Raw genomic sequence first — 72,089 nt, 5'->3', positions numbered from 1 at the left:
ACATCCAACTGACAGGTTTATCATTATTTTGAGAAAAAAGTTTATTAATTTAACCCTTTTAGAAGGGAAGATATGGTCATTTGTTCTGGGAATGTCATTTTCGAGTCTGAAACCTGAAAAACAGGCTCAGGGTTTAACAGGTTGCACTCCTCTGTGTAAGTGGATATAAATTGCATCACATGTGTTGTGTTCTGGTATGGTCTGATGATGTAGACGGATAAAATGTCTCAAAAATGTGCTTGCTGTATAGTTAATTGGTTGTTTTGGAAGGTTTCTCTTTCACACTTTGTAAATGAGGCCACCATTAGAATGTGGTGCTCAGTTATCCGACTGTCAGCCATTGATCTCAGGCTGATTCGATCCCCCATTGTCCTAGCACAGACATTCACATTTCAAAGTTTGCTTAATGCTACAAATCCTAAATGGCTCCAGATACGTTTCAGTGGAAAAAAGGCCACTTGTGATGAAATTGTATGAAAAATAGATATATTTGGTGAACAATGGCAAAAATAAACTGTAGGAACTGATAAACAACAGATGCATGAGGGATGTGCATAGATAAAGTTGTCAAAAGTTGAAGTTAAAATTAAATATGGAAGAAGGCAGGTGGGAGAAGGATGGTTATCGATGGGAACAGCACAGACGTTTTCAACAATAAAGAAATGCATATGTTTGATAACATTGAAGAAAATACACTTTATTGAAGTTCAGCTTTTTCCTGTCTTTGCAAGGTGTGGTTTGGGGACTTCCCTATCAGCAAAAGGACTAGCTCTTGGAGGGGGTGAAGAAATGCCTTCAAGGCATGTTTGATGTGTTGGATTTCAATGAGGCTTCTCCTAGGCTAGCAGTCAATGAACAGCCTGAGCTCACAGGAGATGCCTGGGAGCAGGATGACTGCAGAGGGAATGCAAAAAACTGCATCAATAAGATGGCCTACTTAAAACATTGTGCTTTGACTTTGACATGTGACTAGTGTAGTTAATACATATATAATATACAAGTACCACTTCAAAGTCAACCTGATGAAGGTTAAAAGCTGTGCAGAAAATAGCTCCCTCATCTTTAGTGATCGTCAGCATCTATAATTAATTAACAGGTATAAACCATTTTTACCAAAACACGAGTCTCATAAGAAGCATCTAAATGACCCCTTAGCGAAAAATGCTAACTGACATTGGCACAGAACTCAAGATAAAAGTACCCTTATTACTTATCGTAGCTGCACATACAACATCTCCGATTAAAGCTGAGGTTCCACAGATTATTTAGGTATATAGTATCATCACTGAGTGATCCGAACTTGCGAAAGGGGAAACAAAGACAGACATCACAACACGTACCTTTACGTAGCTTCTAGGGAGATCGTCTCACCGTAGCTGTTAATCTGATCAAAGGACTTGTTCAATGGCATTAAAACGAGAGAAAACGTGGCTGAATCGGTTAATCCATAGGTTGATAAAGTTCCTGGTTAATAATTGGAATTATTTATAATCCATAATCCCATTTTTATGTAAAAATCGCAGAGCAAAAATTAGCTGCTAATGGTAGCGACCAGAGTGGCTGCTGCTTCCGGTCTTGGCTATGCGGCAGTATAATACACACACATGACCAAATAAGGACTGTGTGGGAGTTCCCCTCGATTCCATTGGCTCTGACGATTAGAAAGAGATGTCACATGTCAAAATCCAGCAGGGGGAGCCAGAGATATGAAAAATCCACCCAAATGGCCCCAGAAGAGTTTTTTTTTTGCTAAATCTGTCTAAAAATGTCAAAAAACACTTGTTTTGCATCAATCTTGATACAGGGTACTTATTATATGTTGTACTTTGGATTCCTAAAGCTTTTAGTCTACTAACCCATCATCCAAGGTTAGTTTTCACTATAAGTACAACATATCTTTTGGACGGATACTATAATTTACAGTTTTTTACCATGTTCAATCTGAATTTTCTTTAAAATAAAAAACATCTATATTGAATCTGACTTTTCTACATCCAACTGACAGGTTTATCATTACTTTGAGAAAAAAGATTATTAATTTAACCCTTTTAGAAGGGAAGATATGGTCATTTGTTCTGGGAATGTCATTTTCGAGCCTGAAACCTGAAAAACAGGCTCAGGGTTTAACAGGTTGCACTCCTCTGTGTAAGTGGATATAAATTGCATCACATGTGTTGTGTTGTGTTCTGGTATGGTCTGTTGATGTAGATGGATAAAATGTCTCAAAAATGTGCTTGCTCTATAGTTAATTGGTTGTTTTGGAAGGTTTCTCTTTCACACTTTGTAAATGAGGCCACCATTAGAATGTGGTGCTCAGTTCTCCGACTGTCAGCCATTGATCTCAGGCTGATTCGATCCCCCATTGTCCTAGCACAGACATTCACATTTCAAAGTTTGCTTAATGCTACAAATCCTAAATGGCTCCAGATACGTTTCAGTGGAAAAAAGGCCACTTGTGATGAAATTGTATGAAAAATAGATATATTTGGTGAACAATGGCAAAAATAAACTGTAGGAACTGATAAACAACAGATGCATGAGGGATGTGCATAGATAAAGTTGTCAAAAGTTGAAGTTAAAATTAAATATGGAAGAAGGCAGGTGGGAGAAGGATGGTTATCGATGGGAACAGCACAGACGTTTTCAACAATAAAGAAATGTATATGTTTGATAACATTGAAGAAAAGACACTTTATTGAAGTTCAGCTTTTTTCTGTCTTTGCAAGGTGTTGTTTGGCGACTTCCCTATCAGCAAAAGGACTAGCTCTTGGAGGGGGTGAAGAAATGCCTTCAAGGCATGTTTGATGTGTTGGATTTCAATGAGGCTTCTCCTAGGCTAGCAGTCAATGAACAGCCTGAGCTCACAGGAGATGCCTGGGAGCAGGATGACTGCAGAGTGAACTGAAAAAACTGCATCAATAAGATGGCCTACTTAAAACATTGTGCTTTGACTTTTACATGTGAATAGTGTAGTTAATACATATATAATATACAAGTACCACTTCAAAGTCAACCTGATGAAGGTTAAAAGCTGTGGAGAAAATAGCTCCCTCATCTTTAGTGATCGTCAGCATCTATAATTAATTAACAGGTGAGTTAAATATTCTAAGGTCTATAATAACATAGTATTAGTTGCCAAGGTGGTTAATGACATGTACAGGAATGTCATATGTTTTTGTGAAGGATTCATTAGTGGCAATGTTTCTACTGTATGAAGCTTGAATGCTCACCTCTTGTTAGCTGACCTACTGCATTATTGCATTGTTGTTGTTATTTTGTATACAGTATGTGTACCTTAAAGCACCACATGCCAAAGGTTAATTGGAATGGCTTTTGTGAATATTATAGAGCCTTTCACTGCGAGGGTTAGCTTCAGAGCTATAAAAATACCTCAAGAGTCAAGAAGCTAATCTTGCCATTATCCAATAGCCCCTTAGGTTGTAGTCTCTAACACTAAGATAATAGGGTGTCGTTTTACAGGTTAGTCATAGAATCCCATGGCATATATAGGAGACCTTTTGCTGTCATTTTATTTTTTCTTCCATACTATGCCACCTTGCTGCTGTGTTTGACACAGCCCTGTTTCATGTTTTGCTTTGCTGCTAATGGCCTGTGTTTGCTGTGACCCATGAAGAGAGAATGGAAGAGGTCACAGAGGAGCGTCACCTCCAGACACACAGCAAATTGGGGTCTTTGAGTATAGCTGCCATTAAATGCCCACTAGGTACAATCAAGCTTTTACACTGTTTGTGGCTGACCCTGCACAACACAGTCCTGTTTCCCAATTCACATCGTTCCAAAAACATACCCAAGTCCAACCTGATCTGTCTCTTCCAAATTCCGCAGTGATCACTCATTTTGAGCTAAGGCCAATAGACCCCAGAATGAAATGTATAGTGCATTTTATTTTACATCCACGTTTTATAGGTACCTTTTATTATTTTGACTCAGTAGAAGCCATCATGCTACCTTAAAAGTCACTACAATTGCAAGTAGAACTTAGATAAATTAATCTGAATTGGCAGTTGCAGGGGAAAACATGTATTTTAACAAATATCAACTGACCTTAGAAAAACTTGATGTTCCTCGCTTAGATTAATTTGGTTTCCATTTTTTTTCTAAGTCATTTTTTCTTCGCTGTTCAGAAATCTAAGAACAGTTTACAGTTTTAAGCATTACAACAAATTATTAATGGTGATTGGACCAAAACCAATTAATTAATCTGCTTTCCAAGGTAGTGATCAAATCCCCGCGAATGCTTCCCAAATGTTACCAGCTTAATCAAACAGGTCAAATCTACATAATCCCATGATTTCCTAATGGAACATTTTATATTTTGCCGATTCACAATAGACTGTTTAAACGATTTATTTTTTACACTGTTACAACATAATGGTTAAATAATTTGGAAATATATTTGGGAACCACGAGTATTGATACGTGTAATCATAACACTTGCATCATTTTATATTGGTGGTTAGAAGCTGAGTGGGCTTATGTCCAATTAGCCTTGAGCTCATTTAAGCAGTTGCTATGGTAACTTCATAAACTTCCATGGTTAAAGTTCTGTTGATATAGCCTTTTCTGTCAATTGAGAAATGTTGGTTATGTGGAAAAATAAGTGTTTGTTTATTTTTGTTTCTTTGTCACACTTAGCAGAGTAAGCAGTAAATGCCAGCACAATGTGCAATAGAATAGGCATACTTCCTTCTAAGGTACTGCATCAATGTTTTGCAATTATCTTATTTACAACAACACCCCCTACCAATATGAGGGCTTACTTATAAAATAATTCAACTTCAAAACATTCCAGTGTGGATGTAACCTGCTGGGAGATAGCTTACTTTCATGATTGGTTCTCTGTACATTAGCTTTTATTTCCTTCTGACTCTTCAAACCAATTTCAGTCAGGGCAGTAATACAATTCCCATCCGTCTCTTTGACTTTATAGTATCTGGAATTTGTGCAAACATTTCCATTTCATCAAAGTGCAGTCACATGTATTTTCCAATGTCTGTCTCTCTTACATACAGTACTTATACTATACTATATAATAATTCCTATGCTCCCCTGTTATAAATTCAGTTATAATACAAGCTATAATTTGGTAGGTGAATACAATTGTGTTGCCTTTTATGGCATATAAAAAGGTAATAAAAGTTGTCCTTTAAACGGCAAGTTGTAAGGGCTTTATAAAAGGGCCTTTATACTAATGAGATATATACTAAAGGTTGTTTGTCCACATTTTATATATATAGTATGACACACATCTGGCCACTTTGTATGCAACATTTGAACCATTTATAAAGAACGAGGCAGAGTGTATTTTAATTACAGTGTACTTCAAAATCCTCTTAAGCAGAAGTGAACTGAACTCATGAGCTCACTCCAGTGAAATGGTAATTAATGATACGGCAGTTTAATGGAGTTCCTCCGAAATGCCTTTTGGTGTCAACCAAGTGTGAAAGAATATAGATGTGGTAAAACTTAATGAAATGAATATCCTTTTTTCCTGTTTGTTTTTATTGTGACAAGCTAGTAAGGCGCACATATTATATAAGCTGTATAATATTTAGTTTGACATGATACACAATTGAAAAGAAACTTGGAAAGTGACTGCAATATCAGCCTTGAACTAATAAAATAAAGTGAGACTAGCCATTGAAATATCACTATTCCAACCAATTTGCTCCAACACAAGCTGGGCAACGACTGCAAACTAATTGACAGTGAAGTTCATTATTTTGGATGAGGACACTGAGGTTGACTAATTGGTGCAATTGGTATTGGCATTAAAAACAAATGTGGCTACAAGCAGCCAAGATGTCTGGTTAGACAGTCTGCGAATGTCCGATTGGTGGGCCAAATATCTTGCTTAAAGTGTGCCATTGAACAATCATTTAAAACTTTCACTTGACTCAACTTCATAGTGTTTGCAATGGACAGTTCACATGGATGTGTAATTTGATGAGTTTAACTTAAAGAGCAACTTGCAGGCTTTTATTTTTACTACAGTTATGACAATTATAGTCCTGACAATTACAATTAAAAAAGTTGTGCAGGATTTCATATGTTTTACAAGACATAAGGGCAGGAATTCAGAGGGGAAAGGAGCCGTTTTGAGCTCTGCTACTAAAAACTGTCAAACGCGTCATATTACGTCACATTGGGGAGCAACTTTCTCGGACTCCTTCTCTGCCCAATTCACGGTAGTAGTTTGTAGTTGGTTTGAACGGTTGTGATTTAGTGAGCTGTTATTTTTTCGGTAATTTTACATTGCATTTCACCATTTTGAATCATGGTGAGCTGGAGTTTGTGCAGGTTGCACTAACTCCAGCCTGTCAGGACATCGAGTCCACAATTTCCCTAACAGGAAAAGGACCGGAGCTAGGTTTTCGTTCCTGGGTGCGTTGTGCGAGGTGCATCCACCCCCCTGCAGCACATACTCTCTCCAGAGGCCATGGGCTGGCATTTCCCACACAAGCACCTATCAAACAAAAGGTTTATCAGGAAACCGTATTACATCTCTCTCCCCCCCTTCGCTGCTCTCTCTCTCTCTTCCCCCCCCCCCTCGCTGCTCTCTCTCTCCCCCCCTTCGCTCCTCTCTCTCTACCCTCCGGTACACAGGCACCATAACCCCTAGATTCCACCGGGTCCTTCTGCGGCGCGTTACGGCAGCGTCACGGTTTTGGTCCGGCCTCCTCCGGCGTCATACCCTACCGGGTGTGTTTCAGAAGTATTTCAGAAGCATTTCAGAAGCGGAGCGTCTTGCCTGCCGGCTCGCAGTTTTTGTTGATTTGGGCATATTTCCTGGACAGGTTACTTTCTACAGACAAAGTTAATAATAATTGTAAATCCCATTTATAAACAACATGAATCACAGATGTGTTGCTGTATTTTAGTGGTCAAAAAATGCTTTCATCATCATAATTATTCTATATAATTTACACAGTGCCTGTAAACCGGAGGAGAACGCTGGCATTTCTCCTCCTACTTGAAAGACTACGGAGGGATAGGGTCTGCAAAATTAGTTTGTGTGTGTATATATATATATATATATATATATATATATATATATATATATATATATATATATATATATATATATATATATATATATATATATATATATATATATATATATATATGCTAGGCTATATATGCTCTGACCGTTCCACTTCCTGCCTGCCCGACCTTACGTTACGGCTGTGCCGCGTCAAAAATAGGATTCATCCTAATTTTAGAGGAGCCCTGCGCCGAGGCGCTTCTGGGACGCTTCTGGGACGCTTCTTGGCTTCTGCGCCATAACGCGGCGCGTGTAGTGGAATAGCACCCATTGACTAGAGTAACGCGCCGCAGACGGACCCGGTGGAATCTAGGGGTGAGACGTAGTGTGGAGTTGCATTATATAACGCGAGATACGGCTGATACTTGCGCATTAGTTTCTGTTATGGATCAGTATCAACAGTCCTGCCAGTAACTAGGGGTGCACTGAATGGGAAATTCTTGGCCGAAACCGATACCGAAAATAGGAAACAGTTGGCCGAAAACCGAATGCCGAAAGGCCGAAAATGATTAATAAAAAAAAAAAAATATATATATATATATATATATATATATAATGTATACATTTTTTACCAAGGTTGTTCAGCTGCCTGATTATGGAAAAATAAATGATTATGGCAAAACTTAACTTAAATAAAAATCACTATTATGGGTCCATAAAACATTTATTCAGCAGTTTTGAATGCATACAGTACATTAATTCCAAGTCAAGTGCATTTTCTTTTCTCTGTAGGATAACTACAACAAAGTGCATTCAGAACAAAGCCAAGGTGCTTTAAAACTGCATAAACATCTAGGCCAGTAGGCCTGCAACAAAATAGTGTAAATAAAGACTGTAACAGCCAGGCCTTCAACAACAACAAATGCACCTATAAGTGCATGCATACAAATGTGCAAACTGGATAAATCCACATGAATGTAACTATTTACAAATGAAATTACAATTCAATTTCAAGAATCTGTAAATAAGGCTGTCTGTCCTCATAAGAAAAGTAGTAAACATTGTATAAAGATACATAAAGTGAAAACTGGATACAAAATCCACAATCAATTACAAATTCAATTACAATTTCAAGAATCTGCAAATAAGGTGGTCTGTCCTCATGAGCAATGTAAACAACATTGTATCATTTAGATACCGAAAAGTACAATATATTGAACACTGTGCTGCTGTCATTTCCCACTAATGATAACCTGAGATGGTGAATAACTCACAATGAAAATTGTTCAGGAAAGTGGGTATAGAGTAGACATGTAGAACTAGATAAGCTTATGATAAGCCAGCCTTGTCTAATTATTAAGGAAAAGTGGGAGGTTCCTTTTAATGAACAGTAGCTTCTCTGCTTTATCGGCCATAAATCTGTTCCTCTTCTCATCAAGCACATGAGAGGCAGCGCTGAACAGTCTCTCGCTGTCAGTGCTTGTGATTTGATCTTACTCCGCATATTTGTCCGGGTGTTTTGATTTCAAGTGGTGGAGTAATCCCGAAGTGGTGAAAGTCTTTGCAGTTACACCCCCTCGAGAAATGTCAGCTGAACACGTTTTACAAATCGCAATCCGCGCCTCTTTCTCTGATATTTTGAAATATCTCCAAGCGGCAGACATGTTGGCTGTGAGCCAGCCGCGAGCATGGTCGCGCGCCGTGCTTGTCGCCGCGTTTTGATTACGTCATCACAACAACACGGTAGCTTACCAACGTAACCCTGTTCTCTGACATTCGGTGATATTTTTTCGGTGCTAGAAAAAAAAAAAGGCCGAAAGCCGAAAGGGCCTTTTTAACCATTTTCGGACGATAATTTTCGGCGGCCGAATATTCGGTGCATCCCTACCAGTAACGTTACTATATTATCAATAATACTTTAGTTATAGCCTGATATATGATTGCTAACTTTACAATGTTGTGATGTGACCAACGTTAGCTAACATTCTGTAGCTAACGCCGGTTACTCACCAATACAGCTGCTCTGTTCTCCACTGGTTCTCCTCACACCACAGCTCCATTTCTCTCCGATGGCCGTTATTTTTTCTAATCCTTGGCTGCTCCTGGTCTCTTGGCCGCCTAGCAGACTCATAATTATAAGGTTGTGGTCCGTCATATGCATACATACATTTTCAACCTCTTCTGTGTCAAAACTAGCATTGTGAACCACGTTTATTCATACGTTAGACCGGCCGCTCTCCCTGATGTGACGTCACACACGGGTGGTCTTTTTTTATGCGGAAGTAAAAATGTCTTACAAAAATGACGCCACATGTCACTGTAGTGTTTATTTATGTATATTTTTGGGAAAGTCTATGTAGAAGTTGTCGATACTTCTTAATACATGCATGTGTGTATGTACAAGGAATACACAATGCATAGGCAAGTGGTGGCTTTATTTATGACCACAGCATGAACAGTGAACATGTACGTTGCATGCCGACTAACAACTGAATGCCTATTATCTTAACACGTCACCGGGTGGCGCACCATCTACGGTGGCCTGCAAAGGACAAACTTAATCATATGAGAATGATCTACATCCCTTCTCTTTAGCTGATGTTTCTATCTGAAAGTAAATAACATTTAAGGCAGAGGATATTGAACATTCCTTTAGCATTTGGTGACACAAACAATAAACCATTACTAAATACCTTACCAGGTAACAGGAAAAGGAAATGACTAAACATATCACTTTAACAAGATTGTCCAACAGTGTTACTGCACATATTTAGGGTTTGGTTTGCATGTGCGACCTGATCGTGTTATGTATGGTGTGTCACTGTTGTTGCAAGGGAAATTTGATGTGTGTCTTGGTAGTGAAGGGGAACTGTTCTGTGTCAGCCTGCTGTTTCTCTCAGGTGTTTGTGGTGTGTGGGGTACACAGTCCATCATAGAGGGGTCAGTGTTTTGAGGGTCGAAATCTTGAGGCTGCTGTTGCTGGAGCAACGGCTCGAGAACAGGAATGATGTGACGACGATTCCGTCTGTATGAAGTCCCGTTGGCTTGGATTATGTAAGAGCGTGGTTTCTCGCTCACGTCCTTGACAACGCCAAGCCGATCGTATCCTTTTGGGGTCTGCATCCTGATCACTTGTCCCTCTGCCAGGGGTTTTAGAGGAGAACTTGAGATGTCATAGTGGCGCTTTAAGATGAGCCGCTTGTTGAGGAGTTGTGTTCTGATTAGTTGTGCATCTTTTGGGTTTGGCTGTAACAGTTTGGTGCTCACAGGGATGGCTGCACGTGTTTGTCGCGACATCAGGCGTTCAGCAGGAGAGCCTAACGTCAGATCACGGGGAATGTTTCTGAGATTTACCAGGTTGAGGAAGACATCTGTGCCATCTCTGTGTGAACGTTCCATCAGCTGCTTTGCACTGCGAACTGCTCTCTCTGCTAGTCCGTTTGACTGTGGGTATTCAGGACTGCTGGTGATGTGAACAAAGTCCCACTGTTTTGCAAAGTCCTTGAAATGCTGACTGGCGTACTGTCCAGCATTATCAGAGATGAGTGTGTGTGGTGTGCCGAAAACAGAGAAATGTCTCTTCAATTTAGTTATCACAGTTGATGAGGTCACATCCCGGAGAAGGTCGATTTCAAACCAGCCAGAGTATGAGTCAACCAGCACCTGATACCGTTTTCCATGCCACTCAAAGATGTCTGTTGCCACTGTGGACCATGGGAGATCTGGCACAGGATGAAGCTGGAGGGGCTCCTTTTGCTGATGGGATCTGGTGCTGTTGCACACCGCACATGAAAGCAACTCCTCAGTGATGTCTCTAGACATTTCTGGCCAAAAAATGATGCTTCTTGCTCTGCGTTTGGTTGCTTCAATGCCGGGGTGCCCCCTGTGCACTATTTTGATGTACTCTCTGTGCAGGGATTGAGGAATGACAGTTTTGTGGCCTTTCATGACAATTCCCTCTTCTACTGTCATTTCATCTCTGTAGGGAAAGAAGAGACGGACAGCAGGTTGGAGCTGATTCTGTCGGATGGGCCATCCTCTATTAATGACTGCACTGAGGGCTTGCAGATCTTCGTCCTCTGCTGTGTGCTTTCTGAGTTCTTCCAAGCGGGCTGTGGAGATGTAGCTCACAGACATAACTTCATAAGCATCATTTTCAGCAGGGCTTTGAGATGTTTGTGTGGTTGGGGCACGTGAAAGTGTGTCTGCTACATACATATACTTGCCCTTTTTGTACACCAAACTGATGTCGTAGCTCTGCAGCCGGAGCAACATTCTCTGCAGACGGGCAGGGGCTGTGTGGATGGGCTTCTTTAAGATAGTCACTAAAGGTTGGTGGTCAGTCTCCACCACTACAGGCTTTCCATACACATAGTCTTTGAATTTTGTACAGGCAAACACGACAGCTAGCAGTTCTTTTTCAATTTGTGCATACCTTGTCTCTGTGTCAGTGAGGGTGCGTGATGCAAAGTCCGTAGCATGACGCATCACAGGTGAGCGTGACTGGTCTTCTGACATCATAGTATGACAGGACAGGTGGACTTGATAAGCATGATCTAAGAAGGTCAAATGCATCCTGATGCTGCTGGAACCAACACCATGCAGTGTCCTTGTGGATGAGTTTTCTCAGTGGTGCTGCGATGTCGCTGAAGTTCGGGATGAACTTGCCAAGGTAGTTAACCATACCGAGGAAACGCTGTAGTGAGACAACGTCTGTGGGGACTGGCATGTTAGTGATTGCATCTGTCTTAGAAGGGTCTGCCTTTAGGCCTTCACTTGTGAAAATGTGACCTACATATCCTACATGATCCAGGCGAAACTTGCACTTGGCTGGATTCAGCTTTAGGTTGACTTCTCTCACTCGTTCCAGCACCTTCTTGAGGTTGGCATCATGCTCAGCAACTCCGCGGCCACCAATGATGATGTCGTCAACGATGACAGAACATGGGTAACCTGCAAATAGCTGTTCCATCGAGCGTTGAAATACCTCACTAGCAGAGCTAATGCCGAAGGGCATCCTTAGGAATCTGTACTGCCCAAATGGAGTACTGAAGGTTGTCAACATGGAGGATTTCTTGTCGAGACGTATCTGCCAGAAGGAGCTTTTAGCATCTAGCACAGAAAACACTTTTGCTCCTGACATCTGTGCTGCAACTTCTTCTACTGTTCTCATAGGGTGATGTGGTCTTTTCAGCGCTGTGTTGAGGTCTTGTGGATTGATACACAGTCTTATTTCCTGCTTGTCTTTTTTGTGTGCTGCCACCATAGATGAGACCCAGTCTGTGGGCTCAGTAACTGGTATAATGACACCTATGTTTTGCATGCGGTTAAGTTCAGCTTTAACTCTGTCTTGCATTGCAATAGGAATGCGGTGGGCAGGTCTAACCACAGGTTGTACACTAGGATCAACTGTCATGGAGTAAGTGATTGGTAGTTCTCCAAGTTCATCATCAAACAGGTCTTTGTACTGCATGAGTGTCTGTGTGGTGAAATCCGTGTTGCTTTCCGTAGTGATTTGGTGGACATCTTTGCTCAATGTGACAATTCCCATGTCCACGCATGCCCGAAATCCCAGTAGTGGCTGCACATCTTTGTTCACTATGAAGAAAGGCAACAAATGGTGCTGCTCCTTTAAGCAGCAAGGCAGTGTGGCCAGGCCTTTGGTCTCAATCCTGCTTCCTCCATAAGCAACAAGGTTTATAGCAGTCTCTTGCTTCACAAGTTGCTCGCCATTGGTCACTTGTGTGAACGTTTCTTGAGACAACACATTGCATTTAGCTCCTGTGTCAACTTTCATATCAGTTGGTATGCCATTAATGTGAATTGTAACAAATCCTTCTTCTTTGTCTTTAGCTTGAGGATTAACACTATCAACATGTCTTTCGATATCTACGCCATCCACGTAGAACGTGTCTTCTCTGTGTGTTGTGGGCTCTTCCACTGTTACTTCATGTACAGACTGGTTAAAATTATTTCTATTTGAATGACTGTAGCTGCGTGGTTTAGACTTGCAGCATTTTTTGTAGTGATTCACTTTTTCACAGTTGTGGCACTTTTGCCCGAAAGCTGGACACTTTTCTCGCATAGCTGCATGGCTGCCTCCGCAATTATTACAGTTAGAGATGCTCTGGGAGTGAGCGAGTGACTGTGGCTTTGGCTGATATCTTCTGCTAGAAACAGGTCTCACTGCATCAACACTGGTAGCTTGAACGGCTAACGTCCTGCTGCTTTCCTCTGTCATTTCGTGTATACGGCAGACTGAAACAGCTTTAGCAAGTGTCAGTTCACTGTCTCTCAACAGAGTTTTTCTTAAAGAGTCATTGATTATGCCACATACTCTTCTGTGACAGATTAGTTCCTCAGCTAAGTCTCCAAAAAGGCAACTTTTAGCTTTTATCTTCAGATCACTGATGAATGACTCAATGCTCTCACCTTGCTTCTGATTTCTTGAATGAAACCTGTGCCTTTCCATTATTTTGTTATGTTGAGGGTTGCATATTTCTCTGAATTTCCGTATCAAACAGTCCGGGTCCTCCCTTGATTCAGCTGGGGAGATCACTGCACCGTCGGGGCCTGGCGCGCGCACTTCAGCTGCATACATAAAGGATCGTTCACGTTCAATGGCTTCTGGTCCAGCAAGATTGAGGAGGATGTAAGCCTTAGTCCTGGCAGCCTTGTCTGGGTGCGCTGCGGCGATGAAGATTTCATATTCCCTCTCAAAGATCAACCAGCTCTTCGCGACGTTTCCTTCAAACATAACAGGGTCCGGACGGCGAAATCCATCCGCCATTGTAGCTGGGGCTAGCTTCAGCCAGCTAGTTAGCGTTAGCACGGTCCGTGGAAAAGAAATTCTCCAGACGAGGAGTGGCTCGTGCCGTCTTCTGACACCATGTAGAAGTTGTCGATACTTCTTAATACATGCATGTGTGTATGTACAAGGAATACACAATGCATAGGCAAGTGGTGGCTTTATTTATGACCACAGCATGAACAGTGAACATGTACGTTGCATGCCGACTAACAACTGAATGCCTATTATCTTAACACGTCACCGGGTGGCGCACCATCTACGGTGGCCTGCAAAGGACAAACTTAATCATATGAGAATGATCTACAGTCTAGTCTATACATAAGAGATGAGGAGTGGGCTACAGAAGTCTGGTGAAATAACTTACTTATAACTGCCTAACCCAGATATATCTATATATATTTAGGTTTTGTTTGTGAATTTCAGTTTTTTAGCCAGTACGAAGCACATACAAAGAAACCTTCTTTATGATCTTGACATTAACACATTTTATTAAAATGTATTTGTTTATTTATTAAGCTTAAATAGCTAGTAAGTGGCAAGCACAATTCCACATATTGTGCTGATTTAAAGTTATTGTTAAGTGTTTACTGTACAGAGCATCTCTACATCATCATAGCATCACACACATTGAGAAGTATTGACTTTAGTTCATCTACTTTTCACTGTCTCCATGACCCAGATTTCCCCCCTGCTCAAAACAAGTTTAGGGCATACGGTGTCGAGCGTAGCTTCTAAAATCCAGGCCTCAGGGTCCAAAACACTGCTGGTTTCTACCCCACCAGGTGGTTGATTGCATTCACCTGTCATCTCAGGTCAAAATCAGCCCCAGCTCACAAACACAGAGTGAAGATTGTGTGGCAGAGTAGAAACCCAACATTAGTCTGAGCTCTGGGAGCTGCAGTGACTACAGCTATAAACACATCTGTGTCAGGTCTTAATCGTATCAAAGTAAAAGCCTTGCATACAAAGTTTTACTTCTTCTACTTGTACACTTCACATCATATTTAGGCTATTATAAATTATATTCAAATATGCAGGGCTTAGAGATTTTGGTTAGACACAGTAAATATGCCGGAGAAAAACAAGCATTCTTTTTTGGTGACACCTTCCTACAGCACGGCAATCACTTGTGTTTCACCACTGTTTCCACACACATTGGCGTTTTACCTGTTGATACTATACTTAAACTCTAGTTGGAAGATGTCTAATCACACATTCGCTACTGTGACTGAAGAAGATATGGTCACCCGCTGACATGCAGTTTGCAGCTCAGTCCACCTTCAATAAACTGCACATTCAGCAAAGTGAGAAGTCGTCTGCTGAAGAGGCAGCTTGTGGCAGTCCTTTGTTCGTAATTACTGCAGATTTTCAAACTTCCTCTGTCAGCAAAAACGGGCACAATTAAGAAGTTCTTCACACTTTTTCTATTGTATTTATCCTTTCTTTTGCTATTTCTAAAAGTTTTTCCGCTATTATATCACATTTAGTTCTTACCACATACATGATAAGGGGCCTTATTTTTTTACATTTCTTCTTGTTTTCTAGTTTTTCATTGACATTTTGCTGAGGAACAACTAGAAATATAATAGATATACAATACATGTAACTGTAACAACCTTATAATAAGTGTCAACAGTATTACTATATTAACTGTCAGAGACTGTGCTGGTGGAACACAACATGGGAAGTAGCTTAGTTGTTTCTTAAAGGCCTTCATAACTATATGAAATAAAGCCATGGTTCTATTGTTGATTTATTTTATGCAAACTGTTTTATCATGTGTCTTTGTTATAGCAGACAATATTGTAACAAAGGCATTGTCCTGAATGTGAGTTGTTCCAAGATCTCTGATACATTATGACCTTATGTTATCCTCTAAAAAATAAAGAATGATCTGTACAGCTGTAATGATTGACCTGTGATAATATATGTTGAAACAAAATATCTGGTTTTGAAATCACATGGTTTTTGAATGTTTCTGAAGGTCCTGCACCCCCTCCTCTGCTCCCAGGAGGCTGCTGTGATGTCTTACTCTGTCAGTGAGATGATGGCCACCGGGGTCTAGCAGCAGGTAGGCATATATTTCTGCTTATTTCTCTGCGCCCACGCACTGTAGCTCTCAACAGGTGATAAAGGACTTGTGGAAGAATCCTGCTAGCGTAAGCCCTGTGGGCTTCATTGTTAATAAGAACCGCCACCACCCACATGTTTAGAATGCTGAAAGATCTGCTTCTTGCAACCAAGCAAATAAGTGGGCTGGAGCAAAACTTGAGCATATTCCTGCCGTGTATAACAGACAGGTATTGGTGGTTTAGACGTCTAGTTAGCTGTATTATACTAAAATATGCTAGTTAAATTACTAATTGGAGTATGAATGTTTGTCGAAGAGGTTTTGATGGCAAAGACATTTCAAAATGTTTTATGATTGATTTGATTAAACAAAGATAATTCCTTTTAGGATTTTAAAGGGCAACACTTTATTAACTAGCCAAATTGTCAGAAGCCTGGTGAGGGCAGTAAAGTGACTGACCTTCACCTTAATGATACAAGTTATTTTCGCTGCTTATATCTGAAGTGTCCTTTTTGTTCATCCTAGTGTCTTCGTTCATATCTAATAATTTCGCAATACACATTTTTATTACAACACTCACATTTGATGCCAAATCAGGAATAATCTAAATGTTTATGCAGTGGGGCAAAAGCAGCTTGTCATCCAAAGGCCACAACAAAATACAAAATCTCTGTTAGTGTTTTCTGATCTGATCAACACAAAATTCAAACATTCCCCTTTGAAAACCATTACAAATTACAACAAATTAAACCATATTCTGATCTGACAGCACTATTGTTACTTTGTTACTTTTGGGTAGATCATTATTTATTGAACCACTGAATTAAAGTAAAACAGCACCAAATGTTCAGTGTCCCTTGTACGGTCTTCTTATTTAACCTGTTAAGCACCATCCCTGTTTTTCAGGTCTCAGGCTTGAAAATGACATTTCCAGAACAAATGACCATAACTACACTTCTAAAAGGGGAAAATTAATAATCTTTTTTCTCAAAGTAATGATAAACCTTTGGGTTGGATGTAGAAGAGTCAGAATCATTATAATCATTATAATAATCCATTTTTTATTTGAAAGATTATTCAGATTGAACATAGTAAAAAACTATAAATTATAGTGTCCGTCCAAAATTTCCTTTTTACTTATAGTGAAAATCACCCTTGAATGATGGGATGGTAGACTAAAAGCTTTAGGAATCCAAAGTACAACATATAATAAGTACCCTGTATCAAGATTGATGCACAACAAGTGACATTTGACCTTTTTAGAGAGGTTTAGCAAAAAAAAAAAACTTCTGAGGTCATTTGGGTGGATTTCCATATCTCTGGCCCCCCTTGGTCGATTTTGCTGATTGACATCTCTTTTTAACCGCTAGAGCCAATGGAATCGGGGGAAAGTTCTACATACACACACACGTTACCAAATAAGGAGTGAAAGAGACGCGTAGAAAAACCGGAAGCTGCGCTAACCTCTGGTGGCAGCAAATTTTTCTTCTCTGATTTTTGCATAAAAATTGAATTATGGATTATGAATATTTTTTTCAAAGCGAGAGACACATTACTATAACCTATGGATTAACCTTCAGCCGCGTTTTTTCTCATTTTAATGCCATTGAACACGACTTTTGATCAGAATAACAGCTAAGGTGAGCATATCTACACCCCAGCACGTGCACTCCCATCTGCATAAGCCAAACAGCTCGCTGCACCCGCACTGCGAGGGGGACCCAAGTTCCCATCAGCAAAAACACATGGGTTTGCTATCCTGGCTCCAAAATGGTGGAATGAGCTCCCCATTGAAATCAGGACAGCAGATAGCTTACACATCTTCCGGCACAGACTGAAAACTCATCTCTTTAGACTCCACTTCGAGCGATAGAATTACTAACAAAGCACTTAGCCTATATACTAATAAAGGACTGGCTTATCTAAAGCCAGTTGAGTAGCACTTGAAATGTTGGCTCTATGAAACCTGATGTACTTATATGATTCTGTTTTCTTCAAGGTTGTATCTTCCTGGTCGAATGTACTTATTGTAAGTTGCTTTGGATAAAAGCGTCAGCTAAATGCAATGTAATGTAATGTAATATCTCTGTGTTTTGCTACCTAAAGCGTTGTGTGTTGTCTGTATTTGCTTCCCCTGTCACGAGTTCTGATCGCTCAGTGATGATCCTTATACTTCTATAATCTGTGGAATCTCAGGATGTTATCTAAGCTTGTTTGTGCAGATCCAATAAGTATATTGATCGATATAGCTAGAGTTCTGTGCTAACAGCCTTAAGATTTTTTCTCTCGCAGCTAATTCAGAGGCTTGGCGTTAGCTTTGTGTTTCTTTTTGCAAAACAAAAAAGAAAATATCAGTTGAGTTTCTTCCCGTTACATGGATACAAAACATTAATAGTTTATTAAATATTAAGAAGCCCTCAGATGCCGTTTCCTGCAGATGTCGCGTTTTTTCTTCCGGTACCGGGGGGATGGTGCTTAACAGCCACCCTGTTCAATTGACAGTGCATAATCCGGTTTATTTTCCTCTCACAACAAATCTCAACAATACAGGTCAACAGTAGATAATGTTATGAAGTAACTCCTTGGTGTAATCAGTGGGTTTCATTTTGCTCGTTGTTTCAGTAATCCCCAATGACAATGGGAAGTGTTTAAGACAACAGCAGGGGTTCTTCTGTTTTCCGGGATTAAACACAAAAAACAGAGAGGCTAATTCCAAAGACATAAAAAATGCCATTATTATTATTTACATTTTGTTTTTTCTTAAAGCCACATTCTATCAAAATCTCAGTTATTTTGTTTACACTTTTAACATCCTCTGCTGATTTTAGTTGACCTTTCTTCCCTCTGCACATACTGTGACAACACACTCTCACTCCATAATCGTCCAGGAGCGACGTTTGGTCAGGGTCCTGTGGCGTGCAGTTGTGACGCTCCTAGGCTCCTTCAGCTTCATAAAGGGACGCAAATAGCTTATTGCAACTGATTGCAATGTATTCCCATCTGCGGCGGGATTTGACGCTCATGGAAGCACGGCATTCGTTTGTGTCGGCTGCCCTTAAAGGCAATGTGAGCGTCCATTCCCATTGGATAACGGAGAATTGTACACCCGGAAGTAAGTATTCCCCTTACTGTCGATTGATTTTACAGTGATATTTGCACTACTCATCGACTAAAAAACACCAGTTTATCCTTGTTAATTACACAACATTGATTGGTTTAAATTGTGTGCAATGCTTTTGTATTTTTCCCCTTCGATTCGGAGAAACAAATATGTTTTCGGAGTAAAGGATGGCAGAAGACACTACACTACCCAGAATCCCCAGCTATCGTTTAGGACTACACCATGTGCTCTGTTTGACAAACCCCGTGATTAGTTCTCAAGCTCTGTGATTGGTTGACCTCCAACTGCATTCCATATGAAAAAAGACGTTTCGTAAAAGATAAAATCATACTTTATTCAGCAGTGCTTGCTTTACTCTTTGAAAGTCATCACATGAATGCATTGTAATAAATGGTTCGGCTGCATTAAATATATTACACATCTGTCGTAGTTCTTTATTTTTATTTATCTACAGCAGTGGTCACCAACCTTTTTAAGCCCAAGATCACCGACCTCGGCCTAGGTGAAAGGCGAGATCTACCTATTGCAGAATTGAGTGAAAAAGACGGCCCAGACAGTGCTTCCAATTTGAGGCCTTTAAAATAGGCTAATTGCATCTGAATTACTGTTACAATGAAGGCTCCATAATCAGCTCACGGCATATAGGCAGGGGTAAAGTGCTATTGGGGGGCGGACCTCACCTCCTCTAGGGGGATCCTCACCTGGGAAGATTTTTTTTTAAATATTGAAGTTGAAAGCATCAATCTGGTGCACTTTGAGAGCAACATGAAGAGATCTATGGATACCTCTCTCAGCACCCATATGAAACAGAACTGTAAACAGATTTTCTTTTTCTTTATGGATATTTTACAAATCAATCCCCTTTTAAACTCTATTCTTGTTTTACTGCCATATAGTAGGCTATTTCATACCTGTTTTTCATTTATTCTCTTATTGTTTGTATAACTATAATGATCATATGAAGGTGTGCCGCGGAAATAATCTTTGTGACAAAACCGTTCTAAACACTCAGAGAGTCCTTTAGCTCACCTGAGCCCCTCAGTCTGACAGGAGAGGACTCTCCTCCAGCTTGTTGTGGAAACAGCTCCTTATGTCCGTTAGTGCAGTTAGCTAACCAGATACTAACATCAAGGTCCCCGCTAGCATCGGTCCCTCTCTCTCCCTCTCTCCCTCTCTCCCTCTCTCCCTCTCTCTCTCCCTGTCTCCCTCTCTCCCTCTCTTTCTCTCCCTCTCTCTCTCCCACACTAAATGCGCTATTGCCACACACACACAGAGCCGAGCTTGAATGACACAAGCACACGTGTATTTCCATGCAACTCTCTGACTGATCTGGTGTCTTGCCTCTGTTGCGTTCACTGAACACGGGAAATTACATTCCTGCCGTTGTCTCTTGTGTCATGATGAGGTTCACGTAAAGCACGGTTTATGTATTATATTATTGAGGTGTCTCAAATATACGTCAATCAAGTGGCACCAGCTAATGGGGTGGTGGATGATAGGTTTACATCTAAAAACGTATTTTTCGAACATTATTATTTTTATTTCTTTTTTTTTTTTAACGGTCCGCGATCTACCCGCACCACACTGGTTGGCGACTACTGATCTACAGAGATCGGGCTCAGAATAGACCGGAAACTATTCTTTTACCGTTCAGTTTGAATTTCACAATAAAGTTATGAGTAATATTTTGTTTTGATATTATTGTTTTGTATTAACTACTAGACCGCTGGGTCATCTTAAGACCATCTTTTCTGTGTTGCTGTGGGTTTTTTCCATCGCTTTTGTGTTACAAATATCAAAACAATAACCAAATATATCCGTCGTAAACTAAACCAGAAACAGCAGTATATTTTATTTTGTTAACACTGTAAACTTGACAGCTTTTTAACCCAAACCACCTACTGGTTAAAGCAAGTTATTACACGTTTAGAGTAATGCAATGCAGGTAGATTGTGTTGCTTTTTAATGACTGTTTAAAATGCCTTTTTCTTAATGTATTTTATTATTATTAACTACTTGTTACTTGAAAAGAAAAGAAATGTAAGATGTTGTTTAATTGCGGATATATTTATGATCCACGTCACGTTTTCAGTGTTGGCGGCAGTTCCTCATGTTTGTCTAGAAGTCTTCTCATCAGGTCTCTATAAATAGAGAACTACGGCAGATATGTAATATTTAATGCAGCCGAACCGTGTATTACAATGCCGTTATGTGATGACTTTCAAAGAGAAAAGCAAGCACACTCGGAATAAAGTATTATTTAATTTTTTTTAAATGTTTTCGGTCTATTTGTTAATGACGATGTGATGTGAGATGTGAGACTGGAATTGCACAGGGGAAAATAACATATCTTTAGATGCATATTTTGTTAAACTAATACGTTTGCGCTGTGGACCAACACTATACATTGACGGGGAAGCGGGTAGCAATAAAGATAACACCATTAAACAGTTACACAACATAACATAAATAATATCGATAGCAGCGTCCCTCGCAACCATCTTGGTAACAATGAAAACGTTCTATGGACGCAATTTCCTGAAGTAATCTTCGTTATAACTAGCAAACTAAAGATCATGTACATCAACTGTACACATAATCTGAAATAACAACTCATATTTCTAGCATCAAATGACATCAAAACGCATTTTAATGGCCAAACTAACTTTAAAATAGACATTTTCCACCGAGAATAAAACGAAGTTCGGCCATGTTTTTTTTTTCTGCAGGGAGAAATTTGAAGATCACGTGACATAGACGCCAGCCATTGGAATGAATGGTGAAAAAAAACGGGGTTTGTCAAACAGAGCACAAGGTGCAGTCCTAAACGATAGCTGGGGATTCTGGGTAGTGTAGTGTCTTCTGCCATCCTTTACTCCGAAAAAATATTTGTTTCTCCGAATCGAAGGGGAAAAATACAAAAGCATTGCACACAATTTAAACCAATCAATGTTGTGTAATTAACAAGGATAATCTGGTGTTTTTTAGTCGATGAGTAGCGCATATATCACTGTAAAATCAATCGACAGTAAGGGGAATACTTACTTCCGGGTGTACAATTCTCCGTTATCCAATGGGAATGGACGCTCACATTGCCTTTAAGGGAGGCCGACACAAACGAATGCCGTGCTTCCATGAGCGTCAAATCCCGCCGCAGATGGAAATACATTGCATCAGTTGAAAGCTATTTGCGTCCCTTTATGAAGCTGAAGGATCCTAGGAGCGTCACAACTGCACGCTACGGGACCCTGACCAAACGTGGGTCCTGGACGATTATGGAGTGAGAGTGTGTTGACTGTGAATATGCCCACATTTTTACTCCCAACAAAAAGTAAAACTTTCTGGATTTTATTTACAATACATTGCAATATTAACGTTGCATGTTAGGTTTATTTTATTTACAGTAGGACCTGCTCATGACCTATCTGGAGAGTGTCTATGTAATTTCAAAATTCCATCCCTTTGTCTTTAGGTTTTAAAATTTAAATCGTTTTTTACTGCATGCAGGTTATATCTGTGCAGCAACATCAACAGACGACTGTCCCGGACTTCAGCCAGATCTACCATAAATCCCTTTTGCTCGGTTTTGACCTGAGGATTTAACTTTAGGATTAACTGTTGGGTGGCCTCCATTAAGGATTTTTGAAGAGGTCACATCCAGAGTGTGGATTTTAATTTCCACAGCCTACCTAACCCTGAAAGGTCAGGCACCAGGGATCAGTTTAAAATGTCTGATGCTTCACAGTCACCTCTCTTGACGGTTGGTGGGTGAAACTACTATTTAAGCAAGGTAACTTAAAATGTATTTACATGGCCTTGCCTTTCAGCAGCGCAAATTATCCAATTCCCAATAGAAGCGCAGATCTAGCATTATAAAATGCAGTTGGAATAACTTTTAAATATCTATAAAAAACATATATTAAAGATGAACTCATGGTCAGAGGCAAAGAAAATCATAGATTTTTTGTAACTCACAGTGGTAAGTGAAGCATGTCAATGAAGAATCGTTCCTGACCCGAGTCTCTGAACAGAGGCAGACCGTCAGAGTTGAAAGCCAATACTTTCCCCTGTGGAAGATGGATGCTGAGGATTTGTACTGTCCACTGCAGTGTGTTTTCCGGTTGTGTGAGCATATGTGAACTTGACACACTAGAGCTGGTCTTTGCTGGCTTTTTTCAAGAACTGTGGATAACTTGTTTAAACATTTGTAAGAGCAATATTGGTATATAAGAAGTTGGGGGATACATATTCTCGTTTTAATACCCAGTCTATACAGTAAATGTGATTTAACCCTATGAACGCATTCTTGCTGGACAGCTACCTAAGGCATAGGTAGTAATTATTTTTTCTCCGATCTGCCTCGATCTTTCTAACATGCTTTGATATATTTTGCACATTATTTGCCTTGGTTGTGTTTGCTGAAAATCATACTTGCTCTTGCTGACACATTCATTCATACATGTAATACTTTAAAGCATTATACCAATCATATGTTGAGGTTTGCCAATTTTCTTCAAATTATAAAAATTGTACTTTCATTCCTGTCACTTCTTTCACACCAATCATTACACTTGAACTTAAGCAAAATGTCAGTCACGTAACTGCCTTAGGCCTAATCTTTAACGCAACTGTACCACAGACTATATCTGGGTGCAATACTTTGCTGTACTTTGCAGACTAAGACTCTATTGAGAAATTCTTTCAGTATTCTGAAAACCATTAATTTTCTTTCTCCTGTGAACGCAGCTCACTCCATTCAGATGAATAATATTCACTGTGCTGCAGAACAGAAAATTAAATGATTGTGTTATCTGGGATAGTCAGAGCTCCCAGACATGTCTCCATCTCAATCCTCGCTGTCTCCCTCGCCTGTCTCACCCGACTCTCAAACTGATTTACTCAAAATAATTGAGAAGTTAATGTGACAATTGTGAGACATGGAATGAAATAAAATGTTGCACAAATCATTCTTAAACATAAAACATACGTATCATCACAAAGCATGAATCCATTTTCTGGCTTTCCTTTTTTTTCAATCAAGAAAGTAGCCAAGGAATTTAGAAAAAATATGACTAATGCAAATCAGGTTAATCGCTAGTCTTATGGATCATTAGCTTAAATGCATCACATCCGTCATATTCTGAACACAGTCTTGTGCAATGCATCACTTTTATTGAACGCATTATAATTCATTTTAAAATGACTAACCAGTAATTAAAGACGTATTTAGTTGTGGAAAATAAAAGCATGTTATGTTTAACTGTTCACTGTTAAGACAAATTAAAGATAAATGTGAGGTTTTAAATGTTCAGAGAATACACTTATGTTACATTTTGAATAATTTATCTTTAATTGATTATCATTTACACATGCAGAGATATTATCTGCATCTTCTTCCATGATGGGAAGGGCAAAGCTTTAATAATTGCCTCTCCCATTAAGACATGTCAGCCTCATCGTATGTTTCAAAGCTTGAGAGAATAGCCCCTCCTGCACAGTGGATGTCAGGAGCACTATACATATGCATTCATTAAAACTCTCACCCTAGAGAGCGTAACAAGGACAGCGTGAAATGAAGAACTATGGTGTGTGAGTTCATTTGATACCTTCCGTAATGAGAAACATATTACGCCTCTTTCACAATGCGGTCTCTTGTGTGAGCTTTTTCCTAATACCCACTAATGAACTGTGGTTGTCAAAACCCACAATCACTGTCAGCAGAGTGGAAAGTACACAACAGGGACCCACCCTATCAAATTATCTCAAATAATGTGCTGCACCTTTTACAAACCCCTTTTAAACACTAAAGGAGCATATGCTGGACATTGCTGGTCTCAGATGGGCTTTACATTATTAAGTGTGAAGTCTATATTATACATAATATTTTTGTTTGCATTTGGGAGGGGGGGTAAAGGTTTTTTGTGGGCACCAGGGAGCGTAAAATGACATTAAATGAGAAATGATATCGGATTTAAATGTGTCCCCTCTGTGGCATTACATTAATCTATTCCTAGCTGTCAGTGTTTAAGAAAGTGGATGTTTTTTTGTAGGGATCATGCACTGCTGATCAATTCTTAATGTATGTGACTCTCATACACTCTCACATACACTCACACTGCTGACCAGTGGGATTAACCCAGGGTTCAGTCACAAAAACAGCAGGGATCCAACCTCCGCCCTTTCTCCTGAGCTACACTATTTATCTCTCTCCCATGACATTCAGCCCCTGTGATCAATGACAAACTTTAGACGCAACACTTTCAGATCTTGACCCAGATGAGAAAGGGAACATTAAACCTAAAAGTCTGATTGAGAAGAAAAACTGAACATTATTCAGTGCACTGAAGAACCAATCTGCAACAATAGTACATTTTTAATCTGAAGCATTTAAGTCAATGTCAAAAGATGAAAGGGAGGGAAAGAGGGCGGGAAATAGATAGATAGAGAATGACGTGCAACAACATTCCCTTTTGGTTCTTATTAACAGGTCTCCAAGGGAATGTGTCCTTCCTGTGGACATCATGCAACACAGGGTTGTGAACTAAATGCAGTTGTAGCTTTTTCCAATAATGCAAAACAGGAACAGATAAACTGTGTAAATAACTTTTTTTTTGCATCCAACGGTTTAATAATAATTTACATTCAGTCCATGCTCCACATACAGTACGTGTTTATCCAGCTTCTGCACATCTATTTGCTTTCTATATCCTTCTCTCCTCATTGTTCTCCCGACAGGGGGGTGGGGGTGCAACAATGCATACACATTTGTCATCACAAGCAATAGTGATCGGCAGCCTTGACTATCCATTATTACCCATGAAATTCAACGAGTGAAGCATAAAATTGAAATGAAGAGCTGATCTGTATGGATCATTTCCTTATTCCACATCTCTGCATTAATTCTAATTATGCCCAAGCTGTCCCCACTTTCCTTCTAGGAGAGGTTTCTGTGTCAGGGTTCCTGTCAGAGCTGCCTCTCCATGATGAAGTAGCAGAGAGAGCAGATATTCCTCACTGCCAGAGATAGGCTTCACACACATCTGGAGGCCTATTTATCAGGCGGTGCCACCACTGGCGCAGAAAGACACACATAGTTGCACCTGAATGTGCTCAGAGCAGCACACAAACAAATGCTACAATGTACTTCATGTGCAATTACCATATTACACATGCTATTATTCACTGCCGTTTGGAGTTGACATACGTACACACAGAGTATTTACACATTCACACTGAAGCCATTTATTCTGGAGCTAATTCAATTTTTAGAAAGCTGCAGGTTATCTGGTGCCGAGTGGCAAGTATTTATGAACATCCGAGAATGTTTAATAACCAGTCCAGTTTGTAATATTGGGAAGCTGCAACCTTGCATGTTTCTGAATGATGATGTTGTTGTTCATTGAATCAGCTTGCTGTGTTGAGGTTGGTGTTAGAAAGACATATTTCTTTTGGGGGGGGGCATACAAATCTATATTGTAGTAATTATAGTATTTACGCAGGATTATAGGAAATGTTGTACACGTTGTTGTTTGTGTACAATGCATATATATAATAATGCGTGTGTCAAGCTCAACATACTTTATAATGTAGGGAACCACTTATTCAAAGCCTTTATAGTGCCTGGTCACACAAAAAATTGCTGGTAATTATTACTTGCCCTCTAGATCTGAGACAGTTAATAAAAACAAAGTATTTGAATTAGTCACTACTGTCTCACTGCTGGTTTAAAAAAACTGAACAATATTTCCTTAATATCCTTATCTTCTTTTTCATTTTTGAATGTATTCGCTCCCTGTATTTCTCTCACATTATCTCATAAACATTTAATTTCCGCCTCTCCAGGCTGAGCTGGCACTCAGGACAGTCCCACACAAAGTCAAATTATATGGCCCACTGCTTCACAGACAAATGCCTAGAATTAGCATCTGAATATGCATTGTGACCCAATCTCCCACACCAGCAGATTTTAATTTAAATATATACACCCTTACTGGAAGTCTCAGCTGGCTCACTCAAATGAGACCAGAGTGCATTTTATATTAAGTCTACATATTTTCATTGCAGAGTTGCTCAAGGTTACAATAGGCCATTTATGAAACTGTAATGGATTTTCTAGTAGATACATTCTGAGATGAAATTGCAGTTTGAGCGGGTAGCTGAAGTGTCTAAAGGATGATTTGTTTTATGAGGCTGCATTATTGCACAACCTAACATTATTGGACGTTACTTTTCCAAATCAGAATTTATTATATTTCATAGAATTTGGAATACATGTTTTCAGTCAATTCAACCTTTACGGTGGTCATACCAAAAAAATGTATACCATGATAAATGTATTTGTTCTAAAGTGTTTGAGTACCACAAACACAGCATTGCTTTAGGGATTAAAGTATATACAGGTATTTACTAGCATAACATATTGTCCACTGTCACAAACAGCCTTTGTAAAGCAATATAGGATACATTGGATATACTTGTGAAAAATGTAAATTATGCACACAAAAAATCAACATATTAATATGATTAATATATTCACCATTACAGTATTTTTCTCTTTGAGTTAATCAAACATTTCATTAAAAATAAATGTAGCTAATAGAAAAGCAATTTTTGGAGACCCATTCAATTTGGGTGTGTTGCAACAATGACTTTTGTGTTTTGAGAAAATGTTATTTCACAAAAATAATTGTTATTTAAAAAAATGTGTGGCTAAAATCAGATGGTGGAGTGGAAGAAATCCTAACTTTTGGGTCAAGGTCCAACATCATTGGATATTATAATTAGTTCAAATTCCACATTCATTGGAAAACAACTGCATTCCATTAGAAATGCTAACCATCAGGTCCAAGCTCTGATTACATCGTCAGGGAAATTTTGACAAACATACTAAAAACTTGGAGGCTCCTTAAAACTATTAAACTGTGTGAAATGGGTGAAGATTTATTTTTTGCTAAACTTTAAATGTGCTTTATTGTCAAAATGTAACAAAGAATACCACAAATATGACAAAAGCAGGCATCAGTTTATTTCAGTTTTCTAAAATAAATAGTGCTGTTTAGCTCCTAGTCGTGATGCCCCATCATTCAACCTCCAGTTTCCATTTGTTGACATTTTAAAATATATTGCAGGAAATAAGCAATCGAGCAAGTGTGTCAATCACTGGTGGGCTAAGGCTGGGTACTTCGAAAGACCAGCTTCTGTCCTGAACTGAAACTGAGCCAGAAACACCATTCCCAGGATCTCGAGCAGCTGCCTGGAACAGAGGGGGTTTAAAGATAACATACCTAGTAAGGTGTTGTGCTAGACTTAAAAAGGGATCATCAATATTTAATGGTCCCATGTCATGCTTTTCCGGTTATTAACCGTCCCCTTGTGTGTTATTTAGCTTTTCCTGCATGTAAACGGTCTGCAGAGTCACAAACCCTCAAAGTACACCCTGTAGCGAGTAAAACTCTAACACAGAAAAGACCTGTCTATGCTGCCCCAGAATACAGACCCACAGCCAGGCTGCGGGTGTGTGTGCTCCGGCCGAGCTCGGGCCGGGCCTCACCGTGTCACGCCGTCCCGCAGACCCCACGCAGCAACCTGGAAACAACACCAGCAAGCCAGCTCACACAGTCCGCTCCAGCAGCGAGCCCCGCAACGTCCCGCCAACACGGCACCCAGACCCCACGCAACATTCTCATCTGTTTGTAATTTTCTGGTTGCTAACGCCATTGTAACACATAATCGCTGATGTTCCGCTGTAACGGTGGTGTACTCATTAGAACAGAGTGGGCGAGCTGACCAATCAGAGCACAGTGGGCTCATAGGGAGGGGGCAGGAGCTCCAACAAGCTGTTTAGGACAGAGAGTGAATACACATACTATACAGAGATGCTGTATGAGAAACCAATGTGAGTTTGGAACATTGCACAATATAAATATATTCTATACCTCAACAATGGAATTATGATCAGTAGAAATGGCTATGACATGGGACCTTTAACATGAAATCCTGTTTCGTATGAATCCTCGGAAGCTTCGGCTAATGCATAAAGATAAGAGGTCATTCTGTTACTCCGAGAGGCCATAGAGATTTAGTTTGTATCTCCTTCAAAATGAGAAAGTGCATATGTTTCTAAGAGATTTACCGGGATATTAAAGAGCAACTTGCAGGTTAGAGACACCAGTGAATAAATGTGGAGGAAAATGATGAATACACTAGATTTTCAAAAAAATATACAGAAATATACACTACAGTGACATCTGGCGTCGTTTTAGTAAGACATTTTCACTGTCGGATAAAAAAGCCTCCACACGTTACCTCCCGCGTGTGACGTAACATGGGGGAGAGCGGCCGGTCTAACGTATGAATAAACATAAATCACAATGCTATTTTTGACACAGAAGAGGTTGAAAATATATATTCAAATGCATATGATTATAATTATGAGCCTGCTAGGCGTCCAAGAGACCAGGAGCAGCCAAGTATTAGAAAAAATAACGGCCGTCGGAGAGAAATGGAGCTTTGGTGTGTGGAGAACCAGTGGAGAACAGAGCAGCTGTCTTGGTGATAAACCGGCGTTAGCTACAGTTAATGTTAGCTAACGTCAGTCAAATCACAACATTGTAAAGTTAGCAATCATATATCAGGCTATAACTAAAGTAGCATTGATAATATAGTAACGTTACTGGCAGGACTGTTGATACTGACCCATAACAGAAACTAATGCGCAAGTATCAGCCGTATCTCGCGTTACCTAATGTAACTCCACACTACGGTGCTGTGTACCGGAGGGGAGAGGCGAGATACGGCTGATACTTGACGATCTGGCGGAGAAAGGTTGTGGAGCCTCCGTTGATATGCCGTTGTAAATGGCTTGATGGAAAGCATGTGTATAGTCGGGGAGGGTGCACAGCTGATTGCAGCAGGTGAGTGAAGGTTGAGCCGGGAGCCAGGAGTGACAGCCACCACGCCCACACAAACAACACAGACAGGGGGAAACAACCAAACACAAAGGAGACGGCTGGAGCAGTACAGCCACCACAGCGTTACCTAATGCAACTCCACACTATGTCTTACGGTGCCGTGTACCGGAGGGGAGAGAGAGAGAGAGCAGCGAAGGGGGGAAGAGAGATGTAATACGGTTTCCTGATAAAGCTGTGAAGATTATCTGCTGCAGGGAGGTGGATGCACAACGCACCCAGGAACGAACGCTAGCTCCGGTCCTTTTCCCGTGAGGGAAACTGTGGACTCGATGTCCTGACAGGCTCGAGTTTGTGCAACCTGCACAAACACAAGCTCACCATGATTACAAATGTTGAAATGCATTGTAAAATTACCGAAAAAACCCCAGCTCACTACAAACTACTACCGCGGATTGGGCAGAGAACGAGTCAGAGAAAGTTGCTCCCCCATGTGACGTAATATGACGCGTTTCACATATGACGTTAAAAAAAAGCAGTTCTTAGTAGCAGAGCTCACAACGGCTCCTTTTCCTCTGAATTCCTGCCCCTATGTCTTGTAAAACATATCAAATCCTGCATTAATATTTTTAATTGTAATTTTCAGGCAAGGTTAAGCATAAATGTAGTAAAAAAAAAAAAAACTGCAAGTTGCTCTTTAAGTAAAGAATTTACAATGGCTATATTTGATTGAGATCAATATATTATATGTAGCTTAATGTCGCTATTACATGATCTCTTAGTAACAGTTAATGCATGTGCATCGAGAGATGCACAGCCAATACAGCACCATTTACATTTTCAGGTTTTTTAATTCAGGTCAGAGTTAAATAATCAACATGGTAATTGGCTATAATATGCAAATTTCCGGCATTTAATTATAACATAGTTTACTGTTATAGCAAGTTACAGAGAGAGCAGGATCAAGAGCAGTGAAGGAGAGCAATAGAACAATAACAAAGCCACAGGAGGTTATGTGAGGTTATATAACATCTTCAACCAAGTTAATCCCTTCCTGTGTGGGGAGAGATCATCAGACCCTGACCACTGGTACGCGCTCAACACTAAAATTAAATGTGGACTAATGCTATGCGTTTAAAGAGGCTCTTTTGGGTTTTCCCTTTCCTGTAGTGTATTATAGGTTATGTGCATGTAAATGCTCTGCGAAGGCTCATATCCCAAAGTTCCCTTCAGAGGGAGTTTCTCTCCAACACCCCCCCCCCCCCCACCTGTAATGCATCCATTGGACTCTTGTAGTAATGCTGTTATTCATGTTTCATTATCTTTGTTTTTAAATGTTTTTCTGTATGTCACACTCTCACTTTGATTGGCTAGCACTCCAACACATTGTACGTGACATTTCAAACACATCCCTAAGCGGTGACCATTCACAACAGAGCTAACCAATACAAGCAGACTGGGCTCTTGTTTTGAACAGAGGGTGTAAAAGGCAGAGGCAGAATGAGAAAAATAGACATTTTTTAACATTCAAGCTTGTAAACATATGACAGCAGAATAATACAAATATGAGCCTGAAAATAATCACAATATGTCCTCTTAAAACGAGGACACCATGATGCACTTCCATTTTCAGATTTTGTCTGATAAAACATGTATTGCTGCATTCAAATTGATTTTGTTGGTAACACAAATAAACTCACAAAGCCTCCTGATCATATAAGATATAACAAAACTGACAAAAGGTTTTAATATTGCAATGTATGTGTTACTAACAGTGTTTAAAGTAACTAATGGCCATGTAATATGCAGGCATTGTTTAGAGGCATATTATGTTTGTGCACTCACTCTCTTTTCTACCTTATGGCATTGTGGGATCTCTCTCTGTTCGCTCTGTTATCCTCCCAAGGTCACAATCATCACAATCATTAACCCAGTAAACAGTTGACCTGAAAGAGTATGTGCAATTAATTTGGCCCTCTTCAAAATTATCACGCAAATTAGCTCTGCCAAAGTCAGAACGAGGCAATTACCTCAATCGCCTGATAAATCCAATCAGGTTCTCATTCATCTCCATGATTAGTATACACAGACCTCCACCAAACTCATGTGGGTTTATTTTTAGGTTGTTTCCTTTCTTTTTGTGTCATATGTTTCTCTTCATCATATCAGTCTAATGTGTTTCTCATTGTCATGGTCCACCTACTACACTTTTACAGTATTATAGTTTTGTATTTAATCAACATTATATCCATGGAAAATAAATTATTTACAGGAAGTATTAAAACACTTTAAAAACATTAAGGACAAACATGAAACTGGCAAAACATAACTTTAAGAAGATAAAAACATTGCATACAGTGATAGAAATATGTACTATAAAGGGGTTACAAATCTAAGATATTCACTTGAAGGGTTATCCTGCCTTTGCAATAAAATGTTCATCGTTTCTCCTTTAATTTCCTTCTCTCTTTAATTACTAATTCAGCAAAACCCTTTCAACTGTGCCACCTTGCCCTTTATTCCTTATAAAAGGCATTCATTCCCTTTAACCTTCAATCACTCCGTCACCTTTTACATTTCTCTCTCTTTCAGCCTCTCATTTCTCTCCTCATATTAACTCCTTTTTCTCCCTTTCATTTCCTTGTCTGAGTGTAAGAAGAATCATGGCTCTGTTCTTTGCAATCCATCAGCTCCTTCCATCCAGAACTCCATTATTTTCTCCTTTTCATTCATTTATGAGCCGAGTTGACTCTCTTGAACTCTACTAACTCCAGCAGCTGATCTATGAGACACAGGTTGATAAAGGGTGGCATCCTGAAAAGTACCCCTTGACTGTGATTGGCCATCAGATGCACTGTGAGGTCTATTGCAACACATTAAAACGAGAGATTGACAAACTATTTACAAATGATGTAATAAAAAAAAAACAAAGCTGTTAAAAGCTGTAAAGATCATTGAGCAAAGGTCTTATGTTGGTTAACAACTTTACATGCAACTTCACTATCAATCTTTACTGCAAAGAAAAACACTATGTACACTTTGTAGAAACAACAGTTTTAAGGCCATCTTGTTTGGCTAAGTAATACTTTAAATTACTATTCACATACAGATGGCTAAAAGTCAAAAGCCAAGATCCAATAACCACATTTAAATGATAATAATACAATAAAATAAACTTAAATATATAATTTTGAGAGCATTTCTTTACATTATCATTAAACAAACTCTTACGGCCACTATAGAGTTATGTCATCGACCAAACAATGTACATTGATGAGATAAAATACGTTCGGGATCTCAATCCTTTTTTTTTTTTTAGAAAACCCTTTTTTAAAGTTTTCTAGTTAAAAACCGGACTATTGGTGTTGAAGGGTCCAACTTGTACCCTCTATCTTGCCCTGAAAAGTAAGGAAACCCTTAGGCTATAACATCAGAGCATCATTTAAAACAATACCTCTATAAAGTATGTCCTCGGGCCTTAGAGGCACCAACACATCACAAAACATAACCATCTATTCATTCCCATTTGAAGTTTTGCCCAAACATTCAGGTACTGTTCAAGCAATCTGCAAGTTCCTGGACCAATAGGTCTTCAGCTGTAGGCTGTGTGTTATATGTCATTGCCCACATAATGTCAATGTCATAGAATTTCTGATCTGGTTGACCTATCTTTATCTGCTTGGCAATGACAATAATGTGTCAGGGCCATCCAAAATGTCTCAAAAAATCACTGATGTAAAAATAAAAAAATTCTAAAAAGGCTTCGCAGAGCAGGCTTAGTTAGGTTTTGGCCCAAAAAAGAGGAAAAAAATCCTTGTTTAGGGGATCTTTGTTAGAATTATTTGTTAAGACTAGGAAAGAAAAAAAAAAAGTTGACTGTCAAAATAAATCAAGAAGCAAACAGCGATCTTCCTTGTTAGAGTCTGACATTATGTTGACCTTCTCCCTTTACAAACACAGCTCTAAAACAGTACCTCTGCCTTTGCTTTCAACGGATAACAGTCATAGCTCATCACTGCCACTAGTAGGTTTTGTCATTGACCATAAACCTTTGTTGCTAAAATGTTGTCTGGTTTCTTGGCATAGAGTGTCCATTGGACTGTTGGAGGATTTACGAGGACCTTAGTGTTATCGCCCGTCAGACGCCAACGTAGTTCTTGTGGATTTGGAGAGATGAGAGTGTATTTTGGCAGAAAAACACAACACATGGAATAATTGACTGATCTGCTTATAAACCCATAACCCATAAATACACCGAAACACTATTCATAGAAAGGATTCAAGAAAACTAAGGATCTTTTTATTTTGTGTTCAAATCGAATCCAAAATTATTAATGATAAAACATTACAGTACATTAAGCGTCTCTTTATGTTTTAAAAAGTGCTACAATGCACAAAGGTTGTTTAGAAAAGGAAGTGAAGGATATAAGCTCTTTATTTAATCAGACCAATATTTTCGTATGAGTGTCCTTTAATGAGGATATGTCTGGACCAATGAGACACTTCCGTGTGGATGCCCCAATATGATAGCAAATTGCCCTTCTTTTTCCCCACACACATTAGGTTGGCCAAAGTGCTTCACTGGTAAGCCATTGGTTCCCCTTACTGTTACCCTTACCATGAGCCAATTCGTTCATTTTTGTTCTTTCTCCTTAGAGATGGTGTGCACGTCCCTATAGGCCAGTGACATCGTCTACTCTGTCTAATGACAACCATATACAGTGGGGGAAAAAAGTATTTAGTCAGCCACCAATTGTGCAAGTTCTCCCACTTAAAAAGATGAGAGGCCTGTAATTTTCATCCTAGTTACACTTCAACTATGAGAGACAGAATGGGGGGGAAAGAATCCAGGAAATCACATTGTAGGATTTTTAATGAATTCATTGGTAAATTCCTCTGTAAAATAAGTATTTGATCACCTACAAACAAACAAGATTTCTCACAGACCTGTAACTTCTTCTTTAAGAGCCTCCTCTGTCCTCCACTTGTTAACTGTATTAATGGCACTTGTTTGAACTCGTTATCAGTATAAAAGACACCTGTCCACAACCTCAAACAGTCACACTCCAAACTCCACTATGGCCAAGACCAAAGAGCTGTCAAAAGACACCAGAAACAAAATTGTAGACCTGCACCAGGCTGGGAAGACTGAATCTGCAATAGGTAAGCAGCTTGGTGTGAAGAAATCAACTGTGGGAGCAATTATTAGAAAATGGAAGACATACAAGACTACTGATAATCTCCCTCGATCTGGGGCTCCACGCAAGATCTCACCCCGTGGGGTCCACATGATCACAAGAACGGTGAGCAAAAATCCCAGAACCACATGGGGGGACCTAGTCAATGACCTGCAGAGGGCTGGGACCAAAGTAACAAAGGCTACCATCAGTAACACACTACGCCGCCAGGGACTCAAATCCTGCAGTGCCAGACGTGTCCCCCTGCTTAAGCCAGTACATGTCCAGGCCCGTCTGAAGTTTGCTAGAGAGCATTTAGATGATCCAGAAGAGGATTGGGAGAATGTCATATGGTCAGATGAAACCAAAATATAACTTTTTGGTAAAAACTCAACTCGACGTGTTTGGAGGAGAAAGAATGCTGAGTTGCATCCAAAGAACACCATACCTACTGTGAAACATGGGGGTGGAAACATCATGCTTTGGGGCTGTTTTTCTGCAAAGGGACCAGGACGACTGATCCGTGTAAAGGAAAGAATGAATGGGGCCATGTATCGTGAGATTTTGAGTGACAACCTCCTTCCATCAGCAAGGGCATTGAAGATGAAACGTGGCTGGGTCTTTCAGCATGACAATGATCCCAAACACACCGCCCGGGCAACGAAGGAGTGGCTTCGTAAGAAGCATTTCAAGGTCCTGGAGTGGCCTAGCCAGTCTCCAGATCTCAACCCCATAGAAAATCTTTGGAGGGAGTTGAAAGTCCGTGTTGCCCAGCGACAGCCCCAAAACATCACTGCTCTAGAGGAGATCTGCATGGAGGAATGGGCCAAAACACCAGCAACAGTGTGTGAAAACCTTGTGAAGACTTACAGAAAACGTTTGACCTCTGTCATTGCCAACAAAGGGTATATAACAAAGTATTGAGGTGAACTTTTGTTATTTTCCACCATCATTTGCAAATAAATTCTTTAAAAATCAGAAAATGTGATTTTCTGAATTATTTTTGCTAATTTTGTCTCTCATAGTTGAGGTATACCTAGGATGACAATTACAGGCCTCTCACATCTTTTTAAGTGGGAGAACTTGCACAATTGGTGGCTGACTAAATACTTTTTTGCCCCACTGTACATGTAGTTCTTCCAGCGAAAAAAATGGGGCACCAGTGAAAGAGCAGAGTGCCCCTCTTCAAGGTCAACATTATCACATGAGGGCTTGAGATAGAGCCAAAAGTGGAAACCCGACATCATTGGGGGGAATTATTTGTGCCCCGAGCAGACAATTGCAGACTGACTGCAATTTTAAAGCAAAATATCTTACAAGACCGGCTGTATTCATAAACTACTACATGGGAGATCAAAACCATACAAAATAACTCTTTGGTCCCAAATCTACCATTTAGCGTCTAAAGAATCATCTGTAAAGATTATATTGCCTTTGCCAGTTCGTCCTTGAACCGTCTAATTGCTATTGCATATTTATTCAACATTTATCTCCATAATAAACGCAATGTCTTTTGGTTTTGGTGACGTAATGTCAAGATGCAACCTTATGACAAATCTTGTTATGCCTGTGAATGAGTCTCAGACCCCATTTACACGCAAACGCATACGAAATGCAAATGAACCGAATACGGTATTAAAAAAGTATTCCGTTCACACGAGACCGCTCGGGAGCGCTGGAGACGCTGTAGTTCATATGCCTGGCCTGTAAGTGGCGCTGTACTTTCGCCACAAAATACACCAAAAGTAGCGAAGAAGACCCCCGAGCATGGTTGCTATGGTTGCCCTTCTGTTTATGCCCCGCGGTGGATTTAGCAATATGTAGTTCATGTAATTCTCCATGTCCACTTGTTGCTGATGGTAGTGGTAGATGAGCAGTAGATTTTGCACTAACATCTGTAGCATGGTCACTAGCAGTAGCTATGACCATGCTACAGCAGTGAGCAGCAGATGTGGGGAGAGGTGGGGCTATGGCTTCATCGTTATCAGGGAATTATCGTATAGGGCGTACACACGGAGCCGTTTTCCCCCCCAGAGCATTCCGTTTGTAGATCTAACCACCTTGTGACCCGTTATCGTTGCGGGGTCCGTTTCCGCGTTTCCGTTACGGCCTCGTGTGAACGAACGAAAGAGAAAAGTAGTGGATACAACCGTTTGCGTTCTCGTGTAAACAGCACATCACTGATGTACACATTAAAAACCCTGGTCCAATGGGCAGGTTTAGTGAATCTTCTGGATTACTTTGCAAAACAAAACCTGGGACAGGTCTTAACCAAGCGGCAACCTCTGTGGAAGAGCCGGGACGCCAATACGGAAGTGGCACACACTGCAGTTCATATATTGGCCGATAGGGACTGGCTGCAGAAAGGAGCAATTTCCATAGACCCCCATGTTAAAATGCCCAACTTTACAGCAGAAAAAAACATGTTTCTACCCATGGATGCAATAAATATTATTATGAATATAGTTAGATTCCACCTTCATGATTATGGATCTGTGAGTGAATTGTTTTCTAATACTACCCTTTTATTTATATTAGGTCTTAAAGTTTTTGCATAAATTAGGGCGTGGTCAGATTGAGTGACGGCTCTGTGAAGTGACTGCTGCTGTTAGATTCTTGTCTCTCTGCTACCTGCTCCGTGAAGCTACAGGCACTGTTCAGCTCATCCAGGGAACACAACTTGCCCCCGGCCGTGTTTGTTTGTTCTTCATGCTTATATCAGGGCTCTCAAGTTTTGAACAGAGTTCAGAGTGAGATTTTGGCAGCGGTGTTTGGTACTCCAACTTCTGGCTGAAAAAAAATGCGGCGTGACTTGGTGGGCGGTACCCTGGAAGGAAATCTCTGCGTGAGAAATACAAGGTGTGGCGTGTGAGCGTGTGAATGGAGTGAAATGCGTGTGTCTCACGCCAAATGCGTGAGACTTGAGAGCTCTGCTTATATATCGGACTATTGTGACTCGCTCTGCAGTTGAAACAGACGGTGCATGAATGTGGTTTTGCGGTAAGTGAAATTTGAGTACTTATTTATGTGTTAATGATTTTAATCAGCTACGTAATTAATGTTAAGGCTTGGGTTAGCGTGTAAGTGAGTGGTAGCTACATCGGTGCTAACGATGCTAATCGTAGCCTCCAAGTTAAAATCATAGACTATATTTATAAAGGTTAAAACGAAATGGAAAAGTGTTAAACGTTAAGTGGGATAATACTGTACAACAAACGGCTTCTGTTTGAGGTTGATAAAATAAGGTCATCCTTGTAACTTAGAGAGATATTTTATTATGTAGGTAGGAACTGTATGCATCGCTAAGGTTAATTTAAATTGGCTATGCTCAAGTATGTAGACAAGCTAATGTCGAAGTAGTGTATGTGAAATCAACCTCACAACAAGATGTGTGTATATTACAATTATTAATGTCGTATTTCAAGATGATTACTTAGATATTACAATATGGTTGGTTGAGCTGGAGTTCATTATTGAGCTTACACGTTAACATCACAGTCATCTGAAGAACAAACCCAAACCTTGTTGTTTTTATGAATTGCATTACCAAATTGGTATCAAATAAACAGCAAGCATTGGTAACACAACTTCCAAAGTTACAGTAGAATAAAAAGGACCCTGACTCGGACAATACACAATGCAACATGTTCAACAGAAGAGAATCAGTTATATTGTTTGTACACATGGTACTTTACATATATATCTGTTTGTTTAAGGTGTCCAGGTGATGCAGACAGGCTGGACCAGAGAGTGAGAGACATAACTGGACTCCTCACAGCAGTGAACTTCAGCTCAGGTACAAAGACTCTTTTTTTCATACTGTACAAAGAATCAAGAAAGATATTGCTTTAAATAAATGAAGTATTGACATTAATACACTGATATACATTCCATTAAACAATACTAGATCACCTACACATCAGTGAAGTTGAGGGTTTTTTCCATGCAAAAAGTTACATTTAGATATTTAGCAATATGATTTTGTCAACTTTCTAATTTAATGTATTGAAGGGAAAGATATTTAAAACAGTGAGAACTGCTACTATTTATCTCTCAATATTGTCTGTAAAAAACGTGGTAAAAGTTATTCTTTCAGTGAGACAACAGAGCAAGCTTCTACAGTTGCACTACATTTTTATAACAGTTAAATATTATTTTGATAATAACATATATTTCAATGTTGATGAACTTCATACTGTTCATTCATAATATGATTGTCTTTGTAGCTCACTGTTGAAATAAAAAAAAACATTACAATTACAAAATAATTATATCTATAGCCCCTAAACACACAAACACACCGCTTTCATAAATAACACACTTGTTCTGCAATAATATGTTTTATGTTTCCTGTAATTTTTGTTAGGAAAGGACATGCCTGAAAGACACGACATGTTCTCCTTCTCTGAGGGTCAAGAAGAACATCCAAGAGGAAAAATAAAAGCTGATGCTATGAAATTTTAAGACCAGTACACTAAGAAACTATTTTTATTGTAAAAACAGTCAGCTGATCGAATGCACCTGTTTCCACATCTACACTCCATCAGCAGATTATTTCTATTTGCCTCGCTTTATGAGCTTCACATCACTTGTGCCTTGTAACGCAGAGTTTGCAACATCACAAATAAATGGGGCCGGTCTTCAGTCAGATGTGAATGTGTAATCTAACATTTTCAGTAAGAATAATGGACAAAAGGAGTGCAAATACAAATACAATTTATTGAAATGTGAACCAAAAGTTAAAGGTGACATGTCATGCTTTTCCGGTTATTACCCGTCCCCTTGTGTGTTATGAAGGTTTTTCTGAATGTAAACGGTGTGCAGAGTCAAAACCCTCAAAGTACACCCTGTAGAGAGTAAAACTCTAAAACAGAAAATATCTCCCCAAAGCGCCTCGTTGGTGAAACGTCATCATGACGTCATCATCCATTAGATTCTTCCGGGTACGCGCTTACGAAAGCACGTACCCGGAACTAAATGGGCCAATCCGTGGAGCCGTTACGTTACGTCCGCAGAGCCGTTATGTTAAGCCCCCGCTGATCGGTCCAAATTGACCAATCCACACACACACACACAGTGCCGACAGCTCTGCTGATCTCTCCTCCCTGGCTGCAGGCTGATAACAGACAGTTGGGATCGCGCAAAATTTCTCTGCAGACCCATTCTCACAGCGTTTATCAACCTATAAACCTTTTTCTTACTCAATATCAAGCAACACTTATTGTTTTTATTTCGGCTGTGACTTTGTGTGTTCAGGTTGAGTTTGGCTGTGTTTGGCTCTGTATCACTAAACACGGAAATCACGGAGGGGGGAGGGGGGGGGAGCTGCAGCGAGCCGTTTAGTGGAGAAAGTGAATACTGCTGAATACACATACTTTACATAGATGCTGTATGCGAAACCAATGTGAGTTTGGAAAATTGCACAATATAAATATATTCTATAGTATTTTTCTATTTTAGTATACCTCAACAATGGAATTATGATCAGTGGAAATGGCCATGACACCTCTCCTTTAATCAAATGTTTTAAATAAAACGCACATATGGACAGAAGGTGTAAACCTATTAAATGTATAAGTAAACACATTTAGTCAAATAACGTGACAGACTAGGCCTGTGCAGTTGGTATCAGCTTTGCCCAGCATGGGTTCCTCCATCAGGCCTGGTTCTCCTAGCAGAGGAAAGACCCTCAGTCCTCTCCAAACCAACAGACAGGACGTCCATCACACAGAGGTTTCTCCCTGAAGTCTCTGCAGCTTTCTGGACACCACGCTGTCTCAATCCGTCCACACTGAATATGAGAGGGGGGAAATGAAAATAACAAATGCTTTAGACAATAAGACACATAAAGTTGACTGTTGAGTTGCTCAGTTTTTTTAGATTTTCAATACTATTACTGTATAACTAATATATAAGGTTAAGAGGCACATTCAAATAAAGATTGGTTTTTAAATGTTATCTTTTCAATTGTTTGTCTAAAGTCAAGGATCTAGAACTGGTACTTAGTTTTAATGATACAGTCTGGTTATTATGCTGTTTGGAGGAGGCCTCACAGGTAAGAGCACTAACTAGCTACCATCACATGTACCTTAGCTTGACTTAAATGTATTAAACGTATAGTTAAGTGATATCAAAATATAAATAACTAATGTCATGCAAACATTAATATTTACTTGATTCTAGTGTTGAATTTAGCACAATTGCATACAAACGTTAAGGGATTTTAAGATTCTGAAGTATTATGCTAAAAACTCAATAACTTCGATTATTATTTATAGTTTTGCTGAATAGTTTCATGTCCGCTTACCTTAGAAACGTAAAATGCCACGGCAGTGTGCAGATGGGGAGCATGTTAGCTTAGCTTGGTAGCTTCAGCTAGCTCTGGAACTTTCAGCTCGGTGGCAGCAGGTCCCGCCTCGGCTCCGCCTCTTTGCCCTTATTTGGAGCAGGCTGTAGTAGGCGGGAGTTGAACTCTGACGTCACTGTCGAGCCGTTAGTGGCCGACTCCGCCTACTAAGGGCTTCTCGGCAACTCTGCAGAATCCTATGGGTGACGTCACGGACCCTACGCCCATTTATATATACAGTCTATGGTCTTAACCATGTTCCGCACTTGAGGCTCTGTATTGTTTCGTTCAGTTGAACTCCCAGTCAGTTGAGAGTGAACATGCAGGGACTCCGAGTAAGTTATTTAAGTCATGCATTCGAAAATGGTATCTTCACCCAATAAATTCTCAACTCGCTGGTGAATACTTTGTGAAACGAGATCCGGTCAAGCACTGTGAGGGAACAGAGCATGCCCAGTGATTTGCTCAACGTGAGCCCTGGCCACTTGAGTTGCTCAACCCTGTCTATCTCACACTATGCCTCCCTCTTATTTCTTGAATTTTCCAAATATTACCAAATATTTTTGTTTAAACGTTATGAGATGCAAAGATATATGTGTTGTACATAAGAGGTTCAGCTTTCAGTTTGCTTACGGGATCTTTAATCTAAAAATAAATATATGTTCTTGTTTTACTCAGTATGGATCCAATCCTAACGTTCCGCTGAGTTTCAGGTCAATGAGCGGGATTTTGTGCAGTTATAGCTCTGCACCGCATGATTTGGTGAATGAATATGTTTGAAAATATTTGTTATGAAATTATTGAGGCTTGATGTTTACTAACACAATGAGTGGTCTCTGGCCTGGCTTACAACTGGAGATTGTAAAGGCACTAGTTAAATACAAGTGAAAATACAATACTAATAATTTACTCTAACACAAATAAAAAAATGCAATCTTAACTTCATCCACAGGGCACATTCAACAAAACGAATCTACTGTATGTGTTTTATGTTACATTTCATACAGTATTTGCACTTCAATCATGATATTATGCAATCTTAGGCATGCTAAACACACATGTATAGTCCTAATGCACATGCAGCTGTACATTTTTTATTTGCTTGCTGCGAAAACAAAGAAATCTTTAATTTAGAAAGGATTTTTACAACTTCGCTGGAATAACATATTTTAGTAATGCCAATTAAAACAGAACATTCACTCAGTTTTATGGATAAAGATTGATTGATGATGTGTATGGTCTCTTCCTCAACTCTTCATATGAAAGGTACACACAGAACAAAGAGAAGAGAGAGACTCCCAAAATAGGGCTTTTTTATAACAAACAGCATGCAACAGTGGACATGACAGTTCTCTTCTCCTAAATCCCCTTCAGCCATACGTTAACTAACGGTGAAGACTGTATCCGGAAAGCTGTCATAAGCCATCACAAACCAAATCCCTGCCCACATGTCTCCTTTGAGTTCCAATGACTGCATATCATTTCACAAGACAACACTTTCAAGATGTATTGTCATTTACTCTGAGTTATGAACAACATTAGTATTCATCCACGAGAGAGATAGTCCCCAAGCCTGTGTTTCAATAGCGTGCATCATTTATCAATCTCAGCCAAGACAATGGCCTATTATTGTTATGACCATCATCAAGACCCATAGTGAATATAAAATTGAATAATAAAAGATTCTGTTTTCTATTGAGTATCACAAAAGAATAGCTGCAGCTGTGTCCTTGATTGTGCCTGACTAGAAAGATCGTTGAATATGAATAGTCATATTCAATGGATTCACTCAAAGCACGCATGCTAAATCCTACTTGTCGTGATGTTCACATCTAAATTAGTAAAAACCCAAAAATATATGAAGTGGCCATAAACCTGCAGTGTGATTTAGCTTGGTAATCCGTGGATTGATTTTTGCCTTTGTTATTTTTTGTGCATACAATGAGGGGCGATTATAGAAAAGGGTTACACAGCTTTTGAAAACCTTTAACCTTCATCAGGCAAAACATTAATATATAATTCTCACAGCAGCCACAAAAGGTGAAATGCACCCCTAACTGCATTGCCAAGCAAATAGCATTAGGTGTTCCAATGCTATTTGCAAATATTTAAATCACATAACATGCATATACATATGTTTGGCGCAATATGAAGATGGTTTTGATTTCTCTACATATCACAATAAAGCAAATCAATTTCCAAATCGTGCCACAATATGTTAATATAGTTATGGGGATTTTTTCACTCATATTGTTTTATTTAGATTTTGTCAGTATCTCACCTTCGGGTTTTAGTTTTTCATGCAGCTCTGACACATTCAGTATTCTGTCCGAAGATCTCGCACATACAGTGGGCCTGGAAAATGACAGTGCATAACAAACATGATAGCCCCACCTAAATCTAAAACACCTATCTAAACACAAATAAATCACTCGGCTGGGACCAAATGTTGCTCTTGTTACTGGGAGCTTATAAATGTCCTGCTGAGCTAACCCCTTAAGTCCATTTTATTCATAATAGGGGGAAATATTTCCAGACAGTTAACATTCCCCTGGCATATTGGTGTTGAGATTTGGACATTTAATAGTAGCCCTGAATATTAAAAGACATTACCAGTGTTAAAAGGCAAACAAATGGGGAATTACATTTAGCCAACACATTTCTGAGTCTTTTAAAAGAGGTTTTGCAAGCCTGACATCATTTATTATAATCTATTTTAAAACTGAAAAAATATGAAACTTGACACTTGGGGAAAACAGTGTGAATAGCAAGGTACTCTATGGAGAGTAACACTAACTAACCAGCTGGCAGTTCAATTTGACCCAGACTGACGTGTCCCACGGAGCAGAAGGTGTCACAAACCCTTCTGTGCAAGCAGAACAGAGTAGCAATAATGCCCCACGATCATTCTCTAACCAGGGTCTCGTGGAGTTCATCTGCATAATTTTATGTGGAAAGAAATAGCTTACATAGATCATCCCAGACAAGTGCTAAAGCTAAAAACAAAATGTCATCCCAGGACTAATATCAAAGTGGCCCGGTGTGTACTGCATGTCTAACAACAACAACCCTGTTCTACTTGACCTTATTCTGAAAGCCGCTTATTACGTTTTCTTTGTTTTAGAATTGCTGAATAGTTTCTGACCTTGCTGATAAGAATTACATTCCATTGTATATTAATTGTGTAATTAAAATGTCCATATTATTATAGTTTGAATGTATTTATTATATCTCCCAATAGTGGAGAAGCAATACAGTAAAGGTTATCAAAATGTAATCTCTGCTGCCTGGGAGATGTGTTTTGAATGAGGAAATGTGTCCTTACAGTATACCCAGAAAATCAGTCTGGGTTCTACCATGAGATATTGTATATATAAGTTTACAACTTAACTTATACATTCTTAAGATTTTTTTATAAATATTACAACCAAGCACTGTGGCTTCAAACAGAAATCATGAGCTAATGGCCGATAAGAAGTCGTGTCACTTCAGTAACAATGTTGAATCTTCACCGAGGTTTCTGAAATGTTTTTCCATGCGTTGACATTTTCAGTTCACCTTTTCTGTATTCACATACTCCTTCACTTCCTTAAATAACCTTAACATTTCTCACAGCAGTGTTATGTCCAGGGCCCAGGACACTGCTCTGCGATCGAGGATGCTACAACAGTGCCAACAGGGACATCACTGTTTCTTTTCCAAACACTCAGGGCCACTGAGTGACCTAACACCAAAAAGGACATCCAATAAAAAACATTCTGTTGTTGGCACATTGGAAGTATCTTCACTTAAGGGTCATAAAGATATAAGATTGCCCTAGTACATTACTAAAGGTTGTATGATGCTTTATTTGAGGATAAGGTTGCTGATAGAAAAAGCTGACTGGACTGACTTGGCTGACTTCACGCTTTCCTTTGTCAAGGTCTAATCTGAGTTCAGGCGTTGCCTTTCATAGGATGCAGAAAAGCTGATCATCTGAATCACAGAAGTGAACTCCTTTCCTAGGGACAAGTACAAAGCCCTGATTTATAACATAAAGCAACTCATATTGCTTTTTACCAGTGGCACTCAGCATGTAGCAGGTTTTCCCCCCTCATAGTAACACTTTGAATCCATTGGTATTGTCAGTTTGACCTTCTGTGCCCTCTTCACAGAGAGAATGACTGGTTGCAACAGGACTGAAAATGTCACTCCTGTCAGTCCTGGGCTCTGACCACTCAAGTTGGCTTGTAAACTAATTTGATCATACAGAAGGGTGATCCTAAACAGAAGCGAAGACAACTACCTGCAATCACTGTTATGTCCATACAATGGGTTGTTTGGAGTTGTAACAGGACTACTTATCAAAATGCAACACCAAAAGCTGCAAAAGATACAACTTGGTAACAAAAGACTGTGCCTTTTTTAGCCAAATCAAAAGGGCATTTGAAGCATTGTGACTTTGAACTCAAGAACAGAAAACCTAGTCCATGCCAAGGTATAAAAGTGAGCATTGTTTCTACGACCAAAGGGTTTTAGATTTGTGTTACAGCATTGCCAGGCCTAAACGTGTTTCTATGCTGAGTCAGCTGAATTTAGGGCTTATGTTCAATGAAAGGTCACTTGGTTCAAGAGAAATAAAAGGCCTTTTGGTGTAGGATTAAGGCACATGTTGGAGTGTTTCTTACCCTCAGGTAGCTTCAACTTTCCTGGCCCAGCAAGTAAAGAAAAAATACCTTTCTGGGGAGAAGTTGATTTAATCTTTAAAAGTGCCGATAGTAACACAACACACGTTTTGAGCAAAGGATATTCCCATGTGGGGTGTCTTGTAGAGTTGATTGCCATGACATGAGCGAGTTTCCTGAAACTTCATCGATAGACAGGATATCATCGTTGCAGAGTTAACAGGACTCAGGTTGGTACAGCAGGTTCTATGACTTGCTACAGACATACCACCTCTGAGTGTTTGACTGCAGGGAGAGTCAATGAGAGACTCCACCATTCTCCTCCACCGTACGTCTGCATCACTAATGAAGTAAACCAAGAAGACTGGGGCACGACTCACGGAGAAAGATTAAGAAAGAAGACAAAAAGCCTCTTCTGAGGGAGAAATCTTACTCTTGTTCAATCTGCCCACATTACCTTGCACTGTTATAGGATACAAAGAGACACACAATGTGGTCAGTGTTAATGTGGTAGTGTAGAGAGAAAGAGAGTAAGGACAGCAGCCTGTGAAAGAGGTGGGTGAGAGGGGTTGTGATTGAGCCACTGAAGTGATTGTCTCCCAAACAATCCTGATTAAAAACTGATGAATCAAGTACCATCATCAACCAGGCGTAAAGGGCATCCATATTAAATTCAATGTTAATGACAAGATTGTCTCAAGTGCAATACAAAGAGACTTACTCTTGCAGAGTGCATTAGTCTTTATATCATTGTAGAGGTTCTATTGCAGCAATTCTTATGAATTTCGATATCCACTGTTTTTTTCTAAGTTTGTTTCTTACTACGTACAGGTTTACCAAGATTATACTTCCTGCTTTATTAACTCGTCAAGTTAAGTGTCCCCCACTGATTGTTTGTTTTTTAACAAACTATTATACACCATTTACTTACGAATAAGAATTACCTTTTTCATAACATTAGAATTGGTGAAATTCAATTAATTTGTATTCCTACGATATAGGAACGTCAATTCTCGAACACCAACTTGAAGTCCTTAATCATAAGCAACCTTCTGAAAGAATTTTAAATAACAATATACAAAAAACTCAATCTTGAAAATGACTCGGTTAATAATTTCGCAACGATGTCATCACTATCACTGAAGTGAGCCATCATGAACGAATTTATGCTAATCATAAATCTATCGATTAGATTTATGATTCGAAAATAATAAAAGTAGGGTAGACAGGTGGATATTATCCGGCTGAACAAAATGTGCATTTATCTAACAGGTTCGTTTTCCACAGACCTTATTTCGAGCTATTTTCCAAAATCCTATGGAGAAATCCCATTGCTTTCTGTCGACGGAATCCGGGCGCAGCTTACTTCCGGGTTTGCTCCACTGCACCACTTGCATAGACCTCACAGCGGGTGGAACTTGTCATAAAGTCTGCGAAAATAAAGCCCGCCCATTTAGAGGGAAGATATGATTGGTCAATTGTACTGTCATTTCACATTACTCTCTCTAGGCTTGTTTGAGACGCGTTGCGGCTCGCCTCGAAAGTAGACGAGAATAGCCGATCGCAGCCAGGGGAGGTCTCAAAAAGCTCGCCTGAAGTCGGACAGCTCCAAGTCTTTGTCTTCTTCTTCTTCTTCTCGGTTTTTTGGCGGATTGCAAACCACTTTAAGGTGCATACCGCCACCTCCGGAGTCGGCTTGACTCGGTTTGCATTTATAAAGAATGCACACATGTGTTTAGTCGTTAATGTCAGATATGTACTAAGTAAATACATTTGTTCCTGCTCAAGATTAGATTCAACTTTATTATTATTGCACATATTACAGGTACTGAGACAACAAAATGCAGTTTAGCTTCCAACCAGGAGTGCAACAAGCAGTAAAGTGAAAAGTAATGTACACAATCTACAGGATAAAATATAGAATGAATTGAATGATGAATAAACAGTGAGGGGTATGAATACACTAGATATACACAGCAGCCTGTGAGCAGTATGAACAGTGTGTATGAATATGCTAAGATATATAAAGTATGAAAACGGTAAGCAGTGCAAGTATAGTATAACATATATAGATATTAATTTCATGATGATAAACATTGTGGAACAATGATGAAAAATGTGAATGGAAGTGGCGATGCAAAACTGACACCAAACAATAAATTTTGCCGAGCCAATTGGAGAGTTTCATCAGCAGCACGGGGTAAAAACCACCAATGAGCGCTCAGCTCGAGATACCAGCGAGTCGTTTCCCATCAAGCATTTCGCCTCCGCAGCCCGTGGAGAGGAACTGCGGCGCCTCGCCGCGCCTCGCTCTCAAGGCTGTCGGCGTCTTTGTCCCGCGAGATTTCAACGTCTCATGTGAGCGAGCCTCCAGAGCAAGTCGGACAAAATGACTAACCATCATGCTACGCACGAGCAAGACGTTGATCGAAATTGCGCAGGTCTGCGCAGGTCTCGCTTGTCTCAAACAAGCCTACTCTCTTCCGGCGGCTGGGTGTGAGCCTGAGTACTTCCGGTCTTCGGTGTGGAGTTGTTTGGGGAGTTAGCGATATACATACGATAGATAGAGAGAGAGAGATAGATAAATAAATAGATAGAGAGAGAGAGAGAGAGAGAGAGAGAGAGAGAGAGATAGAGATAGAGAGATAGAGAGAGATAGATAGATAGATAGCAAGATACATAGCATACAGATAGCGATATAGTTACTGATAGATAGCATAGATTGAACGTGATGGCACTATTTTACACTCGATGTCTCCAAGACCTAACGCCGACCTAAACCTTTATTTATAAAGCTATGTTGGGCAAACTCCCGTATTAAATCTGTTCACTGATAAAGCAGAAAGTTGCAAGCAGCTATTGTCTGAGATCGCATGATGTAGTCTTGTGAGATGTGCCAAGAGTAAGGACTGTCTTAGGTAAAGTCTACAGTCTACAGCTAAAATTGAAATTGAGCAATTTTATTTCTCTGAATGTTTTTAAAGCACTTCTAAGTGAAATGCTTTCTGAAACTATGGGTATTTGTAAATGTTGATAAGTATGTAAATATGTTGTATGATATCCTCTATTGTTTGTTTTTAATGTTGTTTTATGTTTCATGTGGAACTTAAATTGCTGCAGGTCTCCCTTGTAAAAGAGATCTATGATCTCAAGGGACCAATCTGAATAAATAAAGGTTGAAATGAAATGAAACATTAGTGTACCACACTACATCATATGTTATCATATTGTGGATTTGTTATATTATGTATTGTCCTATTTTATTTTTGTGTGCATTTGTTTTGAGGTTATAATTCATTAGTTATATATAATAATATATATATTAGTTATATTCATTAGCCGATTCTTTTGAAAATGGAAAATTAGCCAAACGCAGCAGCATTTGGATGCACTTCAACCAAAAACCAGGCAGTGATAAAGCGCACCATTTGTAAAGGCAAACTATCCTTTAAAGCAGGGTCAACAAATAATCTCCATCGCCACTTAAAAACACAGTGTATAATATAAAGAGTTGCGTGAATTTCATTCAAGGCAAGACAACTTTATTTACTTCACACATACAGAGGGTAAATTCAAAGTAGTACATTCACTGACATGGATATGTCGGCACATGCAGTCACACGGTGAATATGCCTTTTTTTACGAGTGGGAAAAAAGTCTGTTACTCAGGGCAGTATTACACTATATATAATCCAGGGGGCGGTATTGCGCCTAAAAGCCAGCCGCCCGTAAATAACAAATGCAGAACAAGAACAACAAACACTACAAAACGAACAAAATACATGAAGAAGAAAAGTTAGTAGCTATGGCGAGTTCACACAACACACAGGAGCTAGAAGACCCACCTGCTTCGTTTAAATCAGTTGTGTGGGAACATTTTGGGTTCCCTGTGGACTACAACAATGATGGGGAGCGAGTTGTGGATCGGACGAGGACGGTGTGTCGGCGTTGTTTCACAGCGGCGCGGTATGCTAGTGGTAACACGTCCAACATGCTAAATCACATCCGAAGGCATCACCCAGATTTGTCAATCACCGAGCCCGGCAAAAGACGACAACTGTTCAACAGCTAATCCCCGCTGTTTTTAAGAAGCCAATAGAAATGACAGCCGAGAGACCGAAACAAATAACCGAAGCAATTGGCATGTATATTGCAACGGCAATGCGACCTTATGCAATAGTAGAGGACCCCGGCTTCAAATATTTATTGAAAGTGCTCGAGCCTCGCTATAGTGTCCCATCCCGTGCGCACATGAGCCAGTCCGTGGTCCCTGCAATTTACCGGTGCACACAAGCGGTTGTTGAGCACGAGTTGTCCGCTGCATCCGCTGTTGCACTAACAACAGATGGATGGACCTCCCGTGCTACTGAAAGTTATCTCACAGTGACCGCACACTTCATCAACTCAGAGTGGGAAATGCAAAATCCAGTTCTACTTACACGCCCTGTGTATGAACAGCACACTCGCACCCACCTAGCTGAGAAGCTACAAGAGGCAGTAGCAGAGTATAAACTTGAAAAGCCCAAAACTATCGCAGTGACCACTGACAATGCAAGAAACATTGTTAAAGCTGTCAGTGAAGCAGGACTGGGTCCACAAATAGGATGCTTTGCCCATACATTAAACCTAGCATCACAGAAAGCTATGGCAGTCAACCAGGTATCTCGACTGCTGGGGAAAATCAGAAAAGCTGTTTCTTTTTTCCACCGCAGCACAACGGCTGCACATTTTTTGGCGCAAAAGCAGGAGATGCTTTACTTGCCAAAACACCGACTCATCAACGATGTGGCCACACGCTGGAACTCCAGCTATGAAATGGTTGAGCGGTACCTTGAACAGCAATCGGCTGTTTACTCGGCACTAAGTGCCCTGAAGAACAAGGACATTGCCAATCTGACTGACCAGGAGGTAAGAGTCGCAGAGAATGTGATTGAGATTATGAAACCTCTGAAGACAGTCACTACAATACTGAGCACTGAAACGACACCATCGGTTTCTATGATCCTACCACTTAAAACCATGATCTTGAAATCTATGGAACAAAATGATGAGGACACTCCCACTCTCAGGGAACTCAAGCATGCCATCAGGGAAAATCTGCAAAAAAGATACTCTGACGCTGGGCTGCAGGACTTCCTTCACAAGTGCACAGCTCTCGATCCGAGGTTCAAAACACTTCCTCACTTGGACCGTGCCTCTCATCTGAGAATCTATGAAGATCTCATCATCCCTGAAGTTCTGAGCAGAGCAGAAAATGAATGTATTATGGTGATATTTCTTATCTTATTTCTTAACTAAACATTTTATTGTAACAATGGTCACTGAACTCACTTATTACTTGTTTTTGTCATTTATTTACTGCAGGTTGAGATTACAGAGGCCAGTCCAGCGACTACATCACAGGCCACTTCATTACCAGCGACAGCAGAGTCAGCACCCCCCCCCCTTCCAAAGAGGTCAGCCATGGAAGAACTTTTTAGCCCACTCTTTAAACCTGGCCAGAGTAACCAGCCTGATTTGAAGCAGCAGTTAAAGGACGAAGTGTCTGCGTACATGGCAAAGGAGTGCATTTCAATCGATTCAAACCCTTGCCTGGTGGAAGGATAATGAGTCTGTTTATCCTAATGTAGCAATGTTGGCACATTGTTACCTGGCTGTACCTGCCACCTCAGTCCCCAGCGAGAGGGTTTTCTCGACGGCAGGTGACATAGTTACCGACAACAGATCTGCCATCACTACTGACAACGTAGACAAACTCATCTTTTTGAAAAAAAACTTAAAAATAGATTAAAGCTTGAGTATCTTTTATCTAGGCATAATGGCCTCACACACACTCACAAGTTAATGAATACACATGTTAGGCTCCTAAAGGTACAGATTTGATTTTGTTTTATATTTATCATTGTATTTATTTAATATTTGACATCAGGAGATGTTATACAGTTCTGTATTGCCTTTTATTGATTGTGATTGAAACACTTTCTTATTATTTATTTTAATATTTTCAAGACATTCTTTTTAGTTTTATTTAACCTTTTTGTTTGTAATATGGCCATCTGAGTGTGTGTGTGTGTGTGTGTGTGTGTGTGTGTGTGTGTGTGTGTGTGTGTGTGTGTGTGTGTGTGTGTGTGTGTGTGTGTGTGTGTGTGTGTGTGTGTGTGTGTGTGTGTGTGTGTGTGTGTGTGTGTGTGTGTGTGTGTGTGTGTGTGTGTGTTACTGTTTGTTTTTAACGGTAATACAGTTGACGATTCCAAATGTTAGAGTTCCTTTCCTTATTTTCATACCGAAACATCCACTACTGTTAAAAATAAATAAGAGCAAAAAAATTATGCATTTGGGACTTTTTTTTGCTTTTCCTTGTTGTACCGGAACCGTACCGAACCGTGACCCCCAAACCGAGGTACGAACCGAACCGTGACTTCTGTGAACCATTACACCCCTAGTATGTGTGTGTGTGTTTTGTGAGTGATGTGATGCACTTGTTAAACGGTGGTATAGTGCGCAGCGTGCATAATTATTAATATACATCCATGCTTGTATGCTGCTTACCGTTGTTGATGGTTGAGAGGAATCCGAGCTGCTGGCAGAGGATGGCTTGGCGTTGGTGAAACATTACGTATTGGTTTAGGTAGCTCGTAGTTATTCCAAGCAAAGAGAACAGGTGTAGCTCCTTTCTTTACTCTGTTCAGTCCTCCAGCTGTGACCAATAAGTCTCCTGGTCGAAAATGCCTACTACACACACGGGTATTTGTTGTGGGGCTGAAATTGTCCCTACGGACCTTGATCAGCCACTGAGCCTTTACCTCAGCATCAATAGGAAATGAATGGAAACTTATCTCCCGATTATAACAGGACTTATTTGTACAAAGGGGCACACAGCAATGTAGTGCCGACTTTCTTACCCGCTGGAAGGCCAATCGTTTTTCTTTACCGCTCATCATCTATGCTATCTATCGCTATCTGTATGCTAACTGTATGCTATGTATCTTGTTATCTATCTATCTATCTATCTATCTATCTCTCTCTCTCTCTCTATTTATCTATCTATCTCTCTCTCTCTATCTATCGTATGTATATCGCTAACACCCCAAACAACTCCACACCGAAGACCGGAAGTACTCTGGCTCACACCCAGCCGCCGGAAGTTGATAGACGCCATCTTGAGCAACTAGCCTATAGCTGGCCCTCTGTGAATGTAGAGAGGGACCAACAAGCCTTCCAGTCTTCACAGTAACTCGCAGAGAAGGCATTTAACCCTTCACATTCCAACAGAAACTGAACAGGCAGATTCGAAGGATTTATTTCTTTGGAAATGTTATTTTAAATACAATTAAATCAAGTTATTTTAGTCAAACTAATGAAAAATGTAACAACAAAAAAATATTTAAAAAAAAATGTTTGTTTTTTTAATGTTTTCAAATATTATTTTTTAGAATATCTTAGGCCCTCACAGAGGGCCTAGAGGGCCCTGACGGCTCGTCACTGGGAGAACTTCTTTGAAAAGTAGGATGGAGAAACTCACAAAAACTCAAATATATCTCACACTACTTTATTCATGTCAGAGAAGTTTATTACTGGAGAGGGGGACAATGGTGGTAGGTACTTAAGTAACTCAGACACATCTTAAAATCTATTTAGTATTTTGCTCTTATAAACAGACCTATTTTGGAACCTTAGGGACATTGTGTTCATCTGTGAGCAAGACGGTCTGTATGTGTGTCTGTGTTTGTGTGTGTGTTTTGAAAAGGTTACCCTACCTATTAAGCCATTTGCAGACTACTTGCTATCTGACTAAATATTTTAGGTTCATTTAAATATTTTTGACTGATTGTGGTTACGTGTATAAATTGTGGCTTGAGCCAACCATAATTTAAATGTCCCAAGCAACACACGGACAAAAGATTCATGGATATTGCTATCATTCACACACAGAGGCTTAACGTTTGAGTACAACAGAAACATATCTTATTGCCATTGAGGAATGTTCATTGAGGCAATCAGTCAGCTGTTGCTCTTGTTTTGCTCAGAAGGAAAGACAGCTTAGTGTTTGCTTGATTTCTACTCTACTCATGTTTGTACTAATTGGCCATAATGGTTCTACAATAACAAAATAAGGAAATCAGCCAGTATATTATCCAAGCATGGATCCACAAATCATAAAAGCACCTGTAGCTCTCATTAAAAATGTTCCCTAATGACGTTTTAGCTAAACTCTTTAGTTTTTAGCACAATAACACTTAATCCTCTGAAAAGACGGCACCTCCAGCCTATGACAACAACGCCTCAGCAAAATGGATCATTTGTTTCTGACCTCTTTGAACTCCAAAAGCCTGAAAAATTAGCATCCTAAACACTGCATAAACATGTTCAAGTGTCCCCTGGGAGATGGAACAAAACACTATTATGCTTATGTGTACAATGCATGTGTGGGCTCTTTCATCCTGCTCTTGTAAGCACAGACTCACAAATACTGAGGACAAACTGCTCTACTCCCTTTTTTGCTCTCATGTGGCACATATACAATGGCCAGCAGAACTGATAGTGTGCACACAAACCCAATATTCCTCTCATAAATCTTTCGGTCTCTTAATAGAGACAAAGTGCAAGTGAGCTTCTAGGTCAAAATTCCATTGAAGCGGTGGGAAATTTGTTTTCCTTTACCCCTCAAATGCTCTTCAAAATGGGGCATCAATATATCCTGCAAGCAAGTAATATTTCTCTTTTATTTCTTGTGTATGACTGTGGCAACGTAAATTGAAATTCTTCTGCAGTTTTGACATATACTGTAAATTACAGACTAAGGATAACCATTAGTTTAGCAGTTCATGAAGCAGTGGGTTTTTCCATCGTCTGCTGTGGGGAGCCGTTTATTCCTTTGTTCTGGTTTGACTGCAGAGTCAAGGCGGACCGTTGTTCAGTTTCAATAACAGCCACCAGAAAGCATTCACCTCTTGAGTATTGCTTGGTAAGATACTTCCTGTTATCCCACACAAATAGATGAATAGCCTTGCCTTAGTATTTTTTCTGTGTGAGTAAAATAGATAGATCTGACATGCTTCCCTGCATTGATGTTGTCATTCAGATTGTCCAGTTGTTCCCCACCGTCTTTGTTTTGCAGCCATTGCAAATCAAAACGACCCGTCCCATAATTCATTGCAGCTGAAAGCAATAGTGGTGTGTGATTTATTCCTGGTGATTAGCATAGAAAAGGAAAAGGTGTACTATTAAAAGGAGAAGAAGAAGATGAGGCCTTTTGAATGTGACATTCCAAGCCTGGTCCACTGGTTTAACTGAAGCCACATAACGGGCCTCACACACTATAACCTTTATTTTTACTGTATCACCATGGAGACTGCTGAGGTAAGCAGTTAATCTCATTAAATACGGATCGTAGACTGATAGTTTTGGAGTTGTCCTTGAGAAAGAGAAACAGCAACCTTGGAATGCTAGCAAAACTCTCCTGACAAAGAGGCAGCTTTTTGGCAATTCCCGCCTTTATTCAACAAATGGTTTTGTATCCCGCCTCATTAGCATGATAATGAGAGTCAGGAGGATATAGAACAATGTAGCAGGCAGACCTTGATACCCTGCAAGATGGGCGTCTGTAGTCCACATTTCCTTTTGCAAGGCCCTAATGTGTTTTGCATGCAGTGTGTAAGGCCAGGTGCTGTTATGTGAAATACTTTAAATTATAGTAAGATGCCCACACAAGTATTGGCCAATATTCAACACACTTCAAAACAAGTGTGTGTGTGTGTGTGTGTGTGTGTGTGTGTGTGTGTGTGTGTGTGTGTGTGTGTGTGTGTGTGTGTGTGTGAATTGTGTAGCTGGTGTTGTCCGCGAGCTGCAGGTATTCCCACCTGAGCTTTAGCTGCTGTGGGAGAGTTTTATCAAAGATGGCCGTCATGGTCAGGGTCAGCCCCCCACAGGAAAGCGAGGAGGGTAATCCTGTTAGAGGTGTTATTATCACCTCTGACACACACACACACACACACACACACACACACACACACACACACACACACACACACACACACACACACACACACACACACACACACACACACACACACACACACACACACACACACACACAGACCATCTCAACTGCAACCATGTCAGATGAGCCACACAGGCCTGCAAGTGTGTTTTCTTATATTATTAGCATCAAGCTGTGTATTGCACACTCCATCTTTTGACATTTGAAAATACCAAAAGTCATAAGAAGAGGATACCAATATGTACAATGCTCCGTATGTTAAAGCAGTGTTTCCCCTATACAAATAGTGGCGGCGCAGCGCTGCTGCTGAAATATGAGCGCCGCTGCTAGGGTCGCCAGCCAGGTATTGTTTGTTATGTGGATTTGTAGAATTTCTGTTACTGGCATAACACAGGCGGTCGCCTAGGGCGCCAGATCTGGGGGGCGCTGCGCTGGTAGCTCTGGGAGGGAAAAAACATTTTTGACCATTTGCGCTCAACCAAATGTTCGGCCTTGATGTAACAACATTCATAATTAAGTCAATGTAACACCCTTTTCACCCCGGTTACACGTTTAATTTGCCTTATACGGTGGGCGCTGTAAGTGATGAAAGTGGGGGATGTTGGCTTATCAGGCGCCCGCAGCTCACAGCCAAAGTGCGAGCGTGGTAGCGAGAGAGCGAGCAAGGGAGAGGGCGCACCGGTACCGGCGCTGTTGTTATTAGAATCTGGTGCTAGCTGCGCTAACGGATATAAGAAGTAGATGTTTCTACAACCAGGGTGGAGGAGAGCTCTCCTGTCAGACTGAGAGGCTCAGTGAGGTTAAGGACTCTGAGTATTTAGATAGTTAATTTTAGTCTAAGTTATCTCAGTGGGTCTCAAACGTTTTGACCACAAATTATGTAAACACATATTTCCAAGGCACTCCTTTATAATTATTAGGATAAATAAAAACAGGTTTGAAATCATTCCAATGTATACTATAGGACAGTTAACCAAAAATATAGTTTAAAGTTGGAGAGATACAAAAATATGCATAAATAAATAAATGTTAACTAGGTAAAATAAGATATGAATGAACAACAAAAATAAAATAAGCTACATTTATTTGTTATTGGCTATGGTAGGTTATTGGTTCATATACTATTTGATTATTAAAATGTAAACCGATCTTTTTCATATGGCCGTTTTAGAGTTGGACCCCCTAGATCAGGTCTCTAGTAATTATGTGCTCAAAGTGCACCAGATTGAAGCATTTTACTGTAATAGGTTCAAAAAATCTTCCCGGTTGGGCATACCCCCGGACCCCCCTAGAGGATGTGACGTCCACCACCCAATTCAAACATGTTCATACAGTACTGAATACATTTGAAGCCATTTTGATGTCTATTACCTATGTCAATAAGTTTCTGTTTTTGCAGTGTATTTGTCTTTTGTAGAGATTTTTCATTTATTCTTTACACATAAAATGTCGCCTAAAATCTCACCGAGGGCAGCAAATTGTCTAGAACCGGCCCTGGTACTAGGCCTCAAGAGCCTTTCTATTGCAGACACATAGAAACAAATTGGCGGGGCGCACTTCACACACACTAAAAAATTCCACGCGCTCCGCGCTCACATTATGCTGAGCCCACGTGCCTTAGCACCGCTGCTATGACTCCATCCTAGGGGAAACACTGTAAAGGAATAACTATGTATGGCCAATGTATTCATTGTGGATTAGAAAGGTATAGATGCAGTATACTGTATTTCAGACACTTCATATAGCCAGTTTGTTTGGCAGAACTGGTTAAAAAAAATAAGACCAGTTATTTCTGCATTTTGTGCCAAAGCTTCAGCTGCTGTGTTTTTCAACCACTAATCTGAATAGTAATTATGTTGACAGACAGTTCACTGAGGTGGATGGATGCCAAGGAGACCTCATCAGCCTTGCACAAGAGATGTTTATAAAACGACACGTAACGCTTCAGGTACCTTCTGGAAATAACAGCTTGCTGGTTATCAGAGCTTAAAGCTACCTTGACAATTTCAACCTTCTGGGACTTCGACACGGCTTGCTCATTTATTGTTGAGTGACACATAAGAAGCAAAACGGAATTAATAATCTTCGATGTGCTCAGTTAAAAACACACTCACTTTACTACTCACTCTGAGTTTCCAAACAACTTTATGAATTTGTATTGAAAGAATGAGCTGAAAAGTGTTAAAGAGGTAAACAGTTACAATTTACTGTGGCCATGGATACAATACACCATGGCTTTAGTCGTCAGGTACAGTAAATCAGGTACATATATTGATAACAATAACCTCTTCAGTGTCATACACATTAGACTGTTTCAAATCTAAACTACACTCAATGGCTTCAATTAAAATGTAACAGTGACAAAATGCTCCTTCAGGTTCAAACTTGAATTTTTGGTTTCTAGTAGAGCATGTTTACATACAGTTATGTTTTAAAAGAAAATGCTGTCTGTCTGAATATATATTATTATTATATATTCATATACATGTTTTTCTTGTACCTAAGCAGCCTGCAAGAAATGAGTTGCTTGCCTGTGTGTGTGTGTGTGTGTGTGTGTGTGTGTGTGTGTGTGTGTGTGTGTGTGTGTGTGTGTGTGTGTGTGTGTGTGTGTGTGTGTGTGTGTGTGTGTGTGTGTGTGTGTGTGTGTGTGTGTGTGTGTAGTGGGGATTTTTTTACTGGGGGGGACGCTATTTTAATTAGGTAATCCCAAACAATGCCACACAAGTGCGCACGTGCGCAGTGCAATCACAAAACGGGCAGACAGGTCCACAGAAACTACCGGTATGCTTAGTCCTACTTTAGTTACTGTACTGCAAAAAGCAGACGGCGCTGCGCTCAACACACACACAGACTCAAAACCATGGAGACGCTGGCACATAAGTTACATAAACAATTTATAGGCCTAAATTGCATAAGCTACAGTATTGCAACGAAGCAGACCTCTCTGTTTCTCTCAATCTATTTAAAACTCATAACAAACAAACAAAATTCCCAAAGTTGTCCTGAAATTAACGAAATGACAAATATAGCCTATTTATGCTAAATAACATTGAATCTGGACTTGACATTATTCTGATTTGGCCTAGCTTACATTGCAAATAAGCAGACAGCGCTGCTTCTCTCACACACACACACACACACACACACACACACACACACACACACACACACACACACACACACACACACACACACACACACACACACACACACACACACACACACACACAGACCTTGCGTTTTGAAGACTGAAAAATCCGAAATGGATGAACAAGCTTTGCAGCCCAGTTACCCAGCTTTGCAGTCTATCAATGGGTATGCCTCTTGTTTCCTCCACCACATCTCCGTCCATACCGCTTGAGCTAGCCAGGGGGACGTTGCTAGCGCAGCTAACGTTAACGTTAGTGCTAGCATTATCCACGTCTTTAGGCGGATCTTCTGATGATGTAGTGCTAGTAGCAGCTTCACTTGTAGCTTCGGTGCTGCTAGCCTCTTTCTTCTTGTGAATTATATTCTTTTTAGAAAAGAAGTCAAGTAAAAAATGTTTGCCTGGCATTATAGAGAGTGTGTGTTTGTGTGTGTGTGTGTGTGTGTGTGTGTGTGTGTGTGTGTGTGTGTGTGTGTGTGTGTGTGTGTGTGTGTGAATGTGTGTGTGTGTGTGTGTGGGGGGGGGGGGGGATAGATCATACATAAGAGGTTCCTCCAAAGCTCATCTGTCGATAACTAATGCAGCCGGACATCTCTTCCGCTCCCCACTATTTTCATGGGATTTACTGTCGGGAATAATTTGAATTTCTTATTTTATTTTGCTCACATACAGGTCTGTGAGGACAGCGATGACTATTATCGTAATAACAGCAGCTGGCATTAATTGTGGAATACAAGCTATCCAACATTATTTGTCATGCACTCCAAATGTATTTGAAAAACTAGACGTAGTCCCATGGCCTGTTTACTACAGTACATGTAATTTGTTACGTCTATTTCAGCATATTTATTTACATAAATACTCTCTATTTCAAAAGAGACATGCACACATTTTCAAGGATTGATGCGCTAAAGACAACCTGATCTCACCAGAATGCGTGACTCCTCCACGACTCCTTAACACCGCATTGCGTGGTGGAGTCACGGAATCTTTTATATTTGCGTGTCGGCACCACGCAAACAACCCCAATGTAAAGTGAATGAGGCTCCTTTGTCGTGGTGCACACACGCATTTCTACAACGTCCTGCAGTGAGCTTTTTATTCTATAAAACGTTTAAAAAATCTACTTTATAGCTTGTAGTAACTCACGGGAGGCTTCTTTTATTTTATTTGTATTCATAATCATTTTTATTTTTCGTCAGAATGTATTATGGTGCATTATTTACCAATGTCTGTTCTCAAAAAACGGTGCATTTTTATTAAATTAGGTATTTTCTAAGGAAGGCCAGAGCTTCAGCTGTGTCAAATAGATTGTTCCCTTTAGTTTACGTTATTTAAAAGACAATTACATTCATATTTGATCATTAATCGTAATAATAATCATTTTTTTTATAACAACGATAAACCAGAAGAAGATGCCGTCGTTACCACGGCAACGTTATGTCGCGCTTGACGGCAGTGACGTAGCCACGTGACGTTGCCCACGATCACGTCACTTTCATTCATTTCATCTCACAACGGACTACAGTAAGTATCTAAAATCAAGGGGAGTTTATTTCTTTAAAACACGAAATGATATTGCTTTTATTTATTCCACTGTAGCACAGTCTCTATAGCGTTTCATTCCTGGATATTATGTTGATTTTTGTAGTGTGTTTAGCTTTTACAATAGGCTACGCGCAAGCTAGCGGCCACGTTCAGCTTGCCTCCGGCTTTCCGGTCAAAGTTTGTAGCTGGATAGCATTTATAGTTTATACAGCTAAATGACATTAGCTGTCCCCGGCACAGTTGGATAGTGGAGGTGCCTGCTAGAAAAATATGTTTAAATGCTTGTATTTGCCCATGTGTTGTAAAGACAGCTTTCAACACAGAGTTGTAATAGTGGAATCGGCGATGGAGTGGAACAAAAATGTGGACCTGGAGTTTTTCCAGAGGATTTGACTGGCCAGTGGGGACATTGGGATTGTTACATTGTAGAATTAAAATATATAGTAGAAGATATAAGATATATAAATTATACTAAATTATTATTGCATAATAGAGTAATGCACAGATTAATTATGATTGCACTCTCTTCATTTTGTGTATTGTTTGTATATTGTGTCTGTATTGTTTGTATGCCATGTCCCTCATAATATAAGAATATGCACAGTATAAATGATACTAAATTATTATTGCATAATAGAGTAATGCACAGATGTTACTGTTATTCTAAATAATCCTGATCATGTTTTTATTTTTCCTGTTTTACAGCTTCTTTACAACTCTATATCACCAACACACACATATCCAAACACACACACACATATAAAACCAATGGCACTTTTAAAAGCCACTCTCTCTCACTGTCTCTCTTTCTATCACTCTCTCACTTTCTCTTTCAATCACTCTCTACCTTCTCTTTTTCAATCACTCTCTCTCACTTTCTCTTTTAATCACTCACTCTCTCACTCCTACAAATGGCTGGAGGGTCCCAAAAAAAGACCTGCCCAAGCTGTAGGCAAAGTATTTACTGTGGTAATAAAATCTGCCCAGTATGTAACCATACACAGCCCAAAAATGTGAGACTGAAAAACAAAATAGAAAAATTCCAAAGCCAGCAGCAGCAGTGGTTGTCATCAATGACAAAAAACCGAATCAAGTCCCGCGTTATTGATGACGCCGCCATTCTGGTATGTAGTTTACAGAATTATCTCATTCACCAAAAGTGTGAAAAGTAGTTTTATTACTTTATCAGAGAATTATAAATTAACTGGTATTGCTTAACATCCACAGTATTAATTGTATCATTAAAGGTGGGGTATGTAAGTTTGGGAAACCAGCTCGAGTGCGCTAGGATTTGAAAATACACAGCCGGAAAAAATCTGCCACTTCCTTACAGAGCTCCTCCTCCAACACACACGAACGCGCACATGACCAATGAGGGCACGAGATAAGTTTGTGCACAGATGGAAGGCTGATAGGCACGTAGTCCGTCCAGTTATACAGCCGGGCCGGCTAAAATAATTAGTCGTGCTCTTTACAGTACTACGGCTTCCACAGATGAATTTTTTTTATGGATTTTTTGTCAAAACACTTCGGATATTCATAGCTATCGGGATGTTAAGAGCATTCCATGGAATATAACAAAAAGTGTATCTCGAGCCGGTTTCTCAAGCTTACATACCCTACCTTTAATGAGAATATAATTCATGATTAATGATTTTCAAACAGAATTAACTATTATGTGTAGGAAGTTTAGGAAATGTCTCGTAAGTTAAAAATCCCAAATGTATTCAACAAAACATTATGAACAAATCATTGTTTTTATTATGATGCCAGGATATTAGTGTAGTTGATTTATTTTGATGCTACTTCAGGGCAAGCTTGCACATAAATTCAACAAATGTAAACAACAGTTTTGTGTATTTATCTAATTGATCTCTCTACCTCTCAACAATTACTTTCCCAGATGGAAAAGTTGCATGCCCTTGGCTTGAAGCCCCTGCTGCTGTTGGCGTATCCCCCTAGCAAGAGGGTGGCATCTAAAACAAAGGTGTTGATGCCCACGCATGCTCAGCTGACCACATACACCAAGACATGCCTCGAAAATGTGGAGGTCATCTACAATCTGATGGTTGCAGGTGAGATTGCATTTATTTAATAACCATCTGCACGAGTCACTCATGCATATATTGACTATCTGTTATACAATGTGTGGTGTTGATTTGTCCTGTTTATTTCAAAGCAACAAAGAGAGTCATTTTAAAGAGCTGGGGTCTCATTTATAACTGTTATGTATGCACAAAACAGGGCTTGAAAGAGGTGTATGCCACTTCCCATGCAAAAGTTGTAATCTATATATTTTTTTTAATTGACCGAAGATTATGATGACAGGGGAAATTGTCTATGGATATTGTGAGGTGGTGAATTGAAGCCAGATTGTATAAATACATGTTATAAGCATCATTATATATATAACCTCTCACATATTTAATTTCAGTTAATATCACACGTTTCTTAAAGATCCTACATTCAAACCATCAGTGTTATGTGTGCATATGCTTGTGAGCCATAACTAATTCCATAAGCATCTTTCAATTGTAAAAGAAGTAAGCCAACTCAAATCTCAAATCAAATTCCACTTAGTATTTCATCAGCCCTGTCTCGCCATCACATTTCCTACCATCGGAGCGCAGAGGAGATGGTTGAAACAGTATAGTACTGACACTCGTGGTCAGTTGTGGAGCTGATGAAAAACATCCAAGATAACATGAAATAGCAGTAAACAATAGCAGAACAGATGCAAGTACCAGACTGTGTCTCCAATGCGTTCTGTGGTGCACAAAGAGCGCACTGAAGACACTCCGGCCCCCACACACGTCTTCTCAAGTGACCTGACCCAGCAAATCTTTCCCACCTACACATATGGATAGCAAAGTCTAGAAATAAAGCCAGTGACAGCTCTCGCACAATCTCACATATGAGTCTTAATTATATTGCAGGCCAAAACTTAAATAAATACATTTTGTTCACTTATCAAACTTCCATTTTCCAATGATAACCCAGTGTGGGGGATACCATTGACTTTTGCAAATATTGAAGCGATCAGTTTGATTGCTGTAAACATTTATAAACATTTATAAACATACTCAATCAATTTGATTTTTTTTTACAGTTTAGGTAGATTAGGGTTGCCTTTTTTTGCATGTTTTGCACATTGGCCTAATTTCATATTTTATAATGTATGTGTGTGTATTCCATGTTCCTGTTTTCAAACATTCAATATTCAAAGGTGTTATTGTCATATGCACCGCTACAGCGTAGTTGTTGCCAATGACAATCTTAACTCCCAGGCTCCTCCAACAATGCAGCATACAAACAGTACAAGAAGAAATAAAATAGTGCAAGAAGAAACTAGTCCAACAACGTAGGTACAAAACTAACATGCAGGAATAAGTCAAATATATACTAAAATAGAATAAGATGAAACAGAAAGTAAAATGAAATACTAATATGGGGAGTAGGGATGTGCATCTCCATCACTGAGGCCGATGCGATGCGCATCTCGATACGTTGCCAACGATACGATACATTAACGATACATTTGAAACACCAAGCGATGCGATACGATACGATTCACCCCTGTTGCGATACAGTTCGATACGATTTGATTCAACATTATGCGATACGGGGCGATACGATGCGATTCAACACGATGCAAAATAATGATACTTCATTATGGTACGACAGAGGATTTTTGTTTTATTCCTTATATTAAGCAAATCATACATTAACAAAAAAGTGCTTTACATATTTGGTTCCCTCTACTAGCACTGCACATCCCATCATGCTGTTTATTTTTTACCTTTTTTACCTTAAAAAACTCTCCAGAGTACAATTGTATAACACCTCACAGTTAAACAATTTAAGGATGCATTGCCTATGATTAACAATGTGCAAATAACAACTACCATAGAGCAATGCCCATACAGCTGCCAGCCTGATGTGCTTAACACTCAGAGGCTAACTCACCAGTGAGCAGAAAGCAGTGGGTTCTATATGAACAATAAAGAATACAAATAACCTTTCACAAACAGCTCTTTCATAACTGCTTACAGTAAGGAAGACATTTAAATTATTATTGGCAGTCACAGGCTGCTGTAAACTAAACACCACTCTCTCTGCCAGAACACCTCACTGAGTGATTTCACTCATATGTCTAACTTTCAGGTTTCTATTTTCAGCCGCAGCCATGTCGCCTCTTTATATGCGTCGCTAAATTCCTCGTACTACTAAAGCGGCACGGCATTGTTTACAATTTGCGAGCGATTTTTCAAGTTGACCGTCTTTCTTGAAAAATCCGAAGTGTTGTCAAACGTTTGATTTGTAGGTATTTTTCGGTACGCTGTGTTTCTCTTTCTCTTCGACTTCCATGTGTGTTGATAACTGAGACTCTCGGCCTCCATAGTGTGAAGCAATGATCAGAGATCGTCTCTACTGAGTGCTGACAGGATGAGGGGATATTATATGAATGAATCGTTTTTTTACCAATGCAAAGACGCTACAATCGATGCATCGCGAGTTCAACCCAAACTGTAGCCGATGTACAGTCTTTCAACCGGTGCACTCGCATCTTCAACGTTTATGCCGGTGCACCGATGCGAATTGGTGAGTCTTAACATCCCTAATAGGGAGGCATGAATGAAATGGTTGTATAAACAGATGTGGATATGTATAAATATATATGAACAGATAACTAACCAATGCAACATTTTGGTATTATACATAATAAATAAATAAATATGTTGGCTTTTAAAGAGATTTGTACTGCAAACCCTTTGTAGGTTGGACAACACTCAACCCAGATCAAGAAGAGACCCCTGACACACCAACACCACCCCAAGACCCACCCAACCCAACCGATAGCTATATCTTACATTTGGTGCCATGTGATCAGCAACCAGGGGAAACAGCAGACCCACCACCACACCAGGCTCCCATCACCCACCCACCATCACACCAGGCTCCCATCACCCACCCACCACCACACCAGGCTCCCATCACCCACCCACCATCACACCAGGCTCCCATCACCCACCCACCACCACACAAGGCTCCCATCACCCACCCACCACCACACCAGGCTCCCATCACCCACCCACCATCACACCAGGCTCCCATCACCCACCCACCACCACACCAGGCTCCCATCACCCACCCACCATCACACCAGGCCCCCATCACCCACCCACCATCACACCAGGCTCCCATCACCCACCCACCACCACACCAGGCTCCCATCACCCACCCACCATCACACCAGGCTCCCATCACCCACCCACCACCACACCAGGCTCCCATCACCCACCCACCACCACACCAGGCTCCCATCACCCACCCACCATCACACCAGGCTCCCATCACCCACCCACCACCACACCAGGCTCCCATCACCCACCCACCACCACACCAGGCTCCCATCACCCACCCACCATCACACCAGGCTCCCATCACCCACCCACCACCACACCAGGCTCCCATCACCCACCCACCACCACACCAGGCTCCCATCACCCACCCACCATCACACCAGGCTCCCATCACCCACCCACCACCACACCAGGCTCCCATCACCCACCCACCATCACACCAGGAACCATCACACCAAATCCCACCAAAGCGGCAGCAACATAAAAGAACCATCAAAAAGAAAGGTATGTTTAGCTTGTATTCTACTCATTTAGATGCCACATAAGCATCAGTAAGTTAATGTTGCGATTTTTGTAGACGTTCCAAACATTGATTTATTAAAGGCCGGACTCATATTTGCCTTCAAATGTTATGCATGGATGCTATATTAATGTTTAGCACACATGCACATTTTGGAGTTAAAACAAAGACACAACAGAGTAACCTGTATGTATGTTGTCTGCTAAGCTGAAGTCACATTCATTAAAACCTTTCTATACTTTATAATTGAATGAAAAGCTTGCACATCCTTGCTTAATGTAACATAGTGCTACAGAGCCCAAGTCCCAGTGTAATGAATATAAGACTAAAACATATCCACTCAGTAGCAAGCAATGTAAGATGTAATCAGTCCATTAGCAGACACAGCAACATCCCGAAGGAATGGCAGAGAAGCTAAGATTTTGAATAAAACCATGTGTAGACTCTGAAACTTCTGTGATTTCTCAGTAGGAAACTCTAAATGTGCTTATGTCACACAGTGGAAATGTTTGTGCATTCTGAGTTGAGCCCTATACAAAACGTACTTTACTAATGTATTCCATACAACTCGAGGTGTTCCCTGTCCGCGAAATACTAAGGACAAGGAACCGGAAGGTAGGATAATGATTACCTGGATGACAGTGTTTGCTGTTGGAGAACTTTTCTGAATGTGTATAGCAATTACTTTATCTTACCTTGAAGGAATGCTGTTGTCCAATTCACAATATTAAGCTATTTGTGTAAACATCCTGTAAATCCCTCTAGTCGGTCAGATGTCTTTTTTCATGACAATTTTTTTAAATATATGCAAACTATTCTAACAGTACATATATTATAAGTACTTGTGAAAGTTCAACGTTCAAATAACATACAGATGTACAATGTCTTTGTCTGCCTGCCACAGGGGGGACGGAGCACCTTTACCAGTGGGAGCCCTGCACCATTTGGTATGTTAATTTGCTTTTGTACAATTAAATCTATGTGTGGTGTTAACATTTGTGGTAATTGTTGGCACGCCATTATCTTAGGTGGCATTTGTTAAAGAAAAATGCAAAAAGTTCTGCTGTCTTTACCACCAGCTATACACAAGTTCATTAATCTACAGATGTGCAAATTAACAACAGTGACAATCAAGTGGTGAAACCGTAAACTACAACAAAGGGTAATATATCAGTACCCTATTATTGGGCAGATCAAATTTTAACGTAACAAACGCATCTATCAAATGCTATTTGATCCCTTATCTTGGAATACAATGTGCCCGTTGGAGTAGTTATTATTCACTTGAAATGTTCTGCTGTAAGGCTCTAGGGATGCAATGATTTTACATTTTGATGTTATGATAATAGTCGGAGGAAACATCTCCTTTGTCAGGGTTTTACAATTATGACACTAAGGATGGATGAATGTGTACTTATAAATAGAGGTTTTATAGGATCTTTCCACAACATTTTGGCATTTTCAGCTGCTGTGCCTATTTACCTTTATTAACCCGATTAACCAGTTTTCCATATTTGTCAAGGAGCAACAGTTGCTGTAAGGAACCTTAACGTACCATAATGTAGTTGTTTAGAGAGTGAGAACAAATACACTCAGTGTAGCTGAACTGTTAAAAGTGACATTGGTTAAAGGTGGGGTAGGTAAGTTTGAGAAACCGGCTTGAGATACACTTTTTTTATATTCCATGGAATGCTCTTAACATCCCGATAGCAATGAATATCTGAAGTGCTTTGACAAAAAATCCATACAAAAATATCCTCTGTGGAAGGCGTAGTACTGTAAAAAGCACGACCAAAAAGGCTAAAATAACTGGATGGCCTACCTGCCTGTCAGCCTTCCATCTGTGCACAAACTTATCTCGTGCCCTTATTGGTCATGTGCGTGTTCGTGTGTGTTGGAGGAGGGGCTCTGTAAGGAAGTGGCAGATTTTTTCCTACTGTGTGTTTTCAAATCCTAGCGCACTCGAGCCGGTTTCTCAAACTTACATACCCTACCTTTAATCGCTGCATCTAGGCCTGTCACGATAATTAATTGTGTTGGACGATACATTTTTCTGGAAATTATTGCGATAAACGATAATATTGTCGGCACCGTTTTAAGACCATTTTAGACATAATGATAATATATAATAATAATTCAAGTACATCCTTTCAAACATAACTTTTTATTGAACATTCAACATTGCAAATGAAATGTGAAATAATATTAAAATATATAAATTATATATAATAAATAAAACAAATTACGGTAATTCAATTATAATAAATTAATTAAATCACACACAACCAAAACAATAAATTAATTAGAGTCAGGCTGGAAAACAGAGCTCTCTCTCTCATATATATATATAAATAAATACATATGAGCATACATTATCTCACAAGCAAAAAAAACCTCCTTAAAACAACAGTCAAGTGTACAGTTCACTGTCAAAGACCCAGATGCCTCAACAGGCCATATCCAAATCTGTTTTTCAACATTTTCGAGCAAGGAACACCAACATGTTTGCATTGTCGGGCTGGGGGCTCTCCATCTCCAGCTGCCGTGTTTGCTCTCAGCTGGGAAAACGGAATGGGGTGGTTGTGTTTTAGGTGGTTTAAAATACGTGGTATTGCCTGCTTTTGTCGCTACCTTTTTTAAACCAATGCGACACACCGCCCGGCTCATTTAAGTCCGTAGGTTCGCCTCGTTGATTTGGTTTGAATCCAAAATACTGCCACACCGGAGAATCGAGATGTGTAGTTAGGTTTTGTAACCAATTCCATTTCACTTTAAATTCCCCGCGAGTAAGTCACACGTTGTCTCCCGCTTGTCGCTATATTATTAATTTGGCTGCTACGCTGCTGCACGTGCACGCGGAGTGTCCTGACCTGGCTGTGTGTCAGCCCCGCCCCTCACAGCGCGCCTGGCAGCCACAGCGCTCCAGGATAAAATGCTGGTCACATCTTTATGTAAACGGCAATTTATCGAGCTCAGAAAAGTTATCGAGTCCATTTTTATTTATCGTACGATAAGTCAATTTATCGATTATCGCGACAGGCCTAGCTGCATCCATACACTGGAATACCAAATACTTCATACAACACTGCACTTTAATTCAAACGTTTATAAAACAGTATAAGAATGTTACAGTAGCCTCATGAAAATCGATTGAATGTGTATTATTGCTCACTAATTCTTCTTCACCCTCCCTTTATTTTATTTTTTTCTCAGTGGTATGTCCTGGCCTCCATCCTGGCAAGCAGCCTGATTCCCACCCCATGCAATGGCAGTCAGCTGTTATTTCAGGTGTTCATGCTGCCGCCCGCCTCCTCCCCATCCACCTCCTTTCATCACATCCAGTGCCAGGAGAGCTAATCCAAAGACCTCATCACACCTCCTCTTCATCCCATCTCCTCATCAAATCCAGATCTTCAGCATCATCACCAGTGTCTAGACCCCGGGGGGTTCCCTATACAGTATGCTCAAGGCTGCATTTCCCCCTTTAGATATACCATTTCAGGATCGGGGTCTAATCGCCAAAGACTTAACATTTATCGTATGGCATGTGTCAATAAATGTTCTTTCAAAAAAATGGAGTCTCTCCTGATTGAAATACACAGAAGCAGCCCACAAGGGGTCCTTGAGATGATAGTACATTATTGAAAACATTAATAACAGAATGCTTAATGCACAAAACATCAAGAATTAACTAGCCAATGCTTCAATCCTTTGAGAATACACTGTTTGTAGTCTATTTTAATTTAATAATACATTACATTTATAAAGCGCTTTTCCTGGTGCTCAAAGCGCTTATAAGCAAGTAAAACAAAATAACAACAAAAGTAGAAAGTGCTAAGCTAGGTGGAATAAAGGCAAGGGGTTAGTTGATTAGGAGTTGAAGGCAAGAGTGAAAAGGTGAGTTTTGAAGGAATGTGTGTAATCGGATCTATGGGAGTCCGGCTGTTTCCGCACGGACATTTTAGTTAGCCGGACTCCCTGTTTCCTGTGAAATCCGGAAAAGTTTTTTAAAAATAAAACTACTTTATTCCGAGTTTGCTTTCTTTTCTCTTTGGAGGTCATGACATAACGGCAATATAATACACGGTTCGGCTGCATTAAATATTACACATCTGCCGTAGTTCTGTATTTATAGAGCCCTGATGAGAAGGCTTCTGGACAAACAGGAAGAACTGCCCCCAAAACTGAAAACGTGACGTGAATCATAAATATGTCAGCAATTAAACAACATCTTAGATTTCTTTTCACGCAATACGTCTCCTTTCAGTATCAACACTAATTCGGCTGACTTTTATATTTGATTAGATAGGCGATATTTACACCATAACGGTGCACAGCTGATAGAAATCAAGCCTAGTGGTTGAAGCACGTTATTGAATTTTAATATTTTTATTATTAGATATTAATAGGAGAGACAGACAGACAAACTAATAAGTGAGAATGTGTTGGTTTGTTCCAATCAGAGGCACATTTAGCAAATATGGCAGTAGCCATCGATCATCATAAGATAAGATATACTTTATTGATCCCAAGTTGGACATTTTTTCGTTACAGCAGCATGTGTAACAGTTGTAAATATGCAGTGGTGTTTATTTGTAAATCATTTCGTATAATCACACAAATTCTTTGTTTTATATTTAATAATTCTGTGTTCTTTATTTATTGAATGTTCAATACCTGACAATATAATACATATGTATAATATCAGTTAAAATAAGTGCTTAAACATAGCCTACAGTAGTTAACATTGCAGGAAAGCAATATATCAATACTTTGTCAGGCTTAGATATGAATAGGAGACACAGACAGACAAACTAATGGTCTAAAGGCCTCTTTTGAATAAGAAAAAAGCTATCTGCTATAGGCTACTACTATCATATATCAAAAGAATCAAAGGAACAGTTCAGCGCCCCACAACTTCATTGCAAACAGTTACAACCTTGACTTTACATCAGAAAGAACAAACATTAAAGAAGTGACTAACTGCATCAATTAGGGTTAAACGTGTATTCAGCTAAAACATATACATCGCTGCAGTTATTATCCAGTGGAAAGCCCTTACCTACTGGCCTAGTTGAATGAAAGTGGTTACTTTTTTTACTTTTTTGTGGCAGACAAAGCTATTATAGTAGGAACCTGCGACCCAAGTTTTTCATCTCCGACCTTTTTCATCTCTGACCTTGTTAAACATTGAACATTCAATAAATGAGGAACAGAGAATTATTAAATATAAAACACAGAATTTGTGTGATTATACTAAATTATTTACAAATAAACACCACCGCATATTTAGAACTGTTAAACATGCTGCTGTAACGAAAACATTTCCAACTTGGGATCAATAAAGTATATCTTATCTTAAGATGATCGATGGCTACTGCCATATTTGCTAAATGTGCCTCTGAACCTTGACAAGTGCATGTTTCAGGCTTATCAATTAACAACAGGAGGGGTCACAGACATAAGACCAGCTGTTAAATAAAGCTCTTCTGACCTTAGCTGTCATGTGGGTATATATTAATGATGCCCATTATGGACACAAGCAATTTTCACCCATGTATTAATTATATGTTTTAAATTTGAGTGTTTCCTATCCCCTAAACCTCCAGGGATGTACACAGTTTAA

The 72,089-nt window shown here is 39.9% G+C and overlaps 1 protein-coding gene and 2 long non-coding RNA genes across 3 annotated transcripts; 2 read left to right on the top strand and 1 right to left on the bottom strand.

The window, feature by feature from the left end:
- Window positions 1-39,792: 39,792 nt before the first annotated feature.
- On the bottom strand, window positions 39,793-41,623 carry LOC307025803. The gene is made up of 2 exons (XR_013804282.1): window positions 41,401-41,623; window positions 39,793-40,884 (listed from the first exon to the last, which is right to left on the bottom strand). It is a non-coding gene; the product is annotated as an uncharacterized lncRNA (long non-coding RNA).
- Window positions 41,624-60,650: 19,027 nt separating this feature from the next.
- LOC307030456 (uncharacterized protein) lies at window positions 60,651-66,903 on the top strand. Its single transcript, XM_079666904.1, has 4 exons — window positions 60,651-60,778; window positions 61,505-61,923; window positions 62,703-62,874; window positions 65,578-66,903. The coding sequence occupies exons 2-4, from the start codon at window positions 61,711-61,713 to the stop codon at window positions 66,486-66,488; spliced, it is 1,296 nt and encodes a 431-aa protein (XP_079523030.1). The 5' UTR covers window positions 60,651-60,778; window positions 61,505-61,710; the 3' UTR covers window positions 66,489-66,903.
- Window positions 66,904-67,027: 124 nt separating this feature from the next.
- LOC307029554 lies at window positions 67,028-69,729 on the top strand. The gene is made up of 3 exons (XR_013805397.1): window positions 67,028-67,078; window positions 67,368-67,410; window positions 69,677-69,729. It is a non-coding gene; the product is annotated as an uncharacterized lncRNA (long non-coding RNA).
- Window positions 69,730-72,089: the final 2,360 nt, after the last annotated feature.

This window comes from Notothenia rossii, assembly GCF_949606895.1.
Source record: "Notothenia rossii genome assembly, chromosome: 2".
NCBI classification, from domain to species: Eukaryota; Metazoa; Chordata; class Actinopteri; order Perciformes; family Nototheniidae; genus Notothenia; species Notothenia rossii.
Note: the sequence above shows the minus strand (reverse complement) of the source record. Positions and strands in the feature narration are given on the sequence as shown.

Coding starts and splice junctions, on each gene's coding strand:
- LOC307030456 (XM_079666904.1), top strand. CDS start 61,711: ATGGCTGGAGGGTCCCAAAAAAAGACCTGCCCAAGCTGTAGGCAAAGT. Junction 61,924..62,702: donor TTGATGACGCCGCCATTCTG/GTATGTAGTTTA, acceptor TTACTTTCCCAG/ATGGAAAAGTTGCATGCCCT. Junction 62,875..65,577: donor CTACAATCTGATGGTTGCAG/GTGAGATTGCAT, acceptor AACCCTTTGTAG/GTTGGACAACACTCAACCCA.